Raw genomic sequence first — 72,089 nt, 5'->3', positions numbered from 1 at the left:
AGGAACAAATCCGTGTACTAAATAACATAAAACTGTCGCTGCAAATTATCACCAAGCTGTTTTATGTGTCTGACCACCTCTTTCCTACTTTGCAGCGAGCACAAAGCTTTCTGTTTCTTCATCGCTATTTTACTGTCTCTTTCCCCCATGTGGAGATGGATCCACAGCTGAAACTTTAGGTCAGTTCCTGTTACTCTGTCCGATTGAAAGAGCTGTATTAAAGGCACTCCCATCTCTGCAGGAAAGTTATTGCTGCTCTCAACACAATATACTGCAGCCAAATGTGATAGCGATACTGTCACTGCCTGTGGGCCACGTGTTCCTGCTGTCAGTCTATTATGTCATGTTCATCCACACCCAGAAACATTACTGCTGTAGCACAAGAGTTCTATAGGCGCAGTCCATAGAGCAAAAATCTCTTAATCTCAGAACTGTGGGTTCAGCCCTCTGTGTCAATTTCATCCCCCCAATCCTCCTAGCATGACCTGATGGCGTAACAGTGATACCCAGTACCCAGCGTAATTCAGCTTTCTTTCCACTTGATTCAGATTTTGATCTGAAATCATCGGCCGAACAAGAGTTTGTCTAAATCGAGGGAGATCTGCTCACAAGCAAGTATTAAACACTTCAGCATTTAATACTTCAGGTTCGAATACCACAGTTTGTCAAAACACTGCCGCTTCTTAAGCTAATAAGTAACGGTTTTTGAGCACGCATTGTATTGTTAATGCTTATATTAAAAAAGCATAAATTCACATAGTGGAATTTGGACTGAACATAGTAGTCCAGCCCCTTTACAACATTACATACCCTCTGATTAAAGCTTAAAACTACAGCAGCAGGAGTAACAATAATGGCAACAACATGTTTGGAGTTCGGCATTTCATTTATTCTGCGGAAACATCGTATCGGAATGAACTGCCCGAGATAAAAGAGTAATTGCGGCTTCAGATCGTTTTTACAGAGCATTGCGTTGTTCTCTTCATGCTGACTACACGCTTTAAATTTGTCGTTTACTGCAAGCGTTGCTTTTCCAGGTTTTTCTGAAATTCCTCGCATTTGAGCCAGCACTAAAATATTTCATTCCCGTCGCTGAATACATCGTGGAAACGGTATTTGCAACGGAATGCTGTCACACATGAAACCTTTTCGTTATTCGGTTCTGAAGTTTGAAAATGAAAATAAAACGGGGGTCACCTCATAGGCTTGAAAGAAGTCCAAGCAGCATAAAAACCCGCGAATTCTCACAAAGGCTGCACCTTTCTTCTGCTGCTGTTATAAATAAGCCTTAAACATTTTAATGCATACCTTAGTGCTGCTAACCACATTCACGTGTTTACGAAGCTTTTTTCTGTCTGTTATGTTTTTGCTAAGCAGTTTCTCCGTTCTCCTCGTACTGTGATTGTCAGCGAGCACAACAAGACTGAAACAGTGTAAAGGCAGGTAAAAAAGTCAGGGTAAAACGCCTAATTGTCGGGAGTGGGGTTTGAATCTGTGCCTCTATTTGGAGAGCGAAACAAAGCTTAAAAGACACAAATCTGTGAATTTGCTGTTTTAAACCGCTCGACTATCCTGAAAAAATGGGTGCTGATTGCACCAGTCGCATCCGATTTTCCGTAACTTTGGGACGATTGATACGACTGGACGAACACAATTTGTGGCGTTTAGCATGACATGGAAAACGGTAGCGGAGCATTCGCGTCCGGACTACCAGACTCAGAAACAGTTTTTACCCCCGCACTATCAAACTATTAAACTCACAGCCTCTCTCACTCTCACCTAACCTCTCACCTATGATCTGAACCTCACGGTGCCTTCTTTCTTACCAAAAACCCAAACACACATTGAAAATCTACCTCTACCATACATGTCAAAAGCTCACTCCCCATCATTTCTATCCCTTTATTTCATTCTTTTGATGCGTATTTTTGCACATAACCTGTTACCTTTTTGTTGTTTTGCACACTGCCTGTTGTTGTTTTTTGCACATCAGCTGTTGTCTCTGTCTTTCTTTTGTTATACAATTGTATTGTTGTTGTGTTTTTTTCTTTGTACTACTTATGTCCGAGAGCTAGCTAAATAGCATTTCGTTATACCATATACCTGTGTATGAGTATAATGACAATAAACTTGGACAATAAAAAAGCATGGTCTTCTCGTTCCTAAGTCAGATTTTTAGTGCTTTCGAACGTTACTTCCAACCTGGACTGACAGCTCACCCGATCTGTTTGTGATCAGACCATGGATTGGGGGGTTGTACTAAGCGCACGTTCCTTCCCAATGCTGAGGCGATCATTCGGAAGATGTGTGTGAAGAGAGACAAGCTTTGTCGACTAAGAAACAAGGCAGGATATGCAAGAATACTAATCACTGGCGACAGTTATGCTCTCTTACTATTGAGACTCCTACATTGCGAGTTTTTTGAAGACTTTGAAACTAAAGGAAGCGGAGACAAATGAAACAGCCACTTGGCCACTGCTCCTTAAAGTAAACATGGGAATAACGTTGTTCAAATTATTTTTTCTGAATCTGGTTTACATCGCCTGGAGGCAGCAACAACAATAAAAGGGATACTTAACAAGGAGATACGCTGTAGCAGTGCGACTCCAACAGATGCTCCTGAAGAGACTGGAGGTTTAAGCCCTCGGCCGCGTAACGCTCAACAGCGGCTCTTCAGCTCTTGTTGTTTGACCTAGTGGTTTTATAACGCGTGGAAACGACCGCAACTTCGTTTTCTGAGATGCTTTCTCTCACGTGGTAAAATCTCGACCTCTTTGGCATCTCTGGCTATAGTTCTTCTGTAGAGCAGGCTTTCACACCTCTGCTTATAGTGCTCTTGAAGTCATTTTATTTTTACAGGAAGACGCATACCCTAACGATCTCTCATGTTTTAGAAATGCTTCATAAGGAGTGTTTGATTCAGGACAAACAGTATACTAATTGTACAATGCAGATTTATACGGCATTCGTACTGGATTTGAGTGGGATTCTGAAATACTTCTTGCAAAGGTATTCAGACTTTCTTGAACCTATAATAAAAACACAGACCTGAAACTCCCTAGCTTCCAATCTCTGATGTTGCTGTCCTTAAACTCGGACGTGATGTTCTGCAGACGTGTGCATAATGTCCTGTTTTCTTACAGTGTAGACATCTTGCTGTTCACGCTCCGCATTCATCTGCTTTGTGCATTGTTAGTCCGCACCTGTAACATGTAATGTCAGCCGTCCCCTGTTCTTCTATTTCTCTTGCATGACTGCGTCCTGCTGTTGGGCTTTTGTTTGTAAAGTTTGAGCGAGCGCCCCGTTCGGTGTCACTTTGTCACTGTGGTCAGAAAGCATTCTTGATTCTGCTTGAGCTGCTTCATGAATTCTAGCGACTGTAAGAGCTCTTTCTAAAGTCAGCCTTTCCTCCTGCAGCAATTTATAGTCTCTTATGTGCACATTTTTCCACAAGTTGATCTCTTAACATGTCAGTTTCCAATACTCCAAAGTCACAAGATTTAGCCAGTTCTCTTAGTGCAGTCACAAAAGCATCAACAGATTCGTCCTGAGACTAAGTTCTCTGCCTAAATTTATGCCGTTCCAAAACCACATTTCTCCGCGGTGTAAAGGAAGCGTCTAAGGCAGCTACAGTCGTTTTCTCCAGGGAGGTTGGCGAAAATCCGCTGCACGGGAGCCCCGATACAGTGCAGTAATGTACAGTAGCACGTCTCACGGCATCCAGAGCTTCTGTAGATCCACTGGCTATTTAAAAAAAATCTGTACGACTCCATCCATATCTTGTATTCCGTATACAAATCCGGAGCTCCGAGGTTCAGTAGAAGCGGTGGAAAAAGCCGGGCATAAGCAAAGCTTCTCGGCGCGGCGGCCATATCTTCCAATGGGCAAGCTAAACGAAAAGTCCGAAAATTCAGAAGTTCGTTTCTACCAGCAAGAGAACTAAAATCTGCAGTGTTCTGCTCGCTTTGACTCCGTCAAGCACTCATCTCTGGTCGCCATAAATGTTGTGTATCTAAATTTAGAGAAGTTTTTATATTATTTTAACTATTTTGTTAACTACACAGATCACGCCCTTACACTTTATATTCCTGCCTTCTACTCTCGTTCTGTTGTCTCGCGATGTCTACTCACTATACTACATTTAGCATGACTTCTTGTTGCAGTTCAGCTCAAAGCTGGAGATGATCTCCATATTCTAACCGCAGTAACAAGTCCGAAACGTAGGACACAGTACACACGTTTTAAGTGAACTCAGGTTGTTAAAAAATTAAACCAGCGCCCCGTCACAGAAAACGTACCCCAGTCTCCCGCGCAACAAGCGGGGGTACTCAGCACTATACTAACGAGGAGCGCTTGTCAGCAGCTGAGCGTCAGCTCTGTTTACTGTCAGCAGTCATTTCCTCATTTCCAAAGACTTTTTCACCTGCTCTCAGCTTTTAAAGACGGTCATAAACGCTCAAGAAGTAATTCATGTCAGTTGGAAGTCTGTTTCTGTTGTCTCAACTCTTGCTAAAGAAAAGCCGTGTGTGGGAGACTCCCTCTCTGAAGACGTTTGCCGTTACCCTGCGAGGGAGAAGAGCCATCAATCACCGAGGCAACCACTGAGACAGTTAACATTAAACAAGTGAAATGCGAGATGTTGTGATTTTTTTCCCGCTTAATGCTTCTATCGTTTCTACTCTAACGAGAAAGACCTCTTTATTAGAAGTGAGATTTTAACAAACGTCTCCAGGGTTAACTGCGACCTGAACGCAACGCCTTAGACCACCAGCCATCTTGCCTGTGGTACTAAGAGCAGCGCTCAATAAAAATGATCAGAAACCGAAAGCGCTTCTTATGCGGATCAGTATATTCCGATTCCACTGGTTCTGCAGAAGAAATAAGAAAAGCCGAACTCAAAGCACTGTGTTGCCATTACGGGTACTCTGCAGCTGCTTTAAGATCTACTCACACCGTGTTGCCATTAAGGCTACCTAGTTAAAAAAAATCTTATCGTCATCTTTTTGAACGTGATTATTAGACACCCGTTAAATCTCCACCGAGGTTTCTTGAGAGATCTTCAGCGAGCGAGTATTAGAAAACTACGTTGCTTCTAACCTCTGCTGTCACTGTAAACTCGGACGTGATGTTCTGCAGAGTTGCAGTGTGCCTTTCCTCTTGTCGTATTCAAGAGTACTCACTGTGTGAGCTCCTCACTGCGTGTTCTGTACTCTACTGTGATTTAATTTAGATGATTACGGGGAGTAGAGTGACAAGATCTACTTGAACATTTTCGGTTTGTGAAATGAAACACTAAATACACTACTGTAAATACAAGTAATGGACATTTAAAATAAACACAGTACAGCTAGAACAGTGAAAGATAAAAGACTATTTAGAATGACATTTAAGAACAGCACAACCGCCCGAACAGGGACTTGAACCCTGGGCCCTCAGATTAAAAGTCTGATGCTCTACCGACTGAGCTATCCGGGCTCTGAAAGAAAATCGACACTGTCGGGATCCTCGCAAGTCACGTGTCTCTTGTTCCGAAGAGCAGTCATACCTGACCCGTCTGGAATGACCACTGACAGACTTTATCATGAAGCGACGGCACCACTCCCAGTAGAATGAGTGAGAAATACAGCATAACATGGGTAGTTAAGGGGCTCCCACAATCCATCTTTCCTCACATTACTGATTTTTTTCAATAGCATTTGGACCTTTTTTCACATTCAGATTTTTTTCTCATTTAATAAAATCTTTTAATCAACAACATTAAAAAGAAAACAAATGGATCATTTTTTGGAACAATAATTAAAAAAAATCTTTCAATGCCTTGGTTGTATACGTGTGCACACCCTTTATAAAGGGAGTTGCAACAGTGCTGAAATGTAAAGAGCATTTCTGTAGAGAAAACAGCATTTTTTCTGCCTTGATGTTTAGCTTAGGGAGCCTGTCTTTTAGAAATTCTATTTCTTCACACCTTGCACAGCCTCCCGACAGACTAACGAATATTTTTGGGAGAAATTGGCTCACACACCGGAAGACACTAACGTTTATTTACGTTAGAGTATGTGAATAACAGTTTAACCGAAAAAGTTTGTAATTGTGATTTTGTTAAAATTTAATAAATCGTCTATCATCAGTAAGTAATTATTAAGAAATTGTTTTATTTCATAAACTATAAGACAATTTAGAGAGTTTATAGGTCATATCCGTCGCTTATGTTCTTTTAACTCTAGCGTTCAGGATCCAAATCCAGGTGCGGACGGTTGTGTTTCTTGAATCTCTTGTAATCATCAAAAGTCGATGTGTAGTCCTTCAGTACTTTCTCCAGTTGTGCCATGGATATTTTATACGATCAATACTTGTCATGCTCTTTTACATTTTCCTTAACTAAATTAGTTCAAATAATTTAGGATTTAACAGAACTAAATGAGGTACATTTAAAACAGCAGCGCAACTCTGCAGCACGTCGAGTGTGCCTGCATTTAATTGTGTAAACCTGGCTCTCTCTGAACACGAGCAAAGAGTTCTCACTCAACAGAAGATTGCGATGTGAGTACTGTAATATAAAGCACCTGGAGATGCCAGGGATTGAACCTGGGACCTCATACATGCGAAGCATGCGCTCTACCACTGAGCTACATCCCCGATGAAAACGTTTATGGAACAGACTTAGAGATGTGCAAATGCTCACTGATCACACCACTCACGAAGAATGCCTGCAGTTTCCCACTTTCGCGTTTCTTCTACTACAGAGTAAATTCATAGGAATGAAAAAATAAGGAAGGAAAAATAATCGCATCGAAGCTTCAAGAGGCTGGGCACAAATTAATCTGTTATTTTTGCATCCAGTTACATGGGCGACGGTGGTTGATTCCCAGACGGGGGAGTGCTTTTTTTTTCTACCTCCTTACTCGACTGTCCTTCAATTCTATTTTATTTGAAAGCTATTTGCATCTTTTAAGTGCTCTTGATTAAACTATGCATAGAAAAACAGCAGTACTGATGATTTAACGTAAAAGGGTGAAACAACGCCCCAACAACAGGAATGGTAACAGGAAGGATCGTGTTCTTATTTAATATGTCCTTTTGAGATGTCTTGTCAATGCACACAGGCGGTAGAGCTGAATAATTTACTTTTAGTACTTTCTATACCAGGAAGAAAGGAGCAGACTTTAACTTTAAGAGGCAAAAATGACACCTTGTCAAAGCTAATATTTATTAAAATGACATCACAACAAAAGAGTGGAGCCTTGAGTGAATAAAGCCTTGAGTGGAGCCTTGAGCTTTCATTGGATGTCTGTGTCTCCATAACTTTGTAGGTGAGAGAGAGGATTGTGATAATTTGCAGGTGCTTCTCGGGAGTGCGTTGGTGGTACAGGCGCCTTCCAAATAATTGAGTCAGTTTTTTTAATCCCAGCCAGTGCAAACCCAAATCTTTTCAAGATAATCTGTGGTCCGCTAACACATCTTTTGAAACACTACAACAGGTAACACCCCGTGTGAAACATCATGAGCATCTATTAAACCTCTCTACCTACCCGTTCCTCACAGAGACATGACGAGGGTCTAAAGGGACATTTTGAGCCGTAGAAACATTTTAGCATTCCGTACTTTCCTGTGCAGTCAGGCCAGTTCCACTTTAACTGCGCCCGACAACGGAGGTCGTTTTGAAAACTACGAGAGTAAAGGAAGAGTAAAGGATTGGAAGCTAGGGAGTTTCAGGTCTGTGTTTTTATTATAGGTTCTCAAATCTGAATACCTTTTCAAGAAGTATTTCAGAATCCCAGTCAAATCCAGCACGAATGCTGCATAGATCTGCATTGTACAATTAGTATACTGTTTGTCCGTTGAATCAAACACGCCTTATGAAGCATTTCTAAAACAGGAGAGATTGTTAGGGAATGCGTCTTCCTGTAAAAATAAAATGACTTCAAGGGCACTATAAGCAGAGGTGCTCTACAGAAGAACTATAGCCAGAGATGCCAAAGAGGTCGAGATTTCACCACGTGAGAGAAAGCATCTCAGAAAACGAAGTTGCGGTCATTTCCACGCCTCATAAAACCACTAGGTCAAACAACAAGAGCTGAAGAGCCGCTGTTGAGAGTAACACGGCCGAGCGCTCTAAGGAGCTGGCTTAAACCTCCAGCCTCTTCAGGAGCATCTGTTGGAGTCACACTGCTACAGTGTATCGCCTTGTTAAGTATCCCTTTTATTGTTGTTGCTACCTCCAGGCGATGTAAACCAGATTCAGAAAAAAAATAATTTGAACAACATTATTCCCACTTTTTTTCGAAGGTGCGGTGGCCAAGTGGTAAGGCGTCAGTCTCGTAAATCGACGATCGTTTTATCAAACCCCACCCGTGCCTATTTCGAAGTCTTCAAAAAAACTTGCAATGTAGGAGTCTCAATAGTAAGAGAACATAACTATCGCCAGTGATTAGTATCCGTGCATATCCTGCCTTGTTTTTTAGTCGACAAAGCTTGTCTCTCTTCACACCCATCTTCTGAATGATCGCCTCAGCATTGGGAAGGAACGTGCGCTTGATACAGCCCCCGACTCCATGGTCTGATCACAAACAGATCTGGTGAGCTGTCAGTCCAGGTTGGAAGTAACGTTCGAAAGCACTAAAAATCTGACTTAGGAACGAGAAGACCGTGTTTTTTTAAACGAGTAAACGATAAAATAATATACTGCCTGCAAGACTATGTCAAGTTCAAGTTCAAGTTTATTGTCATTATACTCATACACAGGTATAAGGTATAACGAAATGCTATTTAGCTAGCTCTCGGACATAAGTAGTACAAAGATAAAAAACACAACAACAATACAATTGTATAACAAAAGAAAGACAGAGACAACAGCCGATGTGCAAAAAACAACAACAGGCAGTGTGCAAAACAACAAAAAGGTAACAGGTTATGTGCAAAAACATGCATCAAAAGAATGAAATAAAGGTATAGAAATGATGGGGAGTGAGCTTTTGACATGTATGGTAGAGGTAGATTTTCAATGTGTGTTTGGGTTTTTGGTAAGAAAGAAGGCACTGTGAGGTTCAGGTCATAGGTGAGAGGTGAGGAGAGAGTGAGAGAGGCTGGGAGTTTAATAGTTTGATAGTGCGGGGATAAAAACTGTTTCTGAGTCTGGTAGTCCGGACCCGAATGCTCCGGTACCGTTTTCCATGTCATGCTAAACGCCACAAATTGTGTTAGTCCAGTCGTATCTATCATCCTAAAGTTACGGAAAATCGGATGTGACTGATACAATCCGCACCCATTTTTTCAGGATAGTCGAGCGGTTTAAAACAGCAAATTCACAGCTTCGTGTCTTTTAAGCTTTGTGTTTCACTCTCCAAATAGAGGCAAGGGTTCAAATCCCACTCCCGACAGTCAGGCGTTTTACCCTGTCTTTTTTACCTGCCTTTACACTGTTTCAGTCTTGTTGTGCTCACTGACAATCACAGTACGAGGGAAACGGAGAAACTGCTTAGCAAAAACATAACGGACAGAAAAAAGCTTTGTAAACACGTGAATGTGATTAGCAGCAGTAAGGTATGCACTCAAATGTTTAAGGCAGATTTATAACAGCAGCAGGAGAAAGGTGCAGCACAATGCAATTTGTGAGAATTCGCGGGTTTTTATGCTGCTTGGACTTCTTTCAAGCCTATGAAGTGACCCCCGTTTTATTTTCATTTTCAAACTTCAGAACCGAATAACAAAAAGGTTTCATGTGTGACAGCATTCCGTTGCAAATACCGTTTCCACGATGTATTCAGCGACGGGAATGAAATATTTTAGTGCTGGCTCAAATGCGAGGAATTTCAGAAAAACCTGGAAAAGCAACGCTTGCAGTAAACGACAAATTTAAAGCGTGTAGTCAGCATGAACAGAACAACGCAATGCTCTGTAAAAACGATCTGAAGCCGCAATTACTCTTTTATCTCGGGCAGTTCATTCCGATACGATGTTTCCGCAGAATAAATTAAATGCCGAACTTGCCGAGCAAGTTTAATACTTGCTTGTGAGCCCTAGATAAATTGGCTGCTGCAATTTCAGCAAGCGGAGTTCTGTTCAGCTGCCTGTAGTACACATTGCTGATTCCTTTTGTGAGGGCACGGGCAATCTTTCAACGATAAGGCTGACGTGCCTGTCGAAATTGTGTTTCCCTTTCACTGTGTTGTATTTGCCCTACTCGTACAACATCAATTGTGATGTCATCATTGCCCATTGGTTTGTGTCTTGTTGTCATTGTGTATTTTACATTACAGGAATTGAAAGTACTGAACTGAAGGTACTGAAGGTAGGAACTGAAAGTACAGACTGCTTTAATTATAAGAGTTTTTTTTCTGCTGTTCTCTTTCCTGATGTATTGGTATTTGAAGGCTATTGGGCAGCAAGGATTTATCTTCCTGAACTCTCTATATAAGATATGGGTCCATGATCATCTTAGTTTAGATGTACCTTTTAAAGGTGGTATTATTCTCCATTGTTCAGCCTTCAGACATACTTGGAAAGTTTTAGGCACAGACATAATCTTTCTTAATCCCCTTTTATCCTGAGGTGACGTCCCAGACGAGCTTGCCCCCTGGGAATATTCACTGTGCTCTTCAGGCTTTTTTTCTGATTCTACACAGATTTTTTCTCCTTCAAACATGTCACCACTGTCTGTGCTGCCGTGTGCAGCCCATGCATCTTCTGTATCTTCTGATGAACTTCTGAGCTCTGTGTTGCCTTCCAAACTATGTCCCTCACTTTGACTTGAAATATGGACTATAGATTGTGTACTGTCATCTGGTTTTGAATCCTTACCAATACTCACCTCCTTCTGCGCCCTAAGCACTTGGATTCTTACTTTTTTTCTATCTTCATGCCAAATCACTGATAACCATTTCCTGTTGCTGGAGTAATCCTCTCCAAGGACTCTGTTTGACAGTGTTGACAACATATTGTCATGCCACCTATTTTTTTTTTTCTATCTTAGAAAACTTCAGAAATTCTTTGATCTCACTCCCTACTCCACCAGCCCTTGACCACAGGTCTGGCATCCTACTCCTCTGTCCTCCTTTAACATGTGGCATTGCCAACAATCTGAAAAACAGGGAACACATCTGAATGAAGTGGAAACATAATTGAAATTCAACACCCACTGGATGTTAATAGTGTAGGAGTGCAACAGATGTACAAGTCCATTAAATATTTTTATTTCTGTGTTTAATTTTTGAGGGACCCTATATTTTGATATAGCATCAATCACAAAACAGCATTCTGTCAATGTCACAACCACCAGACCGGGGAGATCAACTCACAAAAGAACTAACCAGTACCAGCAGTGGGTTAATAATAACATGAGTTAATCCACCAGCACATGCTCTACTGTGCAGCAAGCAGCATTGTTTTAACCATTCAAACTCGCTTCCCGCTACTCGGTATTGAGTCTTCTCTTTGAGAGCTCTACCTCGCGTTTACTCTGAATCTCGCTTACTGGTTACTGAACTCCCTTTTGCCTCTCGACCTTGGACCTTACCTTCTGTTTTGAATTGTTTGCTTCTCTCTGTACTTCAAGTATTTCGATCTACCTTTCACCTAACAATCTCGCCTGACGTTCTGGATTGTTCGCCTGTCTCAATAACTACTTGCTCCTGCATCTGCATAGGATCTGCATACCTTTTCACTGAGGATTTCTGACAGTCAAAGCCACATAAAAAAACTAGAAAAGAAGTATGACAAAAGAAGTAAAACAGATTATCCTTTCCGATAACAACATCAAAGAGGCTAAGGAATTTCTACGGCTGACAGCTCCACATCATCTTCCCTTCATAACTAACCTCATTAGATCTCTCAACTCTAAACTCTACCAGTTTCTCACTACAGAGAAGGACAAAAAACTCAGTCATCTTCTACAGAAGAAAACCATCAACACCCCGGACACCCTCACCAACCCTAACCTTGTTGTCACCATACCTTCTGACCTTTCCCTTTCACAGGATGAGCGATCCCTCCTCAGCAAAGGGCTGAGTTTTGTACCAGTTCCCAGGAAGCTGGACATCCCCCAGACCAATGTCGACCTTAACCGCTTTTACCTCAGGATCCGTCTCAGAGCACATTCTGCCGACGATTCCTCTTCACAGGCAGCTGATGACAACCCGGTTATTGATGTCATTAACAACATTAATCCCAAATGGACTCCCTCCTCTGGCCGTTTTCCACCAGTTGATTATTTCATCAACCAATGCACTAATCAAGCTCCCAAGGCACTCTCTATACCCAGTAAACATAGGTCTAACCTCACCCAAGGAGAAAATCAGGCGCTCCAGTCTCTCCGCAACAGGGATGTTATCGTCATCAAACCAGCGGACAAAGGAGGTGCTGTTGTGGTGTGGCGTAAGGATCTATATATCTTTGAAGCCTCTAGACAACTAACTGACACTTCTGCCTACCTCCCTCTCCAACAGGACCCTACCACTGACTACCAAAAGGAAGTGGTATCCACCATTTCCCTTCTTATCAGCAGTAACGAGCTACCCCAGGAGGCGAACCGGCTCATCATGGAACACCCACAGGTATCTCAATTTTACCTCCTCCCCAAAATCCACAAACCGGACACCCCTGGACGCCCCATCGTATCAGCATGTAACTGTCCTACTACTTACATCTCAGCCTCATGAGACCGCTGGTTGAAGATCTTCCCTCATACATCAAAGACACCAACCACGTGCTCCAACTTTTCAATGATTTCCAATTTCAGGGTACCGAATGCCACATTTTTACCATGGACACCACATCTCTGTACACCGTCATTCCCCATAATGACGGCCTTACAGCCCTCAAGCACACGCTGGACAAATGCACAGTGCTTGGTCCACCCACCCACACCCTGGTACGCTTTGCAGAATTGGTCCTCACACTGAACGCATTCTCTTTCAATAATCTTTTTTACCAACAGGTCAGTGGAGTTGCCATGGGCACCAGAATGGGACCCAGCTATGCCAATATCTTTGTTGGCTGGGTAGAAGAACGCTTCTTCGCTTTCTACACTGGCTATGTCCCTGACCTCTACAAGCTATATATTGATGACTGCGTCAGTGCCGCCACATGCTCCAACGATCAGCTTAAGTGCTTCCTGCATCATTTCACCAACTTCCACCTGTCCCTCAAATATATGGTTAACATATCTTCCACTACTCTTCCGTTTCTGGACATCAACTTCTCCATCAACTACCCCAGACTCTCCACTTCTGTTTATTACAAACCCACGGATTCACACAGCTATCTCTTGTTTTCACCCCAAACATACTAAAAATTCTCTCCCTTTTTCACAGTTCCTTCGGCTACAACAAATATGCAGTGACGACATCGACTTCCAGAACCAAACCCTCAAAATGTACTCCTTTTTCATCAACAGAGGATACCCCAGCAGTGTTATTGACAGGGCCCTTGCCCGAGCCAAAAACACCCCTCGGACCATCAACTCAATCAGGAACTCCCACCGTAACAACCGCATTCCTTTGGTGCTTCCCTAACACACTTCCTATCCCCAGGACTGTTAACGACAACTTTTCCATCCTACAGGATGATCCCTCCATTGGGGCCCTCTTTTCTGACCACCCCATCATCTCATATCGCCAATCACCTAATCAGCGCAACCTTCGTGTTCACAGCTCCCTTGACCGCTCTCAGCAACCATCCACACCAGGTCCTTTCCCCTGCAACAGAGCTCGCTGTATCGCCTGCAAGTACACATCCAACACCACACTCATTCAAGGCCCCTCAGGACAATTCTGGATCACCCAGATGGCATCTTGTACCTCCAGCAACCTTATTTACTGTATCTCTTGCAGTAAATGCCCAGTTTCTCTCTATATTGGAGAAACAGGAAGGAGACTTGGAGACGCTTCAGAGAACATGTCAGGGCTGTGAAGGTTAAAGATCTCTCCAAAAACCATTGTTTCTCATTTCACCTCTGATGGCCATGACCACTCTAATCTCTACGTCTGTGTTCTCAAAGATGGTTTTCTGAACTCATACATTAGTAAGACTACTGAAACCAAACTTATCCTGCAGTTAGGATCATACCTTCCCCCTTCTCTAAACGACAGACTACTATTCTACTAAGTTTTTCTCCATTCATTGGAAGTTTCATTTCACACCTCTCAACACCTATTCTGACTTCACACCTCTTGATTGCCTCTCTTTCTGTCCCCTGCTCCCGCGTCTCAACCCTCCTCCCTCCCAGCCTTTGTTCTCCCACTACATTACCTTTGCCTACTGCCTTCTCTCTCTCACACCTGAAGAACGCTCCACGGCCAAAACATTGTTTTCTCTCTTCTTTTTTTCTTCTTGTTTCGGTGGTCTTTCTGATGTATGAGTTCGGAAAACCGTCTTTGAGAACACAGATGGAGAGATTAGAGTGGTCGTGGCCGTCAGAGGTGAAATGAGAAACAATGGGCTTGGAGAGATCTTTAATCTTCACAGCCCTGACGTGTTCTCTGAAGCGGTCTCCGAGTCTCCTTCCTGTTTCCCCAATGTAGATGGCTGGGCATTTACTGCAAGAGATACAGTAAATAAGGTTGCTGGAGGTACAAGATGCTGTCTGGGTGATCTGGAATTGTCCTGAGGGGCCTTGAATGAGTGTGGTGGTGGCTGTGTACTTACAGGTGATACAGCGAGCTCTGTTGCAAGGGAAAGTGCCTGGTGTGGATGGTTGCTGAGGGCGGTCAAGGGAGCTGTGAACAAGGAGGTTACGCAGATTAGGTGGTCGGCGATATGAGATGATAGGGTGATCAGAAAAGAGGGCCCCAATGGAGGGATCATCCTGTAGGATGGAAAAGTTCTGGTTAATGGTCCTGGGGATAGAAAGTGTGTTAGGGTGGTAAGGAAGCACCAAAGGAATGCGGTTGTTACGGCGGGAGTTCCTGATCGGGTTGATGGTCCGGGGGGTGTTTTTGGCTCGGGCAAGGGTCCTGTCAATCACACTGCTGGGGTATCCTCTGTTGATGAAAAATGAGTACATTTCGAGGGCTTGGTTTTCGAAGTCGATGTCGTCACTGCATAATCGTCATAACCTAAGGAATTGTGAAAAAGGAAGAGAGTTTTTAGTGTGGTTGGGATGAAATGAGATGTACAGGAGGTAGCTGTGTGAATCCGTGGGTTTGTAATAAACTGAAGTGGACAGTCGGGGGTAGTTGATAGACAAATGGATGTCTAGAAACGGAAGAGTGGTGGAAGGTATGTTAACCGTATATTTGAGGGACTGGTGGAAGTTGGTGAAATGGTGCAGGAAGAATTCAAGCTGATCGTTGGAGCATGTAGCGGCACCGACGCAGTCATCAATATATCGCTTGTAGAGGTCAGGGACATAGCCAGTGTAGGAAGCGAAGAAGCGTTCTTCTACCCAGCCGACAAAAATGTTGGCATAGCTGGGTCCCATTCTGGTGCCAATGGCAACTCCACTCACCTATTGGTAAAAAAGATTATAGAAGGAGAATGCGTTCAGTGTGAGAACCAGTGTTTTTGGTTGTTGTCCTTTAATTGATCTGCCACCAAAACATTAATCCTAAACAGTCAAACAAGTATCAAAACAAAATGCGTGAGGCTTGGGTCCCATTAGACTAGTGCCATGTGAAACCTGCCCTCCCCTGACTATGAAGTTTGAAGCCATCTTTCAGTTTAAAATCTTTACATAACGTTTGCAATAATATTGATGATTTATCAAATTGGACCCGTCTCTCGCCCCTCATTCTGCCTTCTCTTTCTAAAAGAGAATTCAAATCCCCAGCTAAATGGGATTGGGATTGGGGTTCCCATCCCAATAAATATACTCAGTTCCTGAATTAGGACATATCTGTCATGTGAGCAACTCAGACAATATATATTTAAGAGTTTAAATTAGACATTCATGAAACCCAGATACACCACCAGTGCTCTCCCTGGTTTCACTACAAGGTGCTGACATACCTCTACCATCTTATTTTTAATTAGAACAGCTATACCATCAGATTTATTTTCTTTGGACCCACTCCAGATTGATGGGCCCAATGCCACAGTTCTTCCATATCCTTATGGCAGTTTTTAAAGGGTAACCCACACTCCTGTAACAACACAATATCAGCATTTACCTTCCTCACAAATTATAGTATAGTCCTTGCCCTTAACTTGGAGCGAATGCTTCTCACATTTATGGACACAATATTAAGAGCCATACTTAAAGTAGGACCAGGGGAAACTAAAAGCTCTGGCTACAATCATTCAGTAGGTGACACCTACCCAACAGCCCCCCCCCCCTTTGCTTTAATTGTCTCCTCCTCCACCACCCCCACAATCCATAGGATATTTCTCCACCTGCCCTCCTTGAGTCTCTGGTTCTAAAGCTTGGTCAGTAAGATCACATATATTGGAGACATCTAAACCCATGGGAGAACCTACCTGAGGACTCGGAAAATGATCTTCCCTCACTCTTCTGCTCGGAGTTAAATCATTTTCTAAATCCAATGTCTCTTTTAGACTGCACCCTCTGTTCTGTACATTTCATTTGAGCACTTTCAGTCTCCACAGGTGGCAGGCTATTGGAAGAGCAGTCGTCTTCCTAGTTTTGTTCTATTTGCAAAGGAATCTGGACAGTCTTTAAACACATGACCTTCACACTCACAGAGATTACATTTTCTCACGCTTGTACATTCAGTATATGCATGTCCAATTTCCTTGCACTTACCACACACCACCTTTGTACGCATCCACAAAGTGACCCAGCTCCCCACATCTCCTGCACGGTTTTGGCTGCCCTTGGTAGAACACAAGGCCTCTATTTTCACCTAATCCAATCAAAGAAGGAATGTGTTTAAATCCACCATAACCATTTTTATCTTCATGCAACAAAACAGGTACTCTCCATGCACAGTTCCAGATGCCATCATCATCCAAGACTTTCTGAAGCTCACCTTTCACTAAACAATACTTAGACAACCATGTCACAACATCTTCCTTCATCACCATCTCATTAAACATGCGAACAATCACAGTCCTATTAATTAATAATAATTGCTTACACTTATATAGCGCTTTTCTGGACACTCCACTCAAAGCGCTTTACAGGTAATGGGGACTCCCCTCCACTACCACCAATGTGCAGCATCCACCAGGATGATGCGACGGCAGCCATAATGCGCCAGAACGCTTACCACACATCAGCTATCAGTGGGGAGGAGAGCAGAGTAATGTAGCCAATTCATAGAGGGGGATTATTAGGAGCCCATGAATGGTAAGGGCCAATGGGAAATTTGGTCAGGATGCCAGGGTTACACCCCTACTCTTTTCAAGAAACGCCCTGGGATTTTTAACGACCACAGAGAGTCAGGACCTCGGTTTTACATCTCATCCGAAGGACGGCGCCTGTTTACAGTATAGTGTCCCCATCACTATACTGGGGCATCAGGACCCACACAGACCACAGGGTGAGCGCCCCCTGCTGGCCCCACTAACACCTCTTCCAGCAGCAACCTTGGTTTTTCCCAGGAGGTCTCCCATCCAGGTACTGACCAGGCTCACACCACATTAGAAAGATCCATCAGCTTCTGCCATTCAAACATTCTAATCAGGCCCACATCTTTTTTTCTCCTCTATTTTCATCCAAAATTCTTCCAGTAACTTCGCCGATTGAAACTAATGTCAAAACCAATTCCCTTCAGCAAAGTAATTAAGCATTTGACATCTAATGCCTTAATCCTTTCTGTAACACCTTCCTTGAAAAGTCCAACCGTGAAATATCACCCGAGTGAGCCGAACCCTCACCACCCTTATACACCAAACATGAGCAAAAGTAACGGCGCATGCCGACTCTACAGGCCGCCATGGCCGTTACAAATGTGTCAAAAGCAAACTAAACCTAAACCGAAACCTCTTCTGTGCACCAAACCCACCAAAACCCTATTCCCTTAATCTTACACTTATACAAAAACTCCACTCTCGACTTCTGGGTTTAACCCTTTACATCTCGAACACTGGTTAGAGACTCAGTGTGTCCCAGGCTCAGCGTTTATATAGGACAGGACTCGGCGAGCTGCAGGTGAAACTCGTTGTTCTGTGCTCCCCGTGCGGAATGCGTGTCTCCTCCCTCCAGACTCATCAAACCGCCTTCATACTCTACAGCGGGAAAAAAAAACTCCCTTTACTGTCTTCATACAGTACATCCCTCTTAAATCCCAGAAACAGTCAGTACTAGGTTTCTCTGTTCGAGGTTACAAGCAGAAACAATAAAAGCGCTGAAAGCAGGAAATTATTTCTCCTCATAGGCATAAATGTGTAAAAATAAATGTTCTGATTCCTAAAACCTAATAAAATCCATGTAAGTCTCCTTTTCATCCCTAATGCATATAACTGAATAGAAACCAGTCAAGTTCAGCTACTTTTCTGATGTATATGAATACACTAGTTCTGGTGCAGCTCTTACAACAAAGATACTTAAGAACTTTTTTTTCATACAAGCTCTTGCCTTTTTTAAATTGAATATTTTTTCATTTCAGTAAATCACACGAAACACCAGCAACACTCATTGTAAGCATCTGACCAATCACATTCCTGAATTTTAAACCCATTTAGTATTTATTTTTAACTTGTTTTATTTATTTTTTTAAATTTTAAAACCTGTTTTAAGTATTCTTTTTTAGCATATTGTAAGTGGATTTTTTCAAATATTTTATTTTTTAAATCATATCAACCCATTGTAAGTTCCCATTGATAATTCCTGAGCTTTATAACTGTGTATTATTTCTTTTTACCTTTTTTAATTTTTTTATTATTTTACAGAGCTTTTTAATATATTGTGAGCATTTTAGTGTCATTTTAAAATAGGACTATCAATGCTCCTGACTTTTAAACCTGTATTTATTCTGACATTATTCTCTCCACCTGCAGATGAGGGAGGTATTTGATTTTAAATTTGTTGATTTGGGGGGAAAATGTACATTCATTTCCTTGTATGTATCACCAGTGGGAAACTTTTTTTGGATGAATTGCATTTTTGGATGAATTGCAATCTTTACTTCAAGGCCTTCAGGCTGATATAGAAATGACGGGAGATTTAAATGACACATTTGATAAATCAGACAGGAACAGCATAACATCTAAAATGGCAGAACCCTCTAAAGTACTGAAAAAATTCCGGCACATTCATAATAAATACAATTTATTTAATTTAAAGCATAAAATTTGCTTTAAAAAGAAAACCACAATTTGTACGATATCATATTTCAATATCGACATTCAGATGAAGAATTTGAGGATTTGAATATCATTGAAGAGTACATCGATTTTGGGACAATGTTTGCATCTGAATAATCCTTCCTCCTGGAAAGAAGGAAAAAAAAGTTTTGAGTCTCAGTCTTCAGGATATCCCCAAAAAAACGTGCAAATTTGTTTCCGATGTATTTTGGATAAAGATATAACTCTCATAGAAGATTCATTTTATCAGTTGAATGCAGTCGATACTTTCGACTTTTTATATGATGATAGGACCTACATTTAGGGCTCAGTACTGATAACACTGCTGCTATTGATGGAGTAGAAATAAGTGATGTACTGGCAGTTTTTTTCTGAGGCAAGAGGTCCTAGAACACCTCCTATAAAAATGTTAAGATTCAGAGCAAGAAATATTTTTCCACCTCACCTAATGCTATTGCATTAACGAGGCTGAAGTTGGCTTCTTATTCGCCAGCTGCTGCTTTGTGTTTTTCGTTCCATCTTAAATGCTACTGCTGTGATGTTATGTCGTCTTTCGCCTGTAGATGGCTCTCTACAGTCATTTTTAAAAATACTTATCTGGATGTATTATTGTACATTTCCTCAGTAAAGGGGAATATGTAAGTAGAGACTGTCCAAATTGCATTTTTGTATGAAACACATTTCAGAAACACAACTCACAATAAAACAAACTGGCATGTTATACCACGAGTAAATAAGACAAAGTCAAAACGTAAATTCACTGGCACTTCCTACATATTTTCCACGACCTTGCCTTCTGATCATAAAAAGTCTCAAACTCTTGCATTTTACAAGAAATTTTAATATAGCAGTTTTAAATGGGACATTTAGAACATGGCATATGAGACTAAATGGTTAACTGAGGATGAGCAGAGGGTGATCGAACCTACCTCCTGGTTATAAAAATGTCTAAAAATTCTGACACAGATGTGTGATAGACAATGGAAAAGACTATCAAAATCCTGAACTTCAGGACATTGTACTGTACCGTTTTTTTAAATACGACCCTCTGAACATGGCACGAGAGAATACATTGTCAAATGGTAAATGCAATGTTTGCTATATTTCTAGGGCCCTCCCTCCTGATTTTAAAATCATCTCATATTTCTGACATCAAGGTGTGAGACACAATATAACAGACTGTCAAAATCCTGAACTTCAGGACATTTTATGATACCATTTTAAAAATATGACCCTCTGAGCATGGCATGTGAGAAAATGGCATGTGAGAATGCATTGGGAAAAGGTGAATGCAATTTCTGCTGAATTGCTATTGCCCTCCCTCCTGATTACAAACTTGTCTCACAATTCTGAGACTGAGGTGTGAGACACAATGTAACAGACACTATTAAATTGTGAAGTACAAGAGATTATACTGTTACGTTTTTTTTTAATATTGACCCTCTGGCATGTGAGGACTTGTAGTCAACAAAGTAGCACACATTCTGCCAATTTGCTTTGTCCCTCCTTCCTCGATACCAAAACATCTTAGTATACCGACACTAAGGTAAATGTCTCTAAATCCAGAAGTTAAGTTGTCAAAGTATATCGGAGTCAACCGATACTGATCAGGTTCTGCTGCTGCTGAGCCCGCAGCCTTCACCATAAGGTCCAATTCCCCAAGCCTGTACCCTTCAGAAATTGCAGTATAGAATGAAAAAAACTCCAATAGATATCGGCCACTGTTGGCGATTTTCCTTTAAGAGAGATAGATAATACTTTATTAGTCCCGTAGGGAAACTGACAAATGATTCTCCAGAAATTCATCACTTTCACTTTCACTCCAGTGTATCACTTTAACTGAGACCTAGGAGTGTTAAGCTGTACATGAGTCTTTGTGGCTCGGTTGTTAACAAAAAGGGTGGTGGTTTGAGCCTTCCCAGGGACGCTATGAGCCTTTTAATGTACACACCCGTCTCACTTTACCTCCACGGCCGGTCTTGTACCGCAATCAAATACAGAGCCCGCAGGGGGCAGTAGACTCGCAAATATAGCTCACTGTGTATATAATGAAGAAGCGGAGGTTAGTTTCTCATCTGCATGTTGCAGAGCCTTATGCAACTCGCAACAACAGTTGGGGTTTGATCCCTGCACGGGCTATTAGTTGAAAGACCATTGTAAATGACGTGTAACAGATTTATCCAGCTGGCTTTTATGTTTCATACTAAATTGCTATCTTGAAACCAAAATAATTAGAAATATGGAACACAACTGTTGTTCCCCATGAAGGAAAGCTGTTTTACACTGACGTCACTCCTTTTTATTTAATCCAGATTTTAAAAACAACTCCGCCCTATCAAAGGAAAATGTTACACAAAAGTTGGAAAGCACACTCTAGAATCCATCTGTATATTAGATTTCCACAATCCGTTCAAGGCTGCCTATGTTAATCGTAAGTGTATAGATGAAACATTTAATATATTGTTCAGTTTAAATCAAAATGCTTTACTACTACAAGAGAGAAGTATAGTATGGAGGTTGCGACAAATGTGTGATTTCTTGGAAGAAAACTACTTTTCTTTGCGTTCGAAATTAATTCGAAACAATTGACACACAAACCCTTTGTCTTTTTAAAAGAGATTATATCTTTAAACAGACAAATGTATAAAATGTGTTTTTTTTACCTAGAGATTTTGGACAGGGGCGATGTATTACTAGTAGAGGCTGCTGACTAACACTGTACTGTCTGGGGATCAGCTCCATTTGCAATAAAAAAACATGCGTAACAAAGGTGGAGAGCAGCTGAACTTGTGCTCAGTAGTCAGTATGGTGCTGAGGGTTCAATACTGTCGTTGTTGTATTAGCACAAGCTGCACAGGCTCTGAATCAGACCATTTCAATTAGTCTGATCAGTGCAGGACAAGTTAATGTAGAATTATTGCTTTGTCTGTCTCTTGTTTGTATATAAATGGATGTCTCTGATAACTTAATGTTAGTTTTTATTTTAGTTTTTGTTTTACGATGTAGGTCATGCGTTGATATATGACATGTCTCATTCCTGATTCAGCTCATGCTCCATAGGAGAGAAGAGATTCCTCCTGTTTCTCGTACAACCATATCAGAACAGAAGCCCATGTCACCCATCTCTGATTCAAGATCGAGTTGCATCTTCAACATTTTGTTTTTGTTTCTGATCATAATTTTCTTTAGTTATGATCGATATTGAACTTTTTCTAAGTAAAACAAAACTAATCAAACATGCAGGCAGATTTTTGAAAAGTATTTGGAGTTGACAGTGCGCTCCTTCGAAATAGTCGTCAGAAAATGTGAGAAAAAGAAAGTTACGTAAACTCTCACACACAGCATTAAAGATTGGAATCTGATCATAAAAAACTAGCTGTTTCCCCATCAGTAATCAAACCCCGGTTTCCCGCGTGACAGGCAGGGACACAAACAACTTTACTAACTAGGAACGCTCGCTAGCTATTAGGAGGCATTTACTCTTAAATATGTTACTGTTTTGGGTTTCGACTTTAATTTTCCCGATACCAGTTTTTTACAAAAGTAAAGGCACACGGCACATGTGTGGCACATCACATCCGAGTTTAGTGACAACTACCTCAGAGATTGTAAGCTGGGTAGTTTCAGATCACTTTTTTTTAAAGGTTCAAGCAAACCCGAATACCTTTGTGTAATCGTTTTTCATAAAGTGTAATTGTATTATAGCATGTGCCCTTGATGGTTTTCTTGATACGTTATATGTGCTCTTGTTTGTATTGTATGTAGTTTTGTTGTTCAAATAAAACGTAAAAGACACAACTTTCCGGATGCGGCTGCTGTAAAAATAAAATGACATCAAGGGTGCTGTACGCAGAGGTCTGAAACCTGCTCCACAGAAGATCTTTATCCAGAGGTGTTAAAGAAGTCAAGATCTCGCCATGAGAGGGGAAGCATCTCAGAAAAAGCAGGTGCAGTCGGTTCCACGGTCATAACGCCACTAAGTAGGGCGACAAGAGCAAAACCCACCCGGCTTCCTCCGGGCAAGTAATGAGACAAAGAGAAAACGCACAGCGGGTAGCGTGGCCGAGCGGTTTAAGGCGCTGGATTAAGGCTCCAGTCTCTTCGGGGGCGTGGGTTCGAATCCCACCGCTGCCAGGTGCTTCTGTCGAGACCCCTTTTCAGCTGGCTTCAGACGAAAGGGAGGGAACTGTTTTTTGAGCAGTCTCTCGAGAAACTAAGCAAAGTGTTTAAAGATACTTTCTCAGCTTGACATCAAGGCACAAAACAAAAATGGGCTGGGGCGAGCTCCATTTACCACTCTTTCAGCTAACCGCCGAACTCCTGAACTGATTACACTGCAGAGCCACAGACGCCTCGCTTTTCTCCATTCTCTGGGTCAGGGTGAAAAAAAACTTGCTGGTATTAGCTGGCCTGCTGGGAGCACCTCTTCTTCACTGATAAGCAAGATTTGTGTTTCATCTTTCTCAAGCTGTATAGATTTCTTTCAAAACAAGTTGTTCCAGAAAGGAAACGAACACTTGCATTCACCTGAATTAAAAGGCATGGGATTTGCCCGTAAGGATAAATTCTGTACAGTAAGACAGGAAGAAAGGCACCGCTGGGAATCGGACCCAGGATCTCCTGTTTACTAGACAGGCGCTTTAGCCAACTAAGCCACGGCGCCGGCAAGGTGCTGTCCTTTGACAGCCACTTGGACACGTCTCAACTGCTCTGAGACATCTGCGTTCGGTGTGCACCGAGCCTGCTCGCCTTGCAAGTTGCCTCATTTACATGCGATAGCTCCACCACTAAGAGAAAGGATGAGAAATGGCTTTTACCTGGCACTTTTCATGTCAGAGGATCTCAATCTGCTTTCCGTGTACAAGAGGATGTCCAACTCATGTAGCTAAAGACGTAGACGACAGTGCTCCACTGAAATCTTGATCTCACAACCCTCGGCATGACTCCGCTGTGTTCTGCTTTAGACAAAGGGGGGAAAAGACTTCTTTCATCACACGTTTTGCACTGTTTACGGTGTTTGCAGTGCTCTTTCTTAAATGAAAACCAGGAATCGGCACCATATAAGGTGAGGCTAGATAATATTGGATCAAGTAGCCTCGCCATTCCATGCGTGACGTGAGCAAAGTGTAATTCCTGTCTTTATAGTGTGCTTGTTAGAGACTTAGCTGGCACCCAGAGCGCTTTAAATCCGGGATCAGCAGCCCAAGACAATAGAGCTTCCTTCGTCTATGTTTTTTGCGTGAAGGGGGAAACCATGCGTGTGCTGCAAACGATCTTAGTATCGAAGTGCCGTCCCACATAACCGATCCGAACAATCTGCTTTACAGAGGAGCACTGCCGGAGCTTATCGTTGCTAAACTGAAGACCAGGCTGACCTCTTCTGTGACTCTTGAACACTGAGTCTCAAGGTTGTGAATTCAAGCTCCACACTGGCGGGAAATTCCATAGGTAATGATCACAAATTCTTGCATGCTAATCAAAAGAAATATTAAGAAACTTTTCCCAATACCAGTTTTTTACAAAAGTAAAGGCACACGGCACATGTGTGCCACATCACGTCCGAGTTTAGTGACAACTACCTCAGAGATTGTAAGATGGGTAGTTTCAGATCAGATCACTTTTTGTATCAAAGGTTCAAGCAAACCCGAATACTTTTGCAAGAGACATTTCAGAATCCCGGTCAAATCCAGTACGATTGCTGGATCCTTTGAATTCAACTGAACTATAGCACAGATCTGCAGCCCACCATTAGAATACTGTGGGTGTGCTGTATAAGCCATACTGCCCAAAATAGTTCTAAAACAGGAGAAGCATCCTCGTTTAGGAATGTGGTATAAAGTGAAATGGTCTGGGAAGAGTCCTACGTTTGAACAGTTCAAAATAGACGTCAAGGGGTATTTACGGACTCTTTCGAAATGTAAGAACAAGCTGTGCGGACCTTATCTTTATTTACCTTGTGTAATCGTTTTTCATTAAGTGTAATTGTATTATAGCATGTGCCCCTGACGATTTTCTTGATACGTTATATGTGCTCTTGTTTGTATTGTATGTAGTTTTGTTGTTCAAATAAAACGTAAAAGACACAACTTTCCGGATGCGGCTGCTGTAAAAATAAAATGACATCAAGGGTGCTGTACGCAGAGGTCTGAAACCTGCTCCACAGAAGATCTTTATCCAGAGGTGTTAAAGAAGTCGAGATCTCGCCATGAGAGGGGAAGCATCTCAGAAAAAGCAGGTGCAGTCGGTTCCACGGTCATAACGCCACTAAGTCGGGCGACAACAGCAAAACCCACCGGCTTCCTCCGGGCAAGTAATGAGACAAAGAGACAGCACGCAGCAGGTAGCGTGGCCGAGCGGTCTAAGGTGCTGGATTAAGGCTCCAGTCTCTTCAGGGGCGTGGGTTTGAATCCCACCGCTGCCAGGTGCTTCTGTCGAGACCCACTTTCAGCTGGCTTCAGACGAAAGGGAGGGAACTGCTTTTTGGCAGTCTCTCGAGAAACTAAGCAAAGTGTTTAAAGATACTTTCTCAGCTTGACATCAAGGCACAAAACAAAAACCTTCTTGCGTCCTCTCAACCCAAAGGCGCTTTGCCACTTTTTTCGTTATGCAGGGAACGACGTCTGCCCAGATCACTTTTGTGTCAATGCAAATCGTAGTGTGCCCTCCGTTTTAATGTTGGCTGTGCTGGCGTGCTGCTTCTGTCTGTGAAACTTGAATGTTCTGCTTCTTCACACCAAATCGTCGGCGGGGGTTGAGCTTGTTAAATCTTTGTGCATAGCGCTCCTTTGGAAGTACTTTGTCCAAGTTCAAAAGCGATCGTGGGATTTACTTCATGCGTGCAAAAAGCATGCCTCGCACGACACCTCTACATACCCGACCACCACTGCATCACACAGCTGCCAGCGCACCTCACCGTGCCACATAGCTGCAAGCGCACCTCACCGTGCCAGGCCACCACTGCATCATACAGCTGCCAGGGCACCTCACCGTGCCAGGCCACCACTGCATCATACAGCTGCCAGGGCACCTCACTGTGTCAGGCCACCACTGCGTCACACATATTTCAGCGCCATATATTTCATGGATATTATGGAATATAATGGATGGATATCTTAGTTATCTTTTTAGTTCACAGGTTTGCATGCATAATTTAATTTTGAAAGCCACTGAGACATCAGGTACTACTGTTGTATTTATGAAAAAGAAACAAAACAAAAAACATACTAACAACTGTGCCATCCTACTCCTTAGTTAATACATTTTATTATTCATCAACAGTTAACATTGTTAGCAAAATATTTTGAATTATATTTAACCCTATTTTTTCTTTAGTTTTGTATTTAACTTATTATATGATAGTCAGACTTAATGTATATTTGAACAATGAAAATATATTTTTACAAGATTTTACATTAAGCACTTAAAATTAATATGGTTAATAATAGTAAACTGTAACATGCTGTAACAAGATCGGTTAAACTGCTGTCATGGAAACTATAACTATAACTATCAAGGAAGCCACAAGAGAGAGTTCTCACCTGAGTAAGGTCTTTATTTCAATATTGCAATATTGGGAGCCCTGCTGCCACTTCGCCAAGTGCAACCAGAGACTCAATTTGTTACAAGCAGTACAGGGTTTTTATAAGACGTTGCGCTGTAAAAAAGTTCAGCACTTGGTCCCTTCTAAAACTTCCCCTTTCTCTAAGAGAAAACAGATTACATCATAGAGCGAGAGAAGAAAAACTAGATTTGTTATTCAAAGCTTATCAGTTACTTTCAGCTAATTCTAATGACCCAGACAGCATATATTATTTTGGTACATTGTCTTCTAAACTAACCTAAACAGTGTACTTTGTTGACGAACTGTTTTCTAAAATTCTGCACGTACTGTAGCATAGCAGTTATATCCTTGAAATATTATCTAAAAGCACCAATAATTTTTTTTGTAAAGCTCTCTACATTTTTAAGAATCAATTAACTCATTAGATTTCCACTACAATTCCCTCCTTTTATTCTTGAAAATAATTAAAAGTTAGATTCTTCATATGGACTCCCAGGAGGCTCCCATACTTCGGATTCTTGCGTTCTTACCAGAACATACTGATGCGCAAACATATTCATTACCATATTTCAAAGCATTGGAATAATATATTTTGTACAGCAACACAAAAACAGAAAGACAAGTATCACAGCTACTATAATCGGTGTTAGTAACTTAAAGAAAAACATTCCCCCTGGCCCAAACAGTGATTCTAACCAGGAGAGAAATGGGTGAGGCTGTAGAATGAGGCATTAAAGCACATACATAACGAGATGCATTAAATTTCTTTAACTTTACAGTATGATTTATAAATTTGTACCACAAATTACTCATATCCCCCTCATTATCAGTTTCATTCAGCCAGTTTGTATACAAAGAGGCTTCGCGTTTAGATTCTTCCTCTTTCTGGGTGGTGACAGGCTTCCACATAAAAAGGAAAAAAGGCTGTGCACATCAGTCCCAAGCATGTGATCCCCATCTATCCCTGTGGAGACATCACTCCTGCTCTTTGCTCAGTTCGTTTGTGACCTTTTTACAGTGGGAAGCATGAATTCAGGGCACCTGGCACGGCCCCCTCCACCTGAGCGAACACCACCTCTTTTTCCTGTCTTTCACCAGAATCCAGTCTCCTTATTCACGCATTAGTTCTTACAGCACAGGTAAATCCCTGTGGGCTGGAGCCCAGCATTTTTCTTAGGGTTTTTTTTACAAGATTGGTCAACAGCTGGGTAATAACTCTTAGAAAAATCTACACATTGTTCCACTGCCTCAGCTGTGCCGTTTTGCAGAACAATTCTAGCTGAAGTTGTAAAATTTCTCTTTGGTCCGTTCCTGCAAAACATCTTATTATAAACAAACAAACCATAATAATAATGTGCATCTATGGGAATCACTCCCAAGGGTAACCCCCCTTAAAACTATATTGTTCTACCCATCAGGTTCTGCCACAAGATAAGAGAACCTTTCCCATGAAATCATTTTTTGACCTTCATGATCCCTTCGGGGCGTACAATTAGCACAAAAGCAGCAGCTTTAGTCCACATGTTTTTCAAGCAGGATATTAACAGTATGATCATAACGAATAATACCAGACACACAAATATGTATTGAACCAGAGACCCTCTCCAGGTTCCTAGCACAGACTGTAGCCATGCACCAATGCCCCAAATATCTGGATTATAATTGTGATATATATTTTTCTTCATCATAGATATGCTTTGCTAAGTCATTAATTTGCTAACAATTGTCTAGAATACAAGTACTGTTTAGTCTTTGCTCACCTAAACAGCTGTCTATCACCCTAATAGAGAATGGCCTAAAACTGTGATTATAGCGAGGAGCATACAGTTATTTCCATTCTAATATATCTGAGTTACACTCAGACTAAAAGCAGGGCTATTTACCCATGCCAATTAACCTAAATAATCACCTCTACCAAAGGGGATTACTCCCATGAGCATCTTTTATAGCAATACAATCCCAACAGGAGCTCTGATTATTATTTGTGGCTGACTGATAAAGTATTGATTCCATATCCCCATTTATAATAATAATAATAATAATTGCTTACACTTATATAGCGCTTTTCTGGACACACCACTCAAAGCGCTTTACAGGTAATGGGTACTCCCCTCCACCACCACCAATGTGCAGCATCCACCTGGATGATGCGACGGCAGCCATAGTGCGCCAGAACGCTCACCACACATCAGCTGTCAGTGGGGAGGAGAGCAGAGCAATGTAGCCAATTCGTAGAGAGGGATTATTAGGAGGCCATGATTGGTAAGGGCCAATTTGGAAATTTGGCCAGGACACCGGGGTTACACCCCTACTCTTTTCGAGAAGCGCCCTGGGATTTTTAATGACCACAGAGAGTCAGGACCTCGGTTTTACGTCTCATCCGAAGGACGGCGCCTGTTTACAGTATAGTGTCCCCATCACTATACTGGGGCATTAGGACCCACATGGACCGCAGGGTGAGCGCCCCCTGCTGGCCCCACTAACACCTCTTCCAGCAGCAACCTTAGTTTTTCCCAGGAGGTCTCCCATCCAGGTACTGACCAGGCTCACACCTGCTTAGCTTCAGTGGGTTACCAGTTGTGAGTTGCAGGGTGATATGGCTGCTATTTATTTATTAAAGTAAAACTCCTTACACTTAACAGGTACACTGTCACCCCCCCTCAGGAAGCTCAACAAACACAGAAACAGTGACAATATAATAATGTTCACTCAGTCTCTGGTGCAGTGGTTCGGTGTCAGCGCAATGCGTAGATCCAGCGATCTCATCCTGTCACTCAGATGGCAGAGTCGGTAGTCAGTTGCACTTGATATGGTCCTTCCCAGCAGGGTTGCAACATCTGGCAGGGTATATCTTCCTCACCCACACCCACTCGCCAGGTATCAGGTCGTGTCTTCCCTCTACTGGAGGTCTCCAAGTGTCCAGCACCTGTTCACCAGCCCCGTGCACCACTTCAATTAACAACCTACAATACTACAATAGAGAATTAGCAAATTCAACAATCCATTAGCCAAATTCATCCCTCTAGGAAGTTTCGTTGATTGGCCTGTGATGATATCAAACAGGCTCTATTACACAGTTCTGTTTGATCCAGCCCGCATCCCATGGCGTTCCTTCAGTCTGATGTCTAGTCGATCTTTTAGAGTTCTGTTCCTTCATTCCACTGTTCCAGCAGACTGAGGGTGATCTCAGTCCATCTCACCCCGAATAATGCAGCCACAGCCTGTCCCTTGATCATAATATAAGCGGTAGGGCAGTGCCCACCGAGGGCTTATCTCCATCATCAAGTGTTTGGTAGACACAGAGGCAGTGACAGCAACCCACTGGGAAAACAGATTATAAGAGCCAAGGTTTCCCTTTACAATTGTAAATTGTAAACATTTGCTACTGCATGAAAGGTTTCTCAGGAGCAGGCCTTTTGAGCTGTAGCACCTGCACCTGAACTGTTGTTGAGTTCCTTTGATAAGCATCACATTGAGATACAGTACCACATAAGTGGCTATTGCTTCAAACATGGTCCCCACCCAGGTTTGGGTAACCGGCACACCATTTGACTCACACCCAGGTGTCCGACAGAGTGCATTTGTCGAGCTACAAAGGGCATTAGGCTGTGAGGGCATGCAGGGCGTTCAGTGTGCTGGCAGCACCACACTCTTTTCTTACCATGTCCTTTTCTCTGCTTTAGAGGCCTCAGCCTGAATATCCTGTAGCTGTCCCCTTTTCACCAACAGAGGTTTCACAGGGGTCTCAGACTCCTGTTCTACCAGGACTGCTCACCTGACAGCTACATCTGCAAAGTTGTTCCCTCGAGTAACTGGAAACATTTCTTTATTATGTGATTTACACTTTACCACAGCTACTTCAGTCAGTAGCTGCAAAGCTTCTAACAGTTCAGAGACAAACCCAGCATTCTTAACTGGAGTCCCTGCCATGTTGGGGAAATCCCTATTCCTTCACTGCCATCCAAAATTGTGGTATACACCAAATGTATATATACAGTCTATATAAATTGCTACAATTTTCCATTTAGCATATTTACAAGTTTCAATTAAATCTTTTCATAGTCTGCTAGTTCTACACCAGATTATTCACAGTTTATACAGCTAGGCAGGTAGCCTGCACAACACATAAACACGGCCCCTTGGCCACCGCATCAAGGGGTCCTGAATAATAATAAACCCACCAGACGATGCCTATCTCCATGCTCCTGCACCAGCACAACGGCTCACAACCCATTTCTTTCACTTACAGACAGATTACATACAGATGATCCGTCTGAGGGAATCCAGTCCAGGGCCAGTGCCTGCAAAAAAGCTTGTCTCAAAACATCAAAAACGGTTTCTGCTGCAGGGGTCAAGGCAATTTTGTCTTTAGACTGCACTACCCCCCTTAAACCAATACGTCACTAGACAAGCTCGTTCTGAGAAGGCATTCACCCTGGCTTTATCATGTAGTTGGTTTTATACTCCTTTTTTTTTCAAGATCCAGTACTTGGAGTAGCCCGGCCTTATGGATTCCCTCATTAGAGGGGTAGAGGGGTAAAACAATCACAATATCACATAACTCTATTGAGTTATGTTTACATAAATGCTATTTCATGCAGTAATTCCTTATAAAATGCTACAGTCTGGGCCTAAAATAGGTCTGGGGAGTCCCCCACCCACATCAGTAGTTGAAACTGTACATCTTTACCCAAGCAGACTCTGACAGCTTATATTTGCTTTAAACACAACCCTTGCACTCCTTCTCCTGTAGCCTCCTGTTACCTGTTAGAAAACTTTCTATCACATTTTTATGCTGTTTTAGTCTAAAAACAGAACAGCTGTGCTCCTGTATCCCCCAGTTACTGCACACTGTAAGATTATTTCACTTTTATTTCAATGCTGAGATAAATTTAGGAAGGCTACAGAGGGGCTTACTAGATTAAAACTGTTAGTTCACGCACGGCTCTCGTTTCAGCTTCTGACATGTTCTTTAATTGTGAAATCAAGCCTCTTTCTTACAATTTCTCCAAAAAACACCTTTTTTTAGTAACTACACACCAGCTTATTAGTAGTTTTGTCTTTGGGGTTTTATATCTCGGTATAACATTAAAGTCGCACAATAATTTCGACAAACTGGCGGCTCCCTTTTCTCCTCCTTGGGAGTCTTTTTACCTCCCATTTGGAGCACTCGCACTTCTGCATGCATGCTTCGCGAGTTATTAAATCAAATCTGTCTCCGCTGTCCGTAATATCAGGAAAGCATAGTTGTACATTCTTGGCAACACCAGGTTTTAACCCACTCAAGTAAATTTGTTTTATTACTGTGGAAGTATCTTCATTCACTTCCTTCTCATCGGCTAACCCCAAGTATACTATCCATAAAGCTATAAACCTTTCTGTAAAATCTGAAACATCCTCACTTCCTTCTGCTGACATGCTGTTACTTTTCTCTAATCAGTTTTCGGTGGGTAATGCTCTTTCAAAAATCTCCACACTAATTCCCACCCTTCTCCTAGATTCTCTCTTAAGGCGTTCTATTTCTTCTTTTGCTGTTTCTTTTTCTGCATATATAACTTCGTTTCGTTCAGCCATTGCTTTTAGCTTTTCCATCAGAGATTTTTGCGTCTCATCTATGATATTCTGTTGAATTCTCAAATATTCCTCTAAATATTGTTTATTTTTATCCAAATGTTCATACACTTTTCTACATTCCTGTTCAGCCTAAATTCCGTCTGACATATTTCTTTTAAGTTTCACTTTGGATTAATCAAACTTTTTTTTTTCTTCACACCAAACCATTTTCACGTCTCCCACGCGCCCTGCGGAATCCCCAAGTCGAGACAAACTGACGAACTATCACAATTTGGGAACACGGACCAGGTTCCAAATCCTGGCTTTAAACACACAGTTGAATCGAGTTACCATTTCGGCTCTTCTGCGAGTACAGTTCTAGTTACTACCTTCAGCCGTACTGCAGTCGTGTACCAGGATGCAACACCTGGATTGTTTCGCAAGGGCAGGGCGAGACGCTATTCCTTCAGCAATCCCTTTTTTTCTACCCCACCTTCACAAAACAGGATTCTAAAACACATAAACCATTAACTCATTTTTCTGTTGTACTCGCTTCAGCTTCAGGAAAACCCTGAACCCACCACAGCAACATGGAGAGGACAAGGGACTTTTTAGAAAAGAGGAGTCCTTACCTCTTTTTAGAAGCGGCCGCCTAACTTTTCCTCTCCATGTCCGTGTGGTTTAATTTAGATGGATACTTCTTCATCATTTGGGTTACATATCCGCCAATCTGCCTCCTCCTTTTTAGAGGACGTTGTAAACCTTTAGGAACAATATGATCTAGCAACAAGGTTATGTCACTGTAATTAGGCTTAAGACAATCAAGAACAAGGCGCTTGCCTTTCTTCTAAATTCTTTACGATCATCAGGCAATTAAGGAAAAGACTTAACTAATGCAAATAATTCACTAGGAGACCAATGTCAATGTACTGTACATATGTGGGAGTTCCTTCTGGACCTGGAAAAATGCACATTGGTATTTCACAAACAAGTGGCTCCGGACCGCTTTCTAATTTCGGTGGAGACTTTTTCTTTTTAGTACGCATGGCCATGACTTTAGCTGCAGCTTGCTGTTCTTTAGTTTCAAGACTAGTCTTTTTTTTTAAGCTTCCCATTATTTCTGTGATTCCTCTTTCCATTAAATAAGTTTTCCAATTCATTTTCTTTCATTTCTTCTCCTTCTCTTCTAAGTTTCCCCTTCTTCAGGAAACTTCTTTTTCCTAATTCAACTTTCCTCTGTCCATTCTGATTCACTTCATAGTTCCTTCATAGTTATGGGCCCCTAATTATCATATATAAATTATGTGCAAGTTCCCTTACACCTATTACCCTAGCTTTACAGTTCATGAACATAATTTTTTTCCCTAACCCAGGCTATAATTGTTTCTCCGAATTTGTCGTACGTGTACTTTTGCTGGACTGCTCGGTCCCATTTTCGTCTTTGAATTTTAATTTCCCATTTTTACCGATCGGTGCCTTACTTAGAACCTTATCACATTAACTACTCCGCAGAGCAAAAACCACACGTCTGTGTTAAGATAAGTTCTTTATATGAGTCCCAGACTCATCAAACCCGCGTGAGAACACCCCTGTGGCTCGCTTCTCAAACTATTTATTTTTAAGGATCACTTACTGGCGTCAGACAGCTGCCAATTCTCCAGACGCGTCTCTGGAAGGATAAACAGTTTATCCTCCGAGGTTCGTCCAATTTTGCTAAAATTGTCCGGGTCCGGATGGAGTTTCAGCAGCCGTTCGCGTTTAGGTTTGTGATCCCGTACGAGCCCCCAAACTGTCATGGAAATATAACTGTCAAGGAAGCCACAAGAGAGAGTTCTCACCTGAGTAAGGTCTTTATTTCAATATTGCAATATTGGGAGCCCTGCTGCCACTTCGCCAAGTGCATCAGAGACTCAATTTGTTACAAGCAGTACAGGGTTTTTATAAGACGTTGCGCTGTAAAAAAGTTCAGCACTTGGTCCCTTCTAAAACTTCCCCTTTCTCTAAGAGAAAACAGATTACATCATAGAGCGAGAGAAGAAAAACTAGATTTGTTATTCAAAGCTTATCAGTTACTTTCAGCTAATTCTAATGACCCAGACAGCATATATTGTTTTGGTACATTGTCTTCTAAACTAACCTAAACAGTGTACTTTGTTGACGAACTGTTTTCTAAAATTCTGCATGCACTGTAGCACAGCAGTTACATCCTTGAAATATATTATCTAAAAGCACCAATATATTTTTTCAAAGCTCTCTACATTTTTAAGAATCAATTTACTTATTAGATTTCCACTTCACCGGCATCATGCAAGCAAACTACATAAATATGAGAAAACACGCAAGAGAGTTGTCACTCAGAGTGTCGAAGGGTCGATGTATACTGGGGCTCAGTTGAAATGCAACGTCAGGCCTTTTCCGAATTATGTCACACGAAGAGAGCACAGCCCTTTCCGCCCTGCCGCGTGTGTCTCGGTAACTCGATGTGATCGTATAGTGGTCAGTACTTTGCGTTGTGGCCGCAACAACCCCGGTTCGAATCCGGGTCACGGCAGAATAGGGGTGTCTGCTTTTACTACTCGCACGAATGAAGGCAAAAAAAAGCCAATCGATGTGAACGAACGGTGCTTTACAGAGGATTACTGCCTGACTGGATCGTTGATGAACGACAGAGGCCACTCCGACCTCTTCTCGGTTTTCTTCAATTACTTACAAAGGATCTTCTTCACATTCGCCCATGCAGGGGAAGCCAGTTACACCAAAGCAAACGCAGGAAAGTGCATTTCAAGCAGAGACCAGGAGGGACTTGTTTACACCGAGAGTGGGCGGAGAATGGAACAATGCGCCCAGCCCTGTTGCTGCAGCCGATTCTTGATGAGCTCTTGGGCTCACTAAGAGGCCCCCGCTGGATGCTAATCTTTCTGTTGTTCTTGCAGGTCCTGCGCTGCTTTTGAGCCGACAGAGCTCGCCCTGGTCTGTCGGCACAGCCCAATTGCAAATGATCGGCTCCGTGTACAGAAGGAACGTGCGTTTGGTACAAGAGTGAACTAAGGCACCGGAAATACATTGGGAACAAATGACCGGTTGCTCAAGACCTCTGTGAAGTACAGGAGCGTGCAAAACGAGGCTGTTTCCGCCCGGTCTCGAACCGGGGACCTTTCGCGTGTTAGGCGAACGTGATAGCCGCTACACTACGGAAACCTGCAGGGACTGCTGCTGGTGTCTCGCTTGCGTTTTGGGCTGAGAAAGGGACGCGTCACTTTAGGAAGGGGGCGCTGGAGAGAGGAACAAAGGGCGCGATGAAACAAAATGCCGAAACCCGGGATCGAACCATTGACCTTTAGATCTTTAGTCTAACGCTCTCCCAACTGAGCTATTTCGGCGGTGCGCAAAGCCCACAGCCACCTGCTCCAGCCTTCCTGTGTTGTGGCATGAGCGCACCAAGAGTAGCGGGAGAGTGTTGCAGGAACGTCACTCAGAAGGAAAGCCACCCAGCTGCGCCCTCTGAGCTCTGTCCAGCGCATCTTCCTCGCATGGACTCCTGCCTGCGACGGGCAGGAAACAATTAGCAAGAACAGAACGACACCCCATGGGTGTCTCATGACCGCACCTTAGGTTGTGACACGTGCAGGTGTGAGGGGTTGCCGGGCTACTTTGGAGCAGAGCTTGGGCGGAGGGGGGGCGGGAAAGCAGACAAAGAGGTGACACCTCAAGTTCTGCACGATCACAGCTCTCCGCCGCCCCAGGCTTCCGCTCGATAAGCTACTGGACACACCCGCCCCTCCTCACACAGACCGTGGAAAAGCCCCCGAGTGGGAGGGCTCTCTCTTCCTCCCAGGAGCTCTTGGACACGACGCACAGACAGGGCGCGGGGAGCCGCCGCCTGCAAACACGGCTCCAGGCAGGACTCCACTCCGCAGGAGCTGCAGAGCAGAGGAGATGAGGGCAGCTTAGCTCCTGTGCAGAGACCTGAGCTGTTGTTGCTGCGGACGCTGTCTTTTCTGCACTCGGGGTAGGAGTGAATGTTGAGCACATTGAAGCGCTGCGACATGCACTGTACAGATCCCGCCACTACTGGGCCCGATTTCCCCGGATCGAAACCGGGCGGAAACAGGCCCATTTCATTTGTTGCCACCCACACTGTTTGGGGGTTCGCCTAGCGCTGTGATCGAACAGACCCACTCACCTCTTAGTGTGGCGGGATCTGCACAGTGGATGTGGCAGCGCATCCTGCTTTCACTTCAATGCGCGTCCTGATGTACCCTGGTCTCCCGCGTGACAGGTGGGGATACTTGCCACTATACTAACGAGGAAGACATCGCTCTCTGCTTAGTGTGTAAAACACTTACTTGCAGCATTGTGGGTGCTGTGGTTTAAATGCTATTGGTTTGTGAACAGAATACCCCTATCCCAGTGCATTGTGCCACATTAAATAAAAGCACGAGAAAAAGAGATTCAGAACGCAAAGCTGTGTCAGTGTTCTGTGTAAAAAATCGGTTTGAACATCATGGGAGCTGTTTTTAATAAGCTGCTGAGTAAAGAATATTTTAATCTTCCTGCTGTCAGTAGTATTGTGCATATAGTTGACTCTTACCTGAATGAAAACAGGACGTAAAGGAAGGGTTTCAGAATTCAGACAAAGCTTTATTCCTGTGCTTACAGTCCGAGCAATTGGAGACTGCGCTATTCTGTTGCCTATGGTCATATACGGGTTTTTCGCATGAAGCCGTATTGAACAGTATTTCTCGCGTTGTGAACTTGTGTATACAGCGGTCCCCCGGGTTCCAGTTAGTGCGTAATTACGCATCGATGAAAAACCGGAGGTTTAAAAAAAGATAATTAGCTCACTGATACTTTGATGTAGAGGCTGTGGAAATATCCACGTCGTGGTCTTTAAAATGCATTTGGTTTGAAGGCGTTCTGTGCTTCCGTTGCGAAGATATGGACAAAAGAATATTCGTGCTTGTTCCAAAAAATGTAATATAAACGAAAAAGTAAAGGCTGAGAAAGCATTCACAATGTATTTTATGCACAAAGCAAGTATTCTCGCGATTCTAAGAGGTTTCGTGTAAACGCTACAGGCGTGGCAAAATCGTTTTCGAACGAAAAACGTTTCAGCAAGATAAAATTGCAGGATAAACACATTTTTTTCTTTTTCGTAGCGCTTGTGTTTTGTGTTTTGTTTGATTTAGCGAATTTTATACACTTTATTTCTGACACATGACTTAAAAGGCTGGTAGAGTATATTTAATACAAGAGCGCTGAACAACAATTTTCATCTATCGTATTGTCATGTTTTTTAAAAAAGCAAGTTAAATGCATATATAGTAAATGTTTTTTTTTTCATATAATAGTGTTTATGGTCTGATAAACGTAATTCATTATTTAACGGACATTTGGTATAATTAAAAAAAAATACTCATTCACGAATGTAAACATTTTTTACAATAACGTGTTCTATTGTGATCTTGCGCCCCATGCAGCAATATCACCAGACAGTTTAATGGTCTGTCGTCCTTTTACAGTTCTGGGTTTTATTCTGTCTTCAGATGCAACAGATGTATTTTTAAAATACGTAAATAACAATTCTGGTGCAGCAAAGCATTCTGATTAATTCAGATTCACTCTTCACGTGTGTTATAGATATCATATAATGTTTTTGTATCCACGCAAAACCTCGCATGAAGTTGATAAACTTTGCTTGTAACATATTTAACAAGGCACAGTGCCAAACTATTAAAATACATCAGAAAAGAACCCGAACTCATCTAATTGATGTATTTGAAACGAACGGGTGGGAGACTTTAATATGGCGTTCTGGAAATTCACTTTTAGGAGTTTTCGGAAGTCTGGACCCAGATATACAGTGAGGGAGGAGTGCTTTGACTTCCTGCTTTCAGCTCGTGCATTGTTTCTACGTGTGACCACCAACAGAGAGAGCTTTATCGGTTCACAGAAACGTCCCAGGAGTTTTCTGGGTTAAGATGGAAGAATAAATTTAATAAATGGAGATGTTATTGCCGCTGGGGAGTATGAAGGCGGTTTAGCGAGGCGGTGGAGTGTGGAGGGAGGAGACGCGCATTCCGCACGGGCAGCGCAGAGCAATGAGTCACACCTGCTGCGCGCTGAGTCCTGTCCTATATAACCGCTGAGCCCGGACACACAGCCTCTCCAGCCAGTGCTGGAGTTTTTTTTTAAATAATACTTCAGAAAGTGCAGGAACTGACTCTTTTGCTCAGTTGAGGCTATAGGAATCTGTGTTTCTTTTCAGGCTGTCAGGAATAGCGCTTATTATATTTTTTTTTTTCTCAGACTAAACAGTCTCATTGGGCTGAATTTCAGTTAAACGCCTAGTTTAGGAAGATCAAGAATGAGTTGGGGAAGACAGAGGTGGAGACTAATGGAAGTTATGAAAGCCATTAATGGGTTGTCTCTGCTTGAGCTTGATTTAGACCTTCGTAGTGTAAAGTCTAGGGGTTAATTGCAACAAACTGAAAGTGAAGTACTAACAGGCGTTCAACCCGTGTTTAGTACGCAGCTGTGGTCTGAAGTTGTGCTCCACCTTAAGTCCAATTGCAACGAACGTTGCTGCTATGCTTAGTCCACACCGTACTAAACCTGTTCTCAATTGCAATGAACACAGAGTAATAGTTGTTGCCCTCTAGAAGTGACTAAACTAGTGAATTATTTTAAACCACCTCTTAATATGGCTTGAGCAACTTAGTACCATACTTGGTGTAACGATGAATTGCATTAGAAGGCTCCAGAATATAGTGGAAATAATAGTTACCACATACTGAATTTATGCATCTGCTTGAAAACATTGTAATATTTAATTAAAATTGCTTAACACTCATACCACATTTATTCATAATGAAGCTGATTAATGTGTGTATTTACAAAAGTGACATTTACTAATTATGTTGAATGTTAATCATTACTAGTAGCTGTGAAGTTTAAGGTGCTAGGGAGTGAAGAGAACAGAACTTAAACTATTATTTATATAAATGTAGCGTGAGGCTTTAATATGTTCTATAAAATCGAGGAGTCAACTGGATAGATTTGTTAAATATTTTAGTGATGGGTCTCCGTATTTGTGGTTATTGGAGGAAAGCAGGGATGAGGAGGAAATAGGTGGCACCCAAGTATGTTAAAGGAAAAAACTCAGCATCTTAAGTGATTTATGATGGTTTACAGTCCCTTTTCTGTCCTGTGGCTGTGATCCAATGACTGTGTTGAAACAGCCAGGGTTGTGCTACCTCTTGATGGACTGGTATGCAAACCAAATGACAGACAAGCAAAGCGTTGTTTACCAATTCTGAAAGCTCGTTCAATGTGGCTTCTTGTGTTTTTATGACTCCTGTTATAGCGCTGGTCTTGTAATGTTGTTGGATTGTGCGCAGGTGTCAGAAGATACCATCATAAAGGATAGGCACGACTTGGCAAAACAACATGCCAGCAAGCACTTCCCCACTTTGAAAGGAAGATGTTGGAACTGATTAAAGAGCTTAATCTGAACTGATACAGGAGAGAGAGAGAAAATCAAAGTTCTGAAAAGTAAGCACAAGGCACACCCTGCTAAAGAAATGTATTGCCTTAAAAAAATGCTTAGAAGGTCAGAGGAACAATTGTTGTGTTGTTTTTTTTTTGCTCAAGTATTTTTATAAGTTTAATTTCCAGTTCTGTTAAAAATAAAACTTAACTTTACTGATTATTAGTCGGTGTCTTTTGTAACGATTTAGCTGTAATGATGTCTGCTTATTCATCTGGAGTGTTAAACAAAATTAATTCTGCAATAATACAGTAGTGTTTAATTTCAAATGGACAGCTGCTGTTCTCATTTGTTTCATGACTAATTATAATTGGGTATCTCATTAATAACTATGTAGCCTCATCAGGTGAATTGTCGACTAAATGCAATTCTTAAATTAAAAACTAACTGATTTGTCAGGAAATTTCGTTTGAATATAAATGAAACAGAAAAGTAATTGTATATTAATGTGGCCTACATATTATTCTACTAATCAGAAGTGTTCTGATGTACAGTCCTCTCCAGTTCGGGCTAATTAGTACAACAAGGCCGAGCCCTTGGAACCGGATTAAGCACAAGTTGAGCTGAGCTCCAACTTTGTTCCACATGTTTTTTGCTGCAATTGAACTTGGAGCGGGAGATGATCTCCAGAATGTACCATACTAACTTAGTACGCGGCTGTGTTTTAACTCGGGAAGTCCATTGCATTTGACCCTATGGGTTTATATACATGGGTTTCTCTGCATACACTACCATAAGGGAGGAATGGTGAGTTAGAGGGAGGGCACCAGTTTGGTTTATCAACAATTCACCAAACTGAGTAGAACTACTCAGTTCTCACAAAGTCTAGGCTAGGTGTTACACCCCACTGTGTTTATGTAGATTAGACAGTTCTACTTGGGGAGGGGAAGGAACTTTCAGTTTTCTGGTGTCATTGTTACCGTAAATTCTCCTATAATACGGCAAGCAAAATAATAGTATCCGGAATTTCCGCAAGGTGGAGCTAATAAAGCTCAACCTCTCATGTTTGAGCTGTCGCCATCAAAGTCTTTAACGAAGATATTACTAATAGTAGTAATAATGAATGACCTTGGACGAGCTTTAAGTGTAAACTCAAAGTATTGCCCTGGTCAACATTCTTTTTTTCATTGACCCTCTTTGTAAAAGTAACACCACAGCATTTCGCAATCATGCATTTGTTTCCAATCATGCAAAGTACAGTAATTTTTGAGAATCAATTCACCAATGCTTTCACATGCTCATAAAAGAGATTGATTTAGGAACATAAACATATTACCGTATGCAAACTGTACTGTATACAGTATGTATATGTATATTTAATGTCTTAACTGTGCCCTTAAAGTATTGAATATTTATATGGAATTTTACCACTGAAGGGAAATCTTAGTGCCTGAGCATAAAAAGAATAGGAGCATACTGCAACGCGTGTGAAGGCCATAAACGATATTAATTTTGGAACTTAAACATACAGTATATGGCTGGTCTCGGTACTTTAAAGAAAACATACACACCAGTATTCCATTTCTCCCTAAACATTTTAAGCATCGAAGTCTTTAACTAACGTGATACCGAAGTCAACAAGCATACTTTTAGAATTTGATTAAAAGGGAATAGAATATGGAATCGCGTATCTCAAGAAATTAATAACGATATGATTATAGTCGTGTACTGCGACAGGGCTGTGTAGGGCTGTTTCGCCTCTCTTTTCATGCGACTTCCCTTGTAGCCCACTGGTCTACGTGCCCGATTACCAACTCACGGGTTGTGTGTTCAAATCCAGCTGGTGCTGGACTTTTCTTTTAACAAACATTTCTTCGAAAAAATAGAATAGGAATATTATGGACAATCCATTGACTTTTATATTTCAAAATATCACAACATGATCGATTCTAAGTCATTTTTGATAACAATGAATAGTCACCTTCTTCCCTTCTGACAACGGTCCCTGCTTCTGCTTCCTGCTTCTATTGTGTGTGTAATAGAGTAAATTTTTATAGAGAAATGGAGGCTGGACAGTATGCGTTACAATATAAACATTTATATTGATTTAAATCGTGTTTTGATTTAAATCGCAAACGCATGTTTAATTATATGTGTTTTTTAATCATAATCAGACTAATGCAACATAAATTGATACAGTATCTTTGTCTTCTAAGTATCTTAATAAACTTTCAGCATAGCTTTCTACCCGTTTAGATTTATTTTTCTTGGGATTTTGGGATCAAACGTGGAAGGATTAGATTGTAATCGTTTTCTAAAACGTATTTGAAAAATAAAATCTATACCTGCCCAGACTGTACGCCTTCCTAAACCCCACCCTGACCACTTTCACTCCTGTCCTGCTCTTCCCCGCGCACCCCAGCCGGGCACTCTTCGGCCTCTGCCCGGGACGAATGTATATTTTGATCTTTACACCCGGCATGGCACCGAGGGAGCGTCTGCATTTATAACTTAGTTTTTAAAATTAGTCAAGCAATATGAAGATCTCCTTTTACTTTTAAGTCCCTTAAATACATTGAGCACAGCTTTCTCACCACTTAAGATTACTTTTTGATACCATCCTTACACAAAGCAGGAACTTTCCGATGACTTACAGTACAAGTGGAAAGATTACAGATTTTAATCGTCTTTAATTTTGTTACGTTATACGTTTTAGGAACATTTCATCTAAACAAACACCACAAACTATTCTCGATTGTATTTCTGAATGTTATGTTACATCTACAGTAGTTCACTGCTTTAAATACATCGAATTAAGAAAGTTAGATGTAGCACTTTAGATCTTTTTTTCTGAACCAGGGAAAATCTGATCATGTTTCTCTATAACAATAATAAAAAACATTATTTTACATATCACCTTTAAAAGTGGCATCTCAAAGCAAAAAAGTAGATGGGAAAAACAGTTAAAAGGGACCAAAGTAAATACCAGACAAATGCAAACGCGTTTTTAATAGAAATGCTTTTATTCATTCAGCAGAGAGTGAGAGGGACATCCAGCAGAGAGAGACACACACACAGGTTTCCATTGACAAACGTAATTGTTTTTTTACATTCCTCTTGTCTAACAGGAATGTTTTGTTTGTGGACAGACTGTTAGACGAGAGGAAAAGAGCACCTCCTTCTACGAAGCATTTCGTTGATCCGATCACGAATTATTTTCCAGTCGCACAAAGTAAGGGTTGAGAATCTCCGATTCACCATGCTACTAATGGTTTCCCGGAGATTGCAAGGCAAGGCACTTTTGCCTCTGGACCCATCGAAATTTACAGACGTGGTCCACCCCCAGTAAATTTTAAAAGTCACAAGATTTCGAAACATGAGGGCGGCGTAGCAGTCGGCTCTTGCTTTCCCGTCTATGCCGATGCACTGCAAGTACAACCCCCCCTCCATCTCCTGAGTGATGGGTAGCAGTTGGACATCTGGGAGAATTATTCGTCCCACTGGCGTCTGTGAATTCCGCTGTGCTTCCTGGGGGGAGATAGAAGGCGGGGACAGCATCAACCAATTCCCATGCGGTGGTGAACGGAGAGGCCGGGATGGAGTGTCCTGAGGCGGTGTGTGCTCTGCGGGGGGCAGAGCTTCCGCCAGGCATTGCAACCTGCGCGGCGGGGAGAGGCACTTTTCGGGAGACAGCTGCTCAACTGTTTGACTGCTGGAACATACTGTCTCCTTCCTCTGCATTTTCAGGAGTGTCTCTAGCCTCCCAGTCCTCCCCAGTAATGCATCGTACTGCTCCCGCTGCTGCCGAAATGTCTCCACACAGATGCTGCTTCTACAGGTTGGCACCCTGGCCAGTGGCCGAGAGCAGAGACCCACGGCCTGTGGCAAAATAACATAATTCATGTAAGAAATAAAGTCACACAGTAGTATTCATCAGTCGCGGAACAGAAGTCAAAATAAACTTTTCTTTTTCTCCGTCTTACCGCTTTCTTTTTTACTGTCCTGGTGGTAGATCGTTTCGCCCGTGCGGTGTTTTCTTGAAGAACAGGCTACGAAGAAATAATTATAATTGAATTTAAAATTCAAAACGGCAATAATACCTTGTAATATACGCTGTAATCACGTATTTCAGATGAAGTCTGCTGTATTTGCTTACCCTTCGCTCTTTGGAAGCTGGGGCGGCAGAAGCACCCCGTCTCTTCCTGTAAAAGGTCTTGGTCTCCATACTGTACTGTGGTCGCTGTAGTGCAGGTTCGCAGTTTTTTTTTGTGATGGGAGCTCACCCAATCCCTTTGTGTATTTATGCTATATTCACATGTACGGCTAGAATGTTCATTGTCTTCCAATGAAAGGCGGGTGCCTCTTGCCGAAGTCGGGAGACATTAGAGGCTTGCCACACCCGGACTGTTAAACCAACGCATTAGCACGTCAAACCCCTTTGAGGAGCCGGGTGCAATAATTGTTTTGTCCCTTGATTTACTGATCTGCATTAATTATGGAAATCGAGTTCCTGCTCTTTGCAGACGACCTGGTCCTGCTGTCGCCCACAGAACAGAGGCTGCGCCAGAACCTGGCGCTGCTGGAGCAGCACTGTCAGACCTGGGCGCCGACAGTCAATCTGGACAAGACCAGAGTTATGGTTTTCCAGAAAAAAAGCCAGACCTCAGGGAAACAGGTACAAATTCACACTTAACAACACATTAACACCTAACAACGGGAGCAGGGACGAATAAGCCCAGTACCCACTATTGTTAAACATACAGAAAAGAATATTAAAGTATTGAATATTAGTATTGGCTTTAGTATTAGCCATACAGAACATTAAAGTGCCCCTTTTCCATTCAGCAGGTGCCTGAGCCGCTGTGTCCTATCTTCTGACAGTCACCGTTGTGAATGTCTGTAGAGTGTATCTTATTTTTAGTACTAAAATAAATACTTAGTACTTTAGTACTAAGTACTAAAATACTAGTACCGAGGGAGCGTCTGCATTTATAACTTCGTTTTTAAAATTAGTCAAGCAATATGAAGCATCTCCTTTTACTTTTAAGTCCCTTAAATACATTGAGCACAGCTACTCACCACTTAAGATTGCTTTTTGATACCATCCTTACACAAAGCAGAAACTTTCCGATGACATACAGTACAAGTGGAAAGATTACAGATTTTAATTGTCTTTAATTTTGTTACGTTATACGTTTTAGGAACGTTTCATCTAAACAAACACCACAAAACTATTCTCGTATTTCTGAATGTTATGTTACACCTACAGTAGTTTACTGCTTTAAATACATCGAATTAAGAAAGACTTTAGATCTTTTTTTCTGAAGCAAGGAAAATCTAATCATGTTTCTCTATAACAATAATAAAAAACTTTATTTTACATATCACCTTTAAAAGTGGCATCTCAAAGCAATACTGTAGATCGAAAAACAGTTAAAAGGGACCAAAGTAAATACCAGACAAACACAAACGCGTTTTTAATAAAATGCTTTTATTCATATAGCAGAGAGTGAGAGGGACATCCAGCAGAGAGAGACACACACACCGGTTTCCATTGACAAAATTGTTTTTTTTTCAATTCCTCTTGTCAAACAGGAATGTTTTGTTTGTGGACAGACTGTTAGACTAGAGGAAAAGAGCGCCTCCTTCTACGAAGCATTTCGTTGATCCGATCACTAATTCTTTTCCAGTCGCACGAAGTAAGGGTTGTAAAGCGCTGATTCTTATGGAATGTGTTCCGCCGGGGATTCAAAAAAATTATTTGACAATTTTTTTTTTTCAATTCCTCTTGTCTAACAGGAATGTTTTGTTTGTGGACAGACTGTCCACAAACGTGAGACTGTCTTTCTCAGACTTACATTCCCGAATGTCCCCCGCCCCGGTCAACAATCCTAGGAAGAACACGAAACAGCCTGTTAATAAAATTTTTACAATTTTGTTCGGTCAGTTCTTCCTCCCAGAATTTACAGATTGCATCGATCAGTTCCTGCTTTGTGACGGGCTTAGCAGTTTTCGGAACGTAGTCTTTCAACGAATGCCAAACCATCTCTATCAGATTTAGATCTGGGGATTCGGCTGGAGTTTTCACCCAGTTCACTCCTTCTGCTATAAGCCTCGCCCTTGCTGCTGTGTGTTTCGGATCGTTGTCTTGAAAGAGACGGTGCCTTGATCCAAACTGCTCCCTGATATATGGGGCAGCATGCTGTGTGACCACAACTTCCTCGAAGAATACACGGTCCATAATTCCATCGAAAATAAGAAGTGGTCCCGGGCCTCTTCTAGATATACCCCCCCAGACGTGAGCCTTCAGTGGATGTTTGGGCTTTGGCTTGTCCACATATCTCCCCTTTTTGCAAAATGCCATTGTTGAATAGTGTTCCAGAGCCACTGTTGTTTCGTCGGTGAAAAGTACATCCTGAAATGCCTCCCCCTGTTCAATCCATTGGAGCGCTTGCTTGAGTCTTTCCTCTTTGTTTTTTTGCCTTATCATGGGGCATGTGTTAGTTTTTCTGTATCTCCATCCAAGCCTCCTGCGTACTCTTCTTATCGATGTCGGGCTAATGTTCGCACCGAGGTCAGCCCATAGCCGTCTTTGGACTTGCATCGCCGGTAGTTCATCATTTTCATCAGTCAGTTTGTCGACAGCTCGCACAATAAGACTTGAAAAAAAAGAGATCAGCAGTTAGTTTTAAAAATAATGTGCGTAGTTGTATTCACATGCAAGAAAGGTATTTTTAGAAATTTATTTACCTTTGAATCGTCCTCGGTTTTGATTCTCTTTGCCTCCTCTCCCCTTCATAATGCCGTCTCACTGTGCTTTCAGAAACGAAGATGTCCAATCGAAGCCAACTGCTGTACAATGTCCCGTGTTGACTTCCCGTTTCTTTTCATCTTCATTATTTGGTGTGAGAGAGTCTTCGTGATTTTAGTCATTGTCCGTCCCCTTACCAAAGCGATACAGTGGTGCAGCTTGAATTCTGTACCTATATACTGTATGGTATGGTACAGATAAAACTTACACCATACCGATGAGCTAATGCCAGGTAAAGACACTCCTATTTTATTTAAAACACAATACGCCAGGAAATGTGTCTGATGCATTAGCAAGTTAAAACAATTGGGTCGAAAACCTGGGCGTAACACCATTTCCTTTTTCTGATCATTCGCTTTCTGGATACACATTTCACCTGTCCTGTTCTTTGTTTTCCTGGTTTGCTGATTATGCCTGCTGTGGTCCACTCCTACCCTCACACCTAAAGAATACTATTTTAAATTTCTTGGCGCAGTTCATTAACCCTTGTATGTGCTGTCCGCGCCCAAAATGCAATTTAAAAAAAGTCAAAAACCGCGCTCAAAATGCAATTTAGAGCTTAATAAGATACACTCCACAGGCATTCACAACAGCAACATATGAAACGTTTATTTTTTAATCGCTGTCTAAGGAAATCTCAGTATAACTTTGTTCATGAACAAACAGTGGCATGTTACATTATTATTAGTTTTTTTGTTAACAAGGCTCGCCAGCTAATGTGAATTGAAACCTGTCTTGCTAGCTTTTAAAGTCGTGCATGTGTAAACGACAATTGAAATAGTTTGAAACAGTCTGTCCACAAACAAAACATTCCTGTTAGACAAGAGGAATTGAAAAAAAAAAATTGTCAAATAATTTTTTTGAATCCCCGGCGGAACACATTCCATAAGAATCAGCGCTTTACAACCCTTACTTCGTGCGACTGGAAAAGAATTAGTGATCGGATCAACGAAATGCTTCGTAGAAGGAGGCGCTCTTTTCCTCTAGTCTAACAGTCTGTCCACAAACAAAACATTCCTGTTAGACAAGAGGAATTGAAAAAAAAAACAATTTTGTCAATGAAAACCAGTGTGTGTGTCTCTCTCTGCTGGATGTCCCTGTCACTCTCTGCTGAATGAATAAAAGAATTTTATTGAAAACGCGTTTGCGATTGTCTGGTATTTACCTTGGTCCCTTTTAACTGTTTTTACAGTCTACAGTATTGCTTTGAGACGCCACTTTTAAAGGTGATATGTAAAATAATTTTTTTTATTATTGTTATGGAGAAACATGATCAGATTTTCCCTGGTTCAGAAAAAAAGATCTAAAGTGCTACATCTAACTTTCTTAATTCGATGTATTTAAAACAGTGAACTACTGCAGGTGTAACATAACATTCAGAAATACAATCGAGAATAGTTTTGTGGTGTTTGTTTAGATGAAACGTTCCTAAAACGTATAACGTAACAAAATTAAAGACGATTAAAATCTGTAATCTTTCCACTTGTACTGTGAGTCATCGGAAAGTTTCTGCTTTTTGTAAGGATGGTATCAAAAAGCAATCTTAAGTGGTGAGTAGCTGTGCTTTAAGGGACTTAAAAGTAAAAGGAGATGCTTCATATTGCTTGACTAATTTTAAAAACTAAGTTATAAATGCAGATGCTCCCTCGGTGCCGCGCCGGGTGTAAATATCAAAATATACATACCCAACACTGATTGTACCCATCTGTCATGCAAATAAAACACCTTGAATTGAATTGAATTGAGGGAGAGAGGGGGGAAGGGGGAGAGAGATAACCAGGACTCAAGGCAAATAAGATACAATCCACAGGCATTCACAACAGCAACATATGAAACGTTTGCACGTATAGTTAAGTTATTACTTGGTTTTCAAAGTGCAATGAAATACAATATTGTTGTTGTTGCTGTTCTGGTTGTTTTTATCCTGTAAAGCGTTTTGAGAAGCCACCTTTAAAGGCGATATATACTGTAAAACCGCTGATTCTTATGGAATGTGTTCCGCAGGGGATTCAATTTTTTATTTATTTTTTAATTGCGTATCTAAGGAAATCTCAGTATAACTTTGTTCATGAACAAACAGTGGCATGTTACATTATTATTCGTTTTTTTGTTAACAAGGCTCGCCAGCTAATGTGAATCGAAACCTGTCTTGCTAGCTTTTAAAGTCGTGCATGTGTAAACGACAATTCAAATAGAGAAAAAAAGACCTGAATGACAAGATTTAATTAATGCACATCAGTAAATCAAGGGACAAAACAACTATTGCGCCCGGGTCCTCAATGGGCTTTGACGTGCTAATGCGGTGGTTTAACAGTCCGGGTGTGGCAAGCCTCTAATGTCTCCCGACTTCGGCAAAAGGCACCCGCCTTTCATTGGAAGACAATGAACATTCTAGCTGTACATGTGAATATAGCATAAATACACAAAGGGATTGGGTGAGCTCCCATCACAAAAAAAAAAACTGCGAACCTGCACTACAGCGACCATAGTACAATATGGAGACCAAGACCTTTTACGGGAAGAGACGGGGTGCTTCTGCCGCCCCAGCTTCCAAAGAGCGAAGGGTAAGCAAATACAGCAGACTTCATCTGAAATACGTGATTACAGCGTATATTACAAGGTATTATTGCCGTTTTGAATTTTAAATTCAATTATAATTATTTCTTCGTAGCCTGTTCTTCAAGAAAACACCGCACGGGCGAAACGATCTACCACCAGGACAGTAAAAAAGAAAGCGGTAAGACGGAAAAAAAGAAAAGTTTATTTTGACTTCTGTTCCGCGACTGATGAATACTACTGTGTGACTTTATTTCTTACATGAATTATGTTATTTTGCCACAGGCCGTGGGTCTCTACTCTCGGCCACTGGCCAGGGTGCCAACCTGTAGAAGCAGCATCTGTGTGGAGACATTTCGGCAGCAGCGGGAGCAGTACGATGCATTACTGGGGAGGACTGGGAGGCTAGAGACACTCCTGAAAATGCAGAGGAAGGAGACAGTATGTTCCAGCAGTCAAACAGTTGAGCAGCTGTCTCCCGAAAAGTGCCTCTCCCCGCCGCGCAGGTTGCAATGCCTGGCGGAAGCTCTGCCCCCCGCAGAGCACACACCGCCTCAGGACACTCCATCCCAGCCTCTCCGCTCACCACCGCGCAGGAATTTGTTGATGCTGTCCCCGCCGTCTATCTCCCCCCAGGAAGCACCATTTACAGAGCGGAATTCACAGACGCCAGTGGGACGAATAATTCTCCCAGATATCCAACTACCCATCACTCAGGAGATGGAGGGGGGGTTGTACTTGCAGTGCATCGGCATAGACGGGAAAGCAAGAGCCGACCGCTACGCCGCCCTCGTGTTTCGAAATCTTGTGACTTTTGAAATTTACTGGGGGTGGGCCACGTCTGTAAATTTCGATGGGTCCAGAGGCAAAAGTGCCTTGCCTTGCAATCTCCGTTAAACCAATAGTAGCATGGTGAATCGGAGATTCTCAACCCTTACTGCGTGCGACTGGAAAAGAATTAGTGATCGGATCAACAAAATGCTTTGTAGAAGGAGGCGCTCTTTTCCTCTTGTCTAACAGTCTGTCCACAACAAAACATTCCTGTTAGACAAGAGGAATTGAAAAAAAACAATTTTGTCAATGGAAACCGGTGTGTGTGTCTCTCCCTGCTGGATGTCCCTCCCACTCTCTGCTATATGAATAAAAGCATTTTATTAAAAACACGTTTGTGTTTGTCTGGTATTTACTTTGGTCCCTTTTAACTGTTTTTCCCATCTACTTTTTTGCTTTGAGATGCCACTTTTAAAGGTGATATGTAAAATAAAGTTTTTTATTATTGTTATAGAGAAACATGATCAGATTTTCCCTGGTTCAGCAAAAAATATCTAAAGTGCTACACATAACTTTCTTAATTCGATGTATTTAAAGCAGTGAACTACTGTAGGTGTAACATAACATTCAGAAATACAATCTCATATTTGAAAAATAAAAACGATTACAATCTAATCCTTCCACGTTTGATCCCAAAATCCCAAGAAATATAAATCTAAACGGGTAGAAAGGTATGCTGAAAGTTTATTAAGATACTTAGAAGACAAAGATACTGTATCAATTTATGTTGCATTAGCCTGATTATGATTAAAAAACACATATAATTAAACTCGCGTTTGCGATTTAAATCAGATGACGATTTAAATCAATATAAATGTTTATATTGTAACGCATACTGGCCAGCCTGCATTACTCTATAAAAATTTACTCTATTGCACACACACACACACTAGAAGCAGGAAGCAGAAACAGGGACCATTGTCAGAAGGGAAGAAGGTGACTATTCATTGTTATCAAAAATGACTTAGAATCGATCATGTTGTGATATTTTGAAATATAAAAGTCAATTGATTGTCCATAATATCGCTATTCTATTTTTTCAAAGAAATGTTTGCACAAGCTGGATTTGAACACACAACCCATGAGTTGATAGTTGGGCATGTAGACCAGTAGGCTACTAGGGAAGTTGCATAAAGAGAGAGGCGAAACAGCCCTACACAGCCCTGTCGCAGTACACGAATATAATCATATCGTTATTAAATTCTTTAGATACGCGATTCCATATTATATTAGCAGAAAAGCTTAAAACTACCATTTTTTCACACGCTATTTCACATGCTAGTTATATACTTCGATGCTTAAAATCGTTAGGGAGAAATGGAATACCGGTGTGTATTTTTCCTTTAAAGTACCGATTCCTGGAATCTGACCGGCTGACACCCCTCTGAAGTCGTTCCATAAAATCTGGTATACGGAAAAGAAAGTGTTGCTACATACAAGTATCTTTTAATACAGTCTTTGCTGTGCTCTTGAGGATCCTTGTGATATTTTGAGCTCTAGTTGAATGATAAGTGTCGCATTTTAAATCATTTTCGTAGTTAGAAATTATGAAACGCCCTGTTAAAAGCAAGAAAGTTTTTATGCCCGTTGAAGTAAAACAAAATGCCTGACAAAGTATGGCTTGGACAGATTCCAAGTGCTTGTACAAATGTGCTAAAGAAATTATACTTTGAGTATACAGCTTGTCCAAAGTCATCCATTATTAATACTATTAGTAATATCTTCGGTAAAGGCTTTGATGCATAAATATTTCTGATAAAGGTAGGTTGTGTACTTTTGTCCAACTGAGCAATCTTGCTTTCATAAAATATACCAACATTTTAATGACTGATGATTAACATGCTGTAATACACAGTTCAAAATTAAAAGCTCAAATGCTGTACATGAGAGGTTAAGCTCCCACTGGCGGTTTTACAAGGTGACGCCGGATAGTTTCCGGGATGACACCAAATGACGCGATTAACCGCGTGATACTGCGTGACACCGCGACACGCCCACCGGGGTATGCCGCGAAATACCCCACCCATTTTGAATTGCTGCATCTGTAATACCTTGTGATACATGCAAGACATCTGTAAACGAAGATGTAATTACAATAAAATTGGCAATTCACAGAAAACCACAATTTGTATAATATTATTCCTCGATATCAATGATCAATTAAAGGATTTGAAGAAACAGCAGCAATAGCAGATGATTTTGGTTTTGAACCCATCTTTACACCTCAATAATCCATTTGTCCTCGAAAAAAGAAAAGACAGGCATATTTTGAGTCTCATAATTATATGTGAATATGTGAATAACAGTTTAACCCCAAATGTCTGTAATTGTGATTCTGTTAAAATTCAAAAAAGCATCTATCAATAGTAAGAAATTATTAAGAAAGGAAGAAATTGTGTTATTTCATAAACTGTAAGACATGAAGACATTTACAGGTTATATCCTTTGCTTTGTCTTTTAACACAAGTGTTCAGGATCAAAACCCATATTCGGATGGTTGTGTTTCTCTTGTAATCATCAAATGTCATTGTTTTGTCCGTCAGTTCTTTCTCGAGTTGTACCATGGATATTTTATACCATCAATACTTTTCATGCTCTTTTGCATTTTCTTTCACATACAGAAAAAAACTCAAGGCGTTCTTGTCACTGTGCTACACAGTACAGGACATGCAGGGAGGAATTCGCGCAGCTTTCAGCTCAGTGCGGAGTCCAGAGGGAGGACTCACTCAGTGAATGATCTCTCAGGAAATCCCGGGTGAGATTCAACATCCCGGGTGAGGTTTTTCTGCAACAGCCACGACAAGTGTGAAGATGTTCTCTGGATTTCCTGAATGTGGCTTTAAATTAGTTCACATTCTTTGGTAGTTAACAGAACTAAATAATTTGGAGGTACATTTAAAACTTCAGAGAACACTGTAGCACTTCGAGTTTAATTGTGTAAACCTGGCTCTCTATGAACACGAGCAAAGAGTTCTCACTCAACAGAAGACTGCGATGTGAGCACAGTAACATAAAGCACTTGGAGAAACCAGGGATTGAACCCAGGACCTCATACATTTAAGACAAGCACTCTACCACTGAGCTACATCCCCAACATAGACGCCTGTGGAAGTGACTTAGAGATGTGCAGGTGCTCACAGAACACAATCCATCTTTTGCATCTTTTAAGTGCTCTTGATTAAACAATGCATAGAAAAACAGCAGTACTGATGATTTTCATGGACTGATGCACACTTGTTCTGTACAACTCCAGTGATAAAACCTTGTCTGTAAATATTGTAGAACGTAAAAGGGTGAAACAACGCTCCAACTGCAGGAATGGTAACAGAAAGGATCATTTTCTTATTTAATATGTCCTTTTGAGATGCCTTGTCAACGCACACAGACGTTAGAGCTGAACAAATATTTTGTACACAAGACGGCAGTGCGATATTAGAATTCCTGTCTTCTTGATGGATTCAGACTCCTTCTCAGAGGTCCATGCTCGCCAAATAAGTTTACAGCTGTAGCGGCAATGCTTGTTAATAAGACAGAATTAAGCGTTGCTGTGCTTTCCTAAATGAGGCCCCATCTCACTCTCCCTCTCTGTGGTGCAACCACAGAGAAAGTATTCATGCAGGCTGATTTAAGATGTTTTCTTTTCATAAGGGACAGCTCCCAAACGGAGATGCACTTAGCTAAGCCTGGCTATCATGATCAATGGTCATCCATTGGCGCCTATCTTTCTAGGGAGTGCCGATTGGATATCTGGACTGCATTCCTAAGCGTCAGGAGTAAGTGACTCATATCTCACTTTGATCAACCAATCAGGGATTGGCAGGGCGTGGTAACACCACGTGGGTCTCCAATGCCCGCCAAAATCTCAACCAATCAGCACACATCTGTGTCTTGGTCAAAAACGGAGCGCAAGCTCAGATCGGGGCTCTCCTTGGCCATTTTCGGGCATCCTCAGAGACAATCATGTGACAACTGCTGTTGTCTGCACTGGGACTTGGACTTTGTTCTAAGCACGAGACCGAGGATCCCGTACGTACTCAGAATTCTACCAACGTGAATGCTCCGCTTGATCAACGGCAGCCTACAGTTGGACCCTTGTCGACAACCTGAATAGTTTATTCAGAAGCAGCACTGGTCCGGGAACGATCCAGCTTCTTCCCGGGCAAAAGAGTGACTTGTGAGGACTCGCAGTCACACTCTGTGCATAGAGACTTTCTACTAGTCAGCCGGACTGCTGGTAGATCTCCTCGGAGCAACGACTGCCCTGCGCGCCGCAATCAGATTCCTCCGCCCGTCCAACTCTGAGCTGCACCTCGACTGGTTGGTAGGTAGCCAGAGGACGCCGGGACAATGCCCATTGGACAACCGCTGGAACCGAGGCTGCAACAGAGCCTGTCAGCTGGTTTGGTGTTCGTGCCAGGAAATTCCAAATCCATACACAGCGGATAAGTAAACCCCATGTTCTACATTGCGTCTCGAGAATTCAATTGTACCTCAACATAAGTTGTTATCAATTTAATTCATGAGTATTGCATTTACTTCCGAGTTTAGAGTAACAGTGGGTAATAACACTGATTAGCGATTTGGTAACCGAACGATATATATTGACATATATTCTCTGTTGTGTATCTCTTTGTGTTTGCATCTCTTCTAGATTATATACCTTGTGTATTGATAACCCTCACAGTAAGGTCTGCCGCTTGTATCCAGGCAGACTGGTATATGTTTGGTGCACAATTTATATTAATAACTGTATCTCGTGTATTGAACCCGTGTGTGTGCGTTGTTAGTTGTTCTGACAATTGATTTTCTAAAAGCCACAACGAATCACCTCGTGATTACTGCTGCAATGAATAATTGTCTCAGTAAACCCATCAAACCTCTACACAGCTAAGGAAGAGTAGCTCGGAAAATACCCAACTCAACAAGCGAGCGCGTTGGTTGCTCTTGATCTTAATGCAAGGAGCTTTTTTTTTTTTCGCATTAATGATTATTAACCAGAAACAGCTGCACAACTGGTTGCATTTGTGATTATGTCACTTCTCTGCTTCAGCAAGGTCAATAAAAGACTCTGAAAGTAGTAGAGAAAAACTGAATTAAAATCATATAAGCAATTCTGAGCGATATCTGCATACAGGCAATCCAATAAGAACATTGAAATCTTTGAATGTCATCTCTCTATATATTGCGCTGCTTTTTACTTGGAGTAAAACTATTGGATTGAAGGGTTAAAATGTATTGTTGTTATTTGGAGAAATCAATGAACTCGTGATTTTATATGTTTTAAAAGACGGTCATGCGCACAGAAAAAAGACAGTGCTGATTATTTTTCTGGAGACGGAGCACTGATGACCTATCCGAGCCAATTGATAAAGCCCACCCAGTGGATACTCTAGCAGAACGTGGAAGAACGTTCACCATTGTAACCAAGGCAACCACAGGAACAACATCAAGAAGCACAATTAATTCCCCATTTAAATCTTTCGTGTAAGGTATGCCATGTGAAAGCATGAAGTAAATCCCCTGATCTCTTTTGAACATGGATAAGGTATTTCTGATGGAGCGCAATGAGCAAAGATTTAATAAGCTACTCCTGCCGATGATTCAGCTTAAAGAAGTAAAAGCTTCACAAACAAAAGCAGCTCGCTACCACAGCCAATATTAAATATACTTGGTGGCACATTACCATTTGCACTGGCTCAAAAGTGGTCTCGGCAGACGTTGTTCCCTACGTAAAGCTGAAAGCGCCAAAGAGCATTTCCATTGAGAAAAAAAAATCTTTCTTGATGTTAAACATAGAGAGCCTGCCTTTTAGAAGTTCTCCCTCTAAACACCTTGTGCAGCCTCCCGACAGACTAACAAAAAGCACCTTTTCACCAACTCAATTTATAATACGCCCCTCAAAACTCACAACCGAATAACAATCCATCCGTATATTTGATTTCCAAGATCCATTCAAGGCAACTTGGCTCTTCGCAAGCAAATAATTTCAGGGAAGAAACTCAGTTTAGTCAACTACTGGTGCATTCAGCACACCATTTGCTTTCACTTGTCAGGGTGGCCGAGTGGTCTAAGGCGCCAGACTCAAGGACATGTGTCTTTCCAGTTGGCTTGGGTGTTCTGGTCTCCAAATGGAGGCGTGGGTTCAAATCCCACTCCTGACAGCTTCTGCTTTTACCTCTCTTGAATTGTTCCAGTGCTACAGTGAATGACTGAAATATAAAAGCAGCAGAAGAAAGCAAGCAACTCAGTGCAATTTGTGAGTATTCTGCACTGTTAAAATGCACAGGTTTTCATACTTTTTGGAATTCGTAGCTCAAGAAGTCACTCCTGTTTCATTTTCTATTCACCAACTCGATTTGCATTCCGCCCCTCACACCTCACAACAGAATAACAAACGGCTTCATGTGCCACAGCATTCCCCTGTAGATTCGGTTTGCACTATGAATTAGGCGACCCCGAATGAAATATTTTAGTGTTGGCTCAAATGTGAGGAATTTCATGAACCCTCAAAAAGGAACGCTTGCAGAAAATGCCAGCAATTCAAAGCGTGTAGGCAGCATGAACAGACCAATTCTGCAATTTCTTTTATCGCGGGCGGTGCTTTCTGAGTCGATGGCTCTGCATTAGAAATTAGAAGTCCTGAACTCTAAACACGTTCTTGCCATAACTGCTACTCCTGCTGCTACTCCTTCGTCCTCGAAAAAAGAAAAGACAGGCATGTTTTGAGTCTCAAAATGATCTTCTGGATCCACAAGAAACATGTAAATTTGATTGATTCCGCAGTATTTTGGATGTACTGTACTTATAACTTCCATTGAAGAGAGATTTCATCAGTTGCATGAAATGGAAACTTTCGACTTTTTGTCTGGTATTGAAAATATGTTTAAAAAAAAACATAAACAATTTTCTAACAAACAACTCATGAATTATTGCCAGGATCTATATTTAGTGCTCGGTAGTGATAACACTGCTGATATTGATTGAGTAGAAATCTATGATGTATTGACAGCTTTATCTGAAGCGAGAAGTCCTAGAACGCCATCTATGAAGTTTTAGGATTCATTCCAAGAAATGCCTTTTGTTTCCCACCCCAACTGCTGCTTTGGCATTACACATTATGTGAACATTACCAGTTTTGGTAGCTTCTGGGCACGATTTTCCTAAACTGAAACTTAAATTATAAAGAAAGTAAAAAATTGTTTTATTACATAAACTATAAGACAATGAAGAGAGTTTACTTCGCTTTTGTTCTTTTGACTTAAGCGTTCAGGATCCGAACCCATCTGCGGACGGTTGTGTTTCTTGAATCTCTTGTAATCATCAAAAGTCGCTGTTTTGTGCTTCAGTTTTTTATCGAGTTGTACCATGGATATTTTATATGATCAATACTTTACATGCTCTTTTGCATTTTCCTTCACATACAGAAAAAGTTCAAGTTGTTCATATCACTGTGCTGCACATTTACGCTGGACCACCTGTAACAGTACAGGACACACAGTGAGGAATTCGTACAGCTTTCAGCTCAGTGCGGAGTCCAGAGGGAGGACTCGCTCGCTGAATCATCTCTCAGGAAATCCCGGGTGAGATTCAAAAGGTAAACCTGGCTCTCTATGAACACGAGCAAAGAGTTCTCACTCAACAGAAGATTTCAATGTGAGTACAGTTATATAAAACACCTGAAGATGCCAGGGATTGAACCCCGGTCCTGTGGAGCAGTAAGTGACTTGTAGCGCTGACATAAGAGATACTTACATAAAGTGCTTTTACTGACCATATTACAAATCACAGGAAGTAAGGTCTTGAAACATTGGGCAGTAGTGGGATTTAAACCCATGCCCCTGAGAGAGTGGAGCCTAAAATCCAGCATATTAGACCATTCAGCCACACTACCTCTGGCCCCTTCTCCTTTCCTCTCGTTGCTGAGTATAGGTGCCTTCATGCAATTGAGCCAGGTTTGAATCCCAGCCAATGCATCTCCAAATCTTTTCAAATGAATCTGTGATCTTGTAGCACATCCTCTGAAACCAGCAATCGAAATTGGAAACGTCTTCTTCAACACTGAAAAGCTCAATTAGGATGAAGCAGTAATACACAGGACAGCAGTACCATATCTGTTCTTGATTGATTCAGACTCGTTCTCAGTGGTTCTTGCTCACCAAATAACTAAAAAGCTGAGGAAGAACGCTACGAAAAATACTAATCAAAATACAAAATAATAATCAGTATTAACCAGAAACAGCAGAAAAACTGGTCACAATTGTGATTATGTCGCTTCTCTGCTTCAGCAAGGTCAATAAAGGACTCTCTGAAAGTAGTAAAGCACTAAAGCACTGCAAAACTGAATTCAAAATCATATTAGGAATTCTGAGTGGTGCCTGCTTACATGCAATCCAATACGGATGTTGTCTTTAAATAAGAATTCTCTATGTTTCCCTGCCTTTTCCCTGGAGTGAAACTATTGGATTGAAGGAATTCTTCTGACAGGTTTACAAGGTCCCGTTGATATTTGGATAAGTCTATGAACTCGTGATTTTTATATACTTTAAATAACTGCCATACACACAGAATAAAATGACAGTACTGATGATTTTTCCTGAGATGAAGCACAGCTTATCTTTCCAAGACTGCTTATAAAGGCAAGCCAGTGGATACTCTAGCAGAACATGGACAAACGTTCAGCTTCGTAACCAACAAATTCCCCATTTAGATCTGACATGTGAGGTATGCTTTGTGATTGCTTGAAGTGAAACCCACAATCTCTTTTGGACTTAGACAAGTTATTTCTGATGGAGCGCTATGCGGAAAGACATAATCAGCTCTACCCCTGAGGATGACTCGACTTGAAAATGCAGAACATTAACGTTTCACAGAAAAAAGGAGCACAACCGACATTAAAATTGAGGGCGCACTGTGATTTGCACTGACTCAAAAGTGATCTTGGTAGACAAACTTCCCTGCTGAAGGTGGAAACGATAAATTGTGTTGAAAAGAAGAAACGCTTTTTTCTCCCTGCTTTGATGTTAAGCTGATAAAGTAGCTTTTAACACATTGCTCCATTTGGTGGTTGTAACACAAAGACTCCTAGCAGCAGTGGGATTCAAGCCCACACCCCCAAAGAGACTGGAGCCTTAATCCAGCACCTTAGACCGCTCGGCCACGCTACCAACTGGGCTCTCTTTTTTGGTCTCATTACTTGCCTGGAGGAAGCCGGGTGGGTTTTGCTCTTGTCGCCCAACTTAGGGGCGTTATGACCGTGGAACCGACTGCACCTGCTTTTTCTGAGATGCTTCCCCTCTCATGGCGAGATCTCGACTTCTTTAACACCTCTGGATAAAGATCTTCTGTGGAGCAGGTTTCAGACCTCTGCGTACAGCACCCTTGATGTCATTTTATTTTTAAAGCAGCCGCATCTGGAAAGTTGTGTCTTTTACTTTTTATTTGAACAACAAAACTACATACAATACAAACAAGAGCACATATAACGTATCAAGAAAATCGTCAGGGGCACATGCTATAATACAATTACACTTTATGAAAAACGATTACACAAGGTAAATAAAGATAAGGTCCGCACAGCTCGTTCTTACATTTCGAAAGAGTCCGTAAATACCCCTTTGCGTCTATTTTGAACTGTTCAAACGTAGGACTCTTCCCAGACCATTTCACTTTATACCACATTCCTAAACGAGGATGCTTCTCCTGTTTTAGAACTATTTTGGGCGGTATGGCTTATACAACACACCCACAGTATTCTAATGGTGGACTGCAGATCTGTGCTATAGTTCAGTCGAATTCAAAGGATCCAGCAATCTTACTGGATTTGACTGGGATTCTGAAATGTCTCTTGCAAAAGTATTCGGGTTTGCTTGAACCTTTGATAAAAAAAGTGATCTGATCTGAAACTACCCAGCTTACAATCTCTGAGGTAGTTGTCACTAAACTCGGACGTGATGTGGCACACATGTGCCGTGTGCCTTTACTTTTGTAAAAAACTGGTATCGGGAAAAGTTTCTTAATATTTCTTTTGATTAGCATGCAAGAAAATGTGATAATTACCTATGGAATTTCCCGCCAGCGTGGAGCTTGAATTCACAACCTTGAGACTCAGTGTTCAAGAGTCACAGAAGAGGTCAGCCTGGTCTTCAGTTTGCCAACGATAAGCTCCGGCAGTGCTCCTCTGTAAAGCAGATTGTTCGGATCGGTTATGTGGGACGGCACTTCGATACTAAGATCGTTTGCAGCACACGCATGGTTTCCCCCTTCACGCAAAAAACATAGACGAAGGAAACTCTCTTGTCTTGGGCTGCTGACTCCCGGATTTAAAGCGCTCTGGGTGCCAGCTAACAAGCACACTATAAAGACAGGAATTACACTTTGCTCACGTCACGCATGGAATGGCGAGGCTACTTGTTCCAATATTATCTACTCTCACCTCATATGGTGCCGATTCCTGGTTTTCATTTAAGAAAGAGCACTGCAAACACCGTAAACAGTGCAAAACGTGTGATGAAAGAAGTCTTTTCCCCCCTTTGTCTAAAGCAGAACACAGCGGAGTCATGCCGAGGGTTGTGAGATCAAGATTTCAGTGGAGCACTGTTGTCTACGTCTTTAGCTACATGAGTTGGACATCCTCTTGTACAGGGAAAGCAGATTGAGATCCTCTGACATGAAAAGTGCCAGGTAAAAGCCATTTCTCATCCTTTCTCTTAGTGGTGGAGCTATCGCATGTAAATGAGGCAACTTGCAAGGCGAGCAGGCTCGGTGCACACCGAACGCAGATGTCTCAGAGCAGTTGAGACGTGTCCAAGTGGCTGTCAAAGGACAGCACTTTGCCGGCACCGTGGCTTAGTTGGCTAAAGCGCCTGTCTAGTAAACAGGAGATCCTGGGTCCGATTCCCAGCGGTGCCTTTCTTCCTGTCTTACTGTACAGAATTTATCCTTATGGGCAAATCCCATGCCTTTTAATTCAGGTGCATGCAAGTGTTCGTTTCCTTTCTGGAACAACTTGTTTTGAAAGAAATCTATACAGCTTGCGAAAGATGAAACACAAATCTTGCTTATCAGTGAAGAAGAGGTACTCCCAGCAGGCCAGCTAATACCAGCAAAGTTTTTTTTTCACCCTAACCCAGAGAATGGAGAAAAGCGAGGCGCCTGTGGCTCTGCAGTGTAATCAGTTCGCGAGTTCGGTGGTTAGCTGAAAGAGTGGTAAATGGAGCTCGCCCCAGCCCGTCCTTATTCTTTTAAAGAGGATAAAAAATTAACTTCGCCGCCATTACTACCAGCTTTAAAACACTGCCATGGGCACGGAAAAAAACACACTACAGATGACTTTTCTGGAACCGAAGCAGAGATTCCTTTACGAACCAACTGATAAAGCTCAGCCAGTGAATACTGTTAACAGAATGTGAAAGCACGATCAACTTTGTAACTGCAACCACAGGAAAAACAGCAAGAAGCAGGCTCCATTCCCCATTTAAATCTGTCGTGCGAGGCATGCTTTTTGCACGCATGAAGTAAATCCCACGATTGCTTTTGAACTTGGACAAAGTACTTCCAAAGGAGCGCTATGCGCAAAGATTTAACAAGCTCAACCCCCGCCGACGATTTTGGTGTGAAGAAGCAGAACATTCAAGTTTCACAGACAGAAGCAGCACGCCAGCACAGCCAAAATTAAAACGCCGGGCACACTACGATTTGCATTGACACAAAAGTGATCTGGGCAGACATCGTTCCCTGCATAACGCAAAAAGTGGCAAAGCGCTTTTGGGTTGAGAGGACGCAAGAAGGTTTTTGTTTTGTGCCTTGATGTCAAGCTGAGAAAGTATCTTTAAACACTTTGCTTAGTTTCTCGAGAGACTGCCAAAAAGCAGTTTCGTTCGTCTGAAGACTGCTGAAAGGGGGTTCAACAGGAGCACCTGGCAGCAGTGGGATTTGAACCCACTTCCCCGAAGAGACTGGAGCCTTAATCCAGCGCCTTAGACCGCTCGGCCACGCTACCCACTGTGCGCTGTCTCTTTGTCTCATTACTTGCCCGCAGGAAGCCGGGTGGGTTTTGCTCTTGTCGCCCGAATTAGTGGCGTTATGACTGTGGAACCGACTGCACCTGCTTTTTCTGAGATGCTTCCCCTCTCATGGCGAGATCTCGACTTCTTTAACACCTCTGGATAAAGATCTTCTGTGGAGCAGGTTTCAGACCTCTGCGTACAGCACCCTTGATGTCATTTTATTTTTACAGCAGCCGCATCCGGAAAGTTGTGTCCTTTACGTTTTATTTGAACAACAAAACTACATACAATACAAACAAGAGCACATATAACGTATCAAGAAAATCGTCAGGGGCACATGCTATTGTAACGCTTACGGCCGACAGGGCGCTGTGTAAGAGCCGGCGTACCAGAGCGGGTGACGTCACCGCCCTTCCCTGTGATAGCAGGACCACAGCTACTGGGCTGTGGAGAGATCTCTCTTTGGCTCACGGGGCTAGGTCGCTGCAGAGAGACGCGGAAGTCCCGGGTTCGAGCCCCGGAGGGTGCAGGGGCCGACCAGATGCGGCAAGGGCGCCCGCGTGAGCCCCCGTTGCGTTACATTGGTGTCAGAAGCGGGGTGGGATAGCCCTTCGCCGGGGACGGCGATTTAAGCGGGGGAGAGTGTAACGCTTACGGCCGACAGGGCGCTGTGTAAGAGCCGGCGTACCAGAGCGGGTGACGTCACCGCCCTTCCCTGTGATAGCAGGACCACAGCTACTGGGCTGTGGAGAGATCTCTCTTTGGCTCACGGGGCTAGGTCGCTGCAGAGAGACGCGGAAGTCCCGGGTTCGAGCCCCGGAGGGTGCAGGGGCCGACCAGATGCGGCAAGGGCGCCCGCCTGAGCCCCCGCTGCGTTACACTATAATACAATTACACTTTATGAAAAACGATTACACAAGGTAAATAAAGATAAGGTCCGCACAGCTCGTTCATACATTTCGAAAGAGTCCGTAAATACCCCTTTACGTCTATTTTGAACTGTTCAAACGTAGGACTCTTCCCAGACCATTTCACTTTATACCACATTCCTAAACGAGGATGCTTCTCCTGTTTTAGAACTATTTTGGACGGTATGGCTTATACAACACACCCACAGTATTCTAATGGTGGACTGCAGATCTGTGCTATAGTTCAGTCGAATTCAAAGGTACCAGCAATCTTACTGGATTTGACTGGGATTCTGAAATGTCTCTTGCAAAAGTATTCGGGTTTGCTTGAACCTTTGATAAAAAAAGTGATCTGATCTGAAACTACCCAGCTTACAATCTCTGAGGTAGTTGTCACTAAACTCGGACGTGATGTGGCACACATATGCCGTGTGCCTTTACTTTTGTAAAAAACTGGTATCGGGAAAAGTTTCTTAATATTTCTTTTGATTAGCATGCAAGAAAATGTGATCATTACCTACGGAATTTTCCGCCAGCGTGGAGCTTGAATTCACAACCTTGAGACTCAGTGTTCAAGAGTCACAGAAGAGGTCAGCCTGGTCTTCAGTTTGCCAACGATAAGCTCCGGCAGTGCTCCTCTGTAAATTAGATTGTTCGGATCGGTTATGTGGGACGGCACTTCGATACTAAGATCGTTTCCAGCACACGCATGGTTTCCCCCTTCACGCAAAAAACATAGACGAAGAAAACTCTCTTGTCTTGGGCTGCTGACTCCCGGATTTAAAGCGCTCTGGGTGCCAGCTATGTCTCTAACAAGCACACTATAAAGACAGGAATTACACTTTGCTCACGTCACGCATGGAATGGCGAGGCTACTTGTTCCAATATTATCTAGTCTCACCTCATATGGTGCCGATTCCTGGTTTTCATTTAAGAAAGAGCACTGCAAACACCGTAAACAGTGCAAAACGTGTGATGAAAGAAGTCTTTTCCCCCCTTTGTCTAAAGCAGAACACAGCGGAGTCATGCCGAGGGTTGTGAGATCAAGATTTCAGTGGAGCACTGTCGTCTACGTCTTTAGCTACATGAGTTGGACATCCTCTTGTACAGGGAAAGCAGATAGAGATCCTCTGACATGAAAAGTGAAGGATAAAAGCCATTTCTCATCCTTTCTCTTAGTGGTGGAACTATCGCATGTAAATGAGGCAACTTGCAAGGCGAGCAGGCTCGGTTCACACCGAACGCAGATGTCTCAGAGCAGTTGAGACGTGTCCAAGTGGCTGTCAAAGGACAGCACCTTGCCGGCGCCGTGGCTTAGTTGGCTAAAGCGCCTGTCTAGTAAACAGGAGATCCTGGGTCCGATTCCCAGCGGTGCCTTTCTTCCTGTCTTACTGTACAGAATTTATCCTTATGGGCAAATCCCATGCCTTTTAATTCAGGTGCATGCAAGTGTTCGTTTCCTTTCTGGAACAACTTGTTTTGAAAGAAATCTATACAGCTTGCGAAAGATGAAACACAAATCTTGCTTATCAGTGAAGAAGAGGTACTCCCAGCAGGCCAGCTAATACCAGCAAAGTTTTTTTTTCACCCTAACCCAGAGAATGGAGAAAAGCGAGGCGCCTGTGGCTCTGCAGTGTAATCAGTTCGCGAGTTCGGTGGTTAGCTGAAAGAGTGGTAAATGGAGCTCGCCCCAGCCCGTCCTTATTCTTTTAAAGAGGATAAAAAATTAACTTCGCCGCCATTACTACCAGCTTTAAAACACTGCCATGGGCACGGAAAAAAACACACTACAGATGACTTTTCTGGAACCGAAGCAGAGATTCCTTTACGAACCAACTGATAAAGCTCAGCCAGTGAATACTGTTAACAGAATGTGAAAGCACGATCAACTTTGTAACTGCAACCACAGGAAAAACAGCAAGAAGCAGGCTCCATTCCCCATTTAAATCTGTCGTGCGAGGCATGCTTTTTGCACGCATGAAGTAAATCCCACGATTGCTTTTGAACTTGGACAAAGTACTTCCAAAGGAGCGCTATGCGCAAAGATTTAACATGTTCTTTACCACCCCTGGGTGCTGCAGGTGCTTCAGGTGGAGAAAGGCCTGCAGGTAATACAGTACAAGAAGCTGCTCAGGCAAGGTGATGTCTTGCCCAGTCTGTGCAACACATCTCTCTTTGCAACCATCAACACCTTCCAGCAATCCTTCGTACTTGGTTCTGGACTCTGCAACTGTCTATATCTGTTTGAGAAATTCGTACTCATCAACTTTTTTTGTATTCAAATTAAAAGTACAACTGAAAGAAGTTTTATAATGAAAATGACCTAATTTTAGTAATCTCTTGGCAACATTCTTACTGTTCTTCTTCTGAATATCCTTTAGGATACTTTGGAAGTTGATGATGAGGTTAGGCAGGCTGGGATCCTCTACTTTCACACTGATATCATTTAGGATGTAGCCCGGAAAATGGTTTATGTTCTTAATATAATTAGCAATGATTTGGTGAGACAGTCCAGTGGTCTTCATTTGGTTACAATAATTGTTGTTTTGGATAGGCCCTTTACAAAGTTTAAGGAAGATGCAGATGGATCCATAAAAACAGTAATCTGGAAACATTTTCTACCTGATAAATGTAGAGTCACTATGTTTATGGCTGAGATTTCACATGGGTGAATTTTAAGCTAAGGAGTAAAAACATGTGCTATGGAAATATCACTGCTCAATTTTAAATGCCTTTAAAAAATAAATACCTCCTGAGAGCAATCTGCCACTCCAAGATCCTTGGTAAGGTCCTGTTTAAACCCAGCCAGGTGAGGAGCATCCAGGGAGTGCGTTCTGTCCAGTCCAGCCTGGGTCACCATCTTCCTGAAAGCCTGCTGATGGCTTTTAAGAACTGGGGGGACAGAAGGAATACAAAATACACATTTAAACATTTTTACTTCTAAGACAAACTAGAATACAAGTATAAAACAAAAGATACATTTGGAAAAAATAGAAAGTTCTCCAGAACTCACATCTTCCCCTTCCTCTTCCACTTCAGTCTCTGGCATCTCTTCCTCCTGGACAGCAGCCTCTTGCTCAGGGCATCTGGACCACTGGTATATCATTTTAACATACCCTTACATAAAGGTAAAGGTTAGAAATGAAACAGAAGAACCCTTATAAATTATAAATATCTTACCTTGCTGATGTGTCTTCAAGATTCCACATAAAACAGTCCATGGACTCCGCCAGTCTCACATTCTCACCACACATGAGCCCTATGCTCTTGCAATCCCTGACCTGCCGATTCCTCAAGTGATTCAACAAGTCCTTCCTGGCCTGGAGAAGGACCTTGCTGATCTCCTCTGCTGAGGCTCATTTCATACACACCCTCTTTAGGTGAAGAGGAAACTGGTCAAATGTCTTCAGGCAGGTCTTGCACACCAGAGGAATCCTCATGGGTCTCTTTTGAAAATAAATAACTTTTGTGTAAAGGAACAAGTCAAGACTGTTTCAGTTTCTTAACCGAGCCTTAATTTTCTCTCCAATAGCTTCACCATATTGTTTATTGTATTTTTATCAGAATTATACCTTGCTCTAAAATAATGACTTTATAAAACAACTTAACTCTTACTTGGTCTTGTTCGCAGTCTTTCCAGTAGAAGTTGTTGTAGAATTTAAAAACTGCTGTGATAATTTGATCTGCCCGAGTGTCCTTCCCTAACCCAGTATTGATAGTTTGTGTACTGTAGGGTCCAAAGGTGGTGTTCTGCAATTTCCTCCCATAATGTTTCTTTGATCAGTTGGAAGTAAGTGTGAAAGCTTCCTCCCAGTGGGGAAGCTCAAGATCCTCTAGTTGTATGACAGATTTTCGTCGTAGTGCTCTTCGAGGATCTGCAGTGTGGTGTGAAGCCAATTTTTGGCATTGCTTACCAGCTTCAGATATGTGAGTTTAGGTGGCTTGGCAGGTTTTATGAGTTCCTTGGTCTTCCGTCGTAGGCTGGCGGGTGCTCGGTTCTCCCGTCCAATAAAACTGCTGTGTTTTGTAAATGGTGGACTGTTTGGATCATTTTGTAGATGATCCTGGTTCCTTGGTGGAAGGTATCCTGTCTGACATGTTTGCTGTGTAGGCAGTGTGGAGGGTGACCATATGGTTGCGTGCATTGTCAACTCTGGATTGATCCATACTTACCATTTAAATGCCTAAAGCTTCGTTGACACCGTTAGGTTTCCACTGTTAGGCAGCTTTAACTCTGTAGAATCTGTGGCTCCATAGGAAGACTATCTTGCCTTTCTGTGTGTCGCTATGTTTCTGCCTGGGTCTTCTTCAGGCATTGTTCTGGAACACTGTGTCCATGCTGGCTTGTTTTTATCCTGTTTTGTAAGGGGCAGTGTGTTGTAGTTCCTCCTAGGGGGCTAGTTTGTATCCTATGGTCTGTGTTCCTTCTGTACGTTTCTGTATGAGTAGGTGCAGTTTCAGTTGGTGAATGGGTTTCTGCTTTCCCTGGTGGGGATTATGCATGGACCATTAACATCTCAATAGGCAATCAGGGTCTTTTGTTTTCCTCCCTAGTAGGACTGTGCAAGCTGTGTGAGTTTCCATAGCTGATTGGTTTCAGTTATTCTTCTGTTTGTTGCGTGTTAGTATGGTGAAGAGTTCCAGTCCCTGTAGGATCTGGCTAGTTAGGAGAGGGGAACGAAGCTCCTTCTCCCAGACTTTATCCGAGAGGGGACCATCTGGGACAAGGAGAGGACTCTCCTTCCAACGACTAAAACCCTCCCAGTTTTTCTGATGTACAGGTCTTGTGTAAAGATAGTATTAAGTCTTTTGATCCACTCCCTTTCCTTTTTCTTTCTTTCTGTCTCTGTCCAGTTGGGGTTGCTTTCCAGTCCCGTGGTTCCTGATGTACCTGTGTTGTGTCAGCTGGGTTCGGATGGAGTTACCCGTTCCCCCCACATAGGTCACCCCGCACTTTTTGCACTGGATGCTGTAGATAGCGTTATTGATGTTTTCTGAGAGTGCCCTTTGCAACTGGAAGATTTCTTTAGTTTCTTTGTTTTGGATAGTTGTTTTCTGTTATGAAATGTTTGGCTCTTGGTGTATATGATCTGTTGTGTACAGGTTTTAGCTTGCTTTGGTCTAATTAATGCTAAAGGTTTTTGTTTTTTTCTGTGTGCAGATATGATTTTGTGCTCCCTCAGTATGTTTGTGTTTTCTAATATCATGGTTTTTGGTTGGTTTTTATGCTGAGTTGAAAATATGATGTGTTGAGGGGTATTTTTCTGTCATCTGGAGTTTTTCTATTTAGAAATGTTTGTGCCACATTTTTGAGGAAACTTTGTGTGTATCTTCTCTGGCATAAAGCTTGGAAGAGTGTTTAATGGCTTCCTCAAAGTCTTGTTGTTGTGTACAGATTTTGTGGAAGTGTAGGAGTTGTGATTTTACCAGTCCTTTGAAAGTATGTTTTGGGTGGAAGCTATCCTTGTGCAGTAAGCCGTGTGAATGTGTCTTTGAAAAATACCTTGATGTCCAGTTTGTCTGTGTTGTTGAAGGAAGAAACTTTGTATGTGGTGGTGTCTAGGAAGTCTATCAGGCTACCATGCTTGGTGTATTTGAGTTTAATGGACCTGTGGTGTGTGTTGAGGGTGTTAATGATTTCTTGTAAGGCTTGATATGTGCTGCCTATATGTTTATTTTTTATATCTTTGCCCTGTGATGGACTGGTGTCCTTTCCAGGGTGTAGCCTGCCATGTGTCTATTTCTTGCCACATTTTAAAGTGGAGTTATAATCTTACTATTTTTACAGTTTTAAATTGACATTTACAAATGTATATTAAAGCAGCTACCCACCTGAACTAAACTATGTCAGCATGTGTAGTCTGCAAAGGAACAAGTAATAGGTTTATTCCATACTGAAAAGAGAAGAGAGAAAACTCAACGTTTCGTCTGTGAAGCCTTCAGGTGTGAGAAGGACAGGGCAGGTTACAAAGGTTAAATAGCACAGAAGAACAAAAGCTGGGAGAGGGGAGGAGGCAGGAGCGGCAGAGAGGCCACTCAGGAAGTGCAAAGTGGAGAGAGGTGAAGAAAGGTATGAAGTCAAGACCTGCAAGAGAATAGAGAAGATTACATTAAAATAAGTCAGTCATTGAGAGATCCTGGCCATTTGAGGTGAAAAGAAAAACTATGGGCTTGGAGAAATCTTTAACCTTCCCAGCCCTAATATGTTCTCTGAAGCGTTCTCCTAAACTCCTTTTGGTTTCCCAAATGTAGATAGCTGGGCATTTTTTGCAAGCGATACAGTAAATGAGATACAGGATGTTGTCAGGGTTATCCGGAATTGTCCTGTGATGCCCTGAATGTCGTTAGATATGTATTTGCAAGTGATGCAGCGAGTGCTGTTGCAGGGGAAGGTGCCAAGTGCGAGGGAGCTGTGAACAAGAAGCTTATGTGGTGGTCAGCGATAAGAGATGATTGGGCGGTCGGGAAAAAAGAGTACCGATGGAGGGATCGTCCTGTAAAATGGAGTCATTGTTAATGATGGTCCTGGGGATAGAAATTGGGTTAGGGTGGTAGGAAAGCACCGAGGGAATGCGGTTGTGAGACCAGGAGTTCCGGATTGAGTTGATGAGCCGAGGGCTGTTTTTGGCCTGTGAGTAGAATAAAGTGACACCTTTCGTCAAACTTTTTGACAGGTACCACGCCCCCTTTTTCAGGCAATGGGAGGCCGCCATGGGCAGATGTCCTGCCCCCTTTTTGGCTAATGGTGCATCATTACGAGTGGATGTCCCGCCCCCTCCAGAGCCAATGGTGTGTCATTATGAGTGTTGTTGTCCCGCCTTCCACTCCCTGGGCCTCAGGGTCCAAATACCCACCATCGCATCCCCCTCAATTTATAAATAAGTGTATGAAAGCACGTATTAGCGACGAGGGTTGGAAGGTGATCAAGTCTGCCGTAGGTTTCAGCGCGCTCTATTATAACCCTAAGGAATCGGGGCGTTACGGCGGTGTGTGGGGAGTCTGGTGAGGGCCGCGAGTTCCCGGGGTGTAAGCGGCACCAGCCGCAGCCAGGTGTCAGACTGGTTGACCCTGATAGCATGTCTCAAAAAACATCAAGCGCGCGCGCGCGCGCGCGCACACACACACACACACACACACACACTGAGTAAAGTGGGCCGCGAGATCCCGGGGTGTGGGCTGTTGCAGCCAGGGTCCGGTGACAGTGTGGTTGACCCTGACAGCAAGTCTCAAAATACAGCAAGGGCGTGTAAACACACACACACACACATACACACACAAAGTCTCACGGAAAGAACTCGCAGGACAAATAACATGTGAAATGTGAACCACTTTACTTCATCAGTAGGTTTTCAAATACAGAAACATCAAAGGAAACATCCCAGTATACACTTTTGAACTTTTCACACACGTTACAGACTACTGCTTGCAATCACCAATTAAATGTTGGTGCAGAAAATCAGTTGTAGCTATCACCCCAACATTGTTCAGAAACTCAGCAGCATCTGAAAAAGCATTCATAAGGCCCTTTCCCTCGCCATTTCTATAGCCATGAACACCAAACTGGGCAACTCTGTCTAACAGATCAAATAAATTTGCCTGAGTGATCAGAGGGACGGTGTAACCACAGGTTCTATATAAAATACGTTGTATTTTGGAATACACACCGCTGAATCCGCCAGGCTTCAGTTTCTAATCTGAAAACATCAGAATCACAGTAATTTCACTCATGTTCTTTACATACACATCTATCTCTTTAACAAATTCAAGGACATGAGCATTCTGTTTATTGATTTTAATTTCAAGCTTTGCAGAAAGAAGGGTGTAAAGAACTCTTTGTAAGAATTCTAACGTATATATTCGGAATTCTTCATTCTTTGGACGATGGCTCACCCGTCTCTAAAACACAGCCATGGTTTTACATAGATCTTTTTTTCTCTTGTGTAAAAATAAGTATAATGTTTCTTTTGCAATGCACCAAAAGTCACGTCTAGTATTTTTCCATCTACCTTTTCAAGTAAGGAGCGTACACACTCATATGGCGATCGGTTGTCAATTATGTTTCTCAGCAAGTGTTTTATACTCCGCTCAGTATGATTTGTAATGGTATAGGCACCCAGGCCCCTGGCGATGTACAGAACAGCCGATAAAATTTGGGCTAAACTGAGAGACGTATAAATTTCTAACGCAGCAAACGACACATCTTCGTACCCATCCGCGCACCCGTCAACCAGGCATGTGTGACCCCGTTGACCTGGATGATTAATCAAACAGGCCTCGCATTCATCAATCAGAACCCCCTTTAAACAATGGCTGAAGATGCAACATTCCACCGACTTTACAATCTGATCCATAGCATCAGGCTCATTAGAGCCATCATTAGCTAAACTAAGTTGAACATCATCATTATTAACATTTTGGCGAATACATATGCACAGACACGAAACATTCAAGCTCGATGGTAGTTAGAAGATTGATGCGTCGACCTCTTCGTTATTCTATTAAAGGAAAAAAGAAAAGGAAGGCTTAACAAAATAAATAGGCATGCTTTTTACCTAAACTATTTACCATTTTAATGCCTCTTTTGTGTTAGAGTTTTTCGTTTCCTCCACACTCTTCGCGGTTTAATATTGACTATTTGTAGCGACTCTTTATCATCAGTCGTTGACGGTTCACCAACACCAGATTCCCCGTACGTGCTCACATGACAGCCACTGTCACACACCACTGAGTGCGGGGTCAGCTTTTGCTAAAAAGAAGACGAAGTGTTGAAAATGATATACGCTAAGCGCAGATTGAAACAACAATTCCATTATCAGAAAAAATATTTTAGCAACTTACCTTTTCAGTTTGCATAGCAGAGGAATCCGATGATTCACTACTTAAAGAAGCCATCTTCGCAGCAGTCAATATCGGGGCCTGACAGCTAAGGTGTCACACTTCAAAACCGGCAAGTCGGCTCATTTAAGCATAAACTCCAAATCCGTAACCATGCCTACATATCTCAAGACAGTTTTCAAATGGTTGTGATATTTTAGAATGCCCCACCATATCCCCCTGCCCCAAAATCACACGTGTTTTATCGAGAGCGAAAAGTAATCGCGTTGAATTAAAATACGTAAGCTTATTTTTAATGAGAAATTCTCAACAGCTTTACAAAAGTTTGAAATACTTTTCC

At 42.1% G+C, this 72,089-nt stretch overlaps 11 non-coding genes across 11 annotated transcripts; 5 read left to right on the top strand and 6 right to left on the bottom strand.

Annotated features, from left to right (window-relative positions):
• Positions 1 to 5,402: 5,402 nt before the first annotated feature.
• On the bottom strand, positions 5,403 to 5,475 carry trnak-uuu (transfer RNA lysine (anticodon UUU)). Its single transcript has one exon. It is a non-coding gene; the product is annotated as a tRNA-Lys (tRNA).
• A 1,089-nt stretch (positions 5,476 to 6,564) lies between these two features.
• On the bottom strand, positions 6,565 to 6,636 carry trnaa-cgc (transfer RNA alanine (anticodon CGC)). Its single transcript has one exon. It is a non-coding gene; the product is annotated as a tRNA-Ala (tRNA).
• A 16,616-nt stretch (positions 6,637 to 23,252) lies between these two features.
• On the top strand, positions 23,253 to 23,334 carry trnal-aag (transfer RNA leucine (anticodon AAG)). Its single transcript has one exon. It is a non-coding gene; the product is annotated as a tRNA-Leu (tRNA).
• A 455-nt stretch (positions 23,335 to 23,789) lies between these two features.
• On the bottom strand, positions 23,790 to 23,863 carry trnat-agu (transfer RNA threonine (anticodon AGU)). Its single transcript has one exon. It is a non-coding gene; the product is annotated as a tRNA-Thr (tRNA).
• Positions 23,864 to 25,539: 1,676 nt separating this feature from the next.
• Positions 25,540 to 25,621, top strand: trnal-aag (transfer RNA leucine (anticodon AAG)). Its single transcript has one exon. It is a non-coding gene; the product is annotated as a tRNA-Leu (tRNA).
• Positions 25,622 to 35,439: 9,818 nt separating this feature from the next.
• On the bottom strand, positions 35,440 to 35,512 carry trnav-aac (transfer RNA valine (anticodon AAC)). Its single transcript has one exon. It is a non-coding gene; the product is annotated as a tRNA-Val (tRNA).
• A 109-nt stretch (positions 35,513 to 35,621) lies between these two features.
• trnaf-aaa (transfer RNA phenylalanine (anticodon AAA)) lies at positions 35,622 to 35,694 on the bottom strand. Its single transcript has one exon. It is a non-coding gene; the product is annotated as a tRNA-Phe (tRNA).
• A 20,355-nt stretch (positions 35,695 to 56,049) lies between these two features.
• On the top strand, positions 56,050 to 56,162 carry trnal-caa (transfer RNA leucine (anticodon CAA)). Its single transcript has 2 exons — positions 56,050 to 56,087; positions 56,117 to 56,162. It is a non-coding gene; the product is annotated as a tRNA-Leu (tRNA).
• Positions 56,163 to 60,835: 4,673 nt separating this feature from the next.
• trnat-agu (transfer RNA threonine (anticodon AGU)) lies at positions 60,836 to 60,909 on the top strand. Its single transcript has one exon. It is a non-coding gene; the product is annotated as a tRNA-Thr (tRNA).
• Positions 60,910 to 61,917: 1,008 nt separating this feature from the next.
• Positions 61,918 to 61,999, bottom strand: trnal-aag (transfer RNA leucine (anticodon AAG)). Its single transcript has one exon. It is a non-coding gene; the product is annotated as a tRNA-Leu (tRNA).
• Positions 62,000 to 64,217: 2,218 nt separating this feature from the next.
• On the top strand, positions 64,218 to 64,291 carry trnat-agu (transfer RNA threonine (anticodon AGU)). The gene has a single exon. It is a non-coding gene; the product is annotated as a tRNA-Thr (tRNA).
• Positions 64,292 to 72,089: the final 7,798 nt, after the last annotated feature.

The sequence above is a fragment of the Lepisosteus platostomus genome, assembly GCF_059453375.1.
Source record: "Lepisosteus platostomus isolate fLepPlt1 chromosome 5 unlocalized genomic scaffold, fLepPlt1.hap1 SUPER_5_unloc_2, whole genome shotgun sequence".
Lineage (NCBI taxonomy): Eukaryota > Metazoa > Chordata > Actinopteri > Semionotiformes > Lepisosteidae > Lepisosteus > Lepisosteus platostomus.
This window is presented reverse-complemented; position numbering and strand designations above follow the sequence as displayed.